This window comes from Schistocerca gregaria, chromosome 6 (assembly GCF_023897955.1).
Source record: "Schistocerca gregaria isolate iqSchGreg1 chromosome 6, iqSchGreg1.2, whole genome shotgun sequence".
In the NCBI taxonomy this organism is placed as follows: domain Eukaryota; kingdom Metazoa; phylum Arthropoda; class Insecta; order Orthoptera; family Acrididae; genus Schistocerca; species Schistocerca gregaria.
The window spans coordinates 219,009,494-219,081,582 of record NC_064925.1 but is presented as its reverse complement, the minus strand read 5'-3'; positions in this window follow the sequence as shown (position 1 = coordinate 219,081,582).

Sequence of the window (72,089 nt, the reverse complement as noted above, 5' to 3'; positions counted from 1 at the left end):
ACACTACTGCTCTACCCGAACATTGCAAGAGTGTTTTTCCTATTCATTTGCATTATCTTAGATTTTAGCCTAAGCTACCACTCACGATACCAACTAGAAATTCTGTTTATCTTATGTCCTCCTACAGACATTCAATGAAGACACCTTCCAGTACATCACAGATGTACAGCCGGAGATCGCTGCTCTCTCTGCCCTGAGGTCGTTTACGTATACAGAGAACGAGAACGGACCTGTCACACTTGCCTGGGGCAGTCCTGACAAAAGCCTTGTCTCTAATGAACACTCGCTTCGAGCCACTCACATATCTGGAAACATATTCGGCATGTTCGTACCTTTGTTTACAGTCTGCCGTAGGGCTCCATTTCAAATGCTTTTTGTAAATCCAGAAATATGAAATCTGCCTTTTGCTATTCATTCATGGTTCGTAGGATAAGGGCAAGCTGAGTTTCGCAGGAAGATGCTTTACCAACCCGTGCTGCTTTGGGGACAGAAGCTTTTCGCCTCACAGAAATTCATTACATGAGAAGTCAGAACACGTTCAAGAATTCTAGTGCAGCTCGACATTAAGGATATCGGTCTCTAATTTTGAGGATCCGCTCTTTCACCCTTCTTCTATGCAGGAATGACCTGCTCTTTTCCAGTGGCATAGGACTGCGTGCGAGAGGGCAGATTCGAGATAACGGCAACGTAATAAGGGACCAGTGCCATTTATTATCGTAAAACCGAATTGGGACTCCATTCGTACGTGGTAACTTATTTGTTTTCAATTCTTTCAGATGCTTCTCTACGCTATGGATGCCTATTACATTGTCCTCCATATGGGAGTCTGTGCGACGGTCAAACGACGGTATGTTTGTACGACTTTCCTGTATGAATAATTTCTTCAACTTCTGCTTCCGTTTACTGTCTTCTGCTGCTATACCAGGCGGGTCGACGGGTTACTGTGATTTTACGTAGAAGCACAATTTCCTTGGATTCCCGGCAAGTTCTTTCGCTAAGGTTCAAGTCTTTGAAAGTGAAACGTACACTTTTTCCATTGTTTGTTACAACAATAACTAAAACTAAAAAACTTAACTCCACCCGAATAGGCAATGAGGGCCCAACGGCACCGACCGGCCGCCGTGTCATCCTTAGCCCACAGACGTCACTGTATGCGGATATGGAGGGGCATGTGGTCAGCACACCGCTCTCCCGGCCGTATGTCAGTTTACGAGACCAGAGCCACTACTTCTCAATCAAGTAGCTCCTCAGTTTGCCTCACAAGGGCTGAGTGCACCCCTCCTGCCAAAAGCGGTCAGCAGATCGGATGGTCACCCATCAAGGTGCTAGCCCGGCCCGACAGTGCTTAATTGCGGAGCACTGATGGGAACTGCTGTTGCCACTGCGGCATGGCCGTTGGTATATTAATAACTGGATAACCAAATACCGTGACTGTGTGTTTCAGTGTTTAACTGTGGGGAAAGAGCCAGAGTGGCAAGCAATGGAAAAACCGTGTTACTTTTAAGAGGTATTAATATAGTTTTGAAGACTCTGTACTCTTTGATGAAATAAGTGCTTTAGCAATATACTACGCGATGAACTATGCTACTTTGATATGGAAAACTGTTGCTACGAAATTGAACGTCAGTAGTATTGTTGATTGCATTGAATGGTTGGAAATGGAACAATACTATTTTGCCATGCCCGCGCATGACGCAGCTGTAAAGAAATTATTTTCAGCGCTATATGATCACTGGACAGATGAGCGAAATAAGCTCGCTGTCGCCAGTTTAAAGCTATCGGCAAAGTGGGGTTGGAGCTTCTGTGCCATCTTCTTTACAGCCATGACCTTGTCTCGTCGGATTTTTATGTTTTGTTCGATCAGAGAAGCTTAGTGTGGCATTAAATTCAAGAGAAACGGTTAGTTAAAGAATAAAAGTCCAGAAGTGGGTGCGAGATGAAGGTAAAGAATTCTTCGTTGAAGAGGTAATAAGATCTGGTTGGGATTACGTGATTATTTTGCGTTGTTTCCAACATTCATTTCATTCAATTACTACAAAATTTGGATCCTTCAGTTACCGGTATTGAAAATTGATTCTGCCTCTTCAAATTACTCGTATCAGTTAATTTTGACAAATATGAAATAAATACTAACAGGATAGATTGCTACTCACCGTAAAGATGACACACTGAGAAACTAAACATGCTTTGGGATGAGAAATTCCGCCTTATGCAAGACACCTTTTTTCTGTTTTGTTTCACTCATACATGTTTCAGCACTTTTGTGCTGTCTGCAGTGGGTTAAAAAACTTAAACCCACTGATGATAGTACAAAAGTGCTGAAACATGTATGGGTGAAACAAAACAGAAAAAAGGTGTCTTGCATAAGGCGGAACTTCTCATCCCATTTTCGTAACAAGCACGGATACAGCAAGAAGAACTGCACCACAAGACGATTAAACATGCTATCTTTACCGCTATCGTGATGACTGGGTGTTGTGTGATGTCCTTAGATTAGTTAGGTTTAAGTAGTTCTAAGTTATAGGGGACTGATGACCATAGATGTTAAGTCCCATAGTGCTCAGAGCCATTTGAACCATTTTTTACCGTTATTAGCATCTATCCTTTTCGTAATTTTCTACTGGACTTTCCATTGTTTGGAAATAAATACTAAGATTTATTCAGAACTTCGCATAAGGAATGTAGTGACTCCTGTCTAATATATTGTAATCTCTTTTTATTAAAAAAATTGATTGTCACATTTCTTTAACACAAAACTTTCTTTTGAATAGCGGAAAAATAACTTAATACTTATTCTATTAATGACATCTTTATCTTCCCCCAGTTTCACAAATCTTCGCTTTAGATTTTGCTCAAGGAAATGGATGCTTCCCAAGCTAAAAAAAAGTTAGCAATTGAATACCGGTAATAAATATTAAGAGGCAAGACACAGACACAAGAAGAGAGATGAGAAAAAGAGAAGTATTATTGCAGATGATCTTGACCTTATTATTCTATTTGATTGTTATGTTTTCATACAAAGATAAGACTTCAAGGTCTTCTGAAAGTAGTCCCCTTTCATGTTAAACTTTTTTTTTTACAGCTCTACGCTTCTTCGGCGTCTTTAAATTCCTGGAGATTCGCGTACGTCAGTGGTACGTCATTTGTCATTTCTTAGCAGACTCTGTAACCCGCCAAATCTTCCATGTGTCGGTTGATGGTTCTTCATTCAGAGGTTGTTCTTCAGCAAAAGCTCCACGTTGCGGCTCTGATGGGCCAATCGTCTCGCGCTGTACCAACGGCGTCATCGGGATACGGTGCGGAGAAGCGAGGGGTCGGAAACCGCTCTGCCGTCCGTTGTCGGCTTTCTAGACCTTGGAGCCGTTACTTCCCTTTCAAGTAGCTCGTCTATTGGTATCTCGAGGCCGAGTACAGCAGTACCACTCCTCCCACGGAGGAAAAATCCCTGCCAGTACCGGGAATCGGAGCCGCGTAACAGCCAGACACACCGACCACTGACAAAGGGACTGCGCCTACTCATTATCACCGACTGCGTCTAGATTTGTGGTGTATGCAGGACATGGCGAGAAATGAAAGTGGCACAAGTAGGAGCCCCAGAAAGACGTACGATTAGAAAAAAAAACTGGCCAAATGCGAATAGGACTCGCGCCCGAGGGTTCCATACAAACTTCATTACGTATACAGACAGGTCACACATCCCGGGATCGAGAATCTCGACGATTTCTCCCTGTTAACGATTTCGATACTGGCAAGATATCGGGCTCGGAAATTCCAAGATCGTGTCAAAATCTCCTCAAAAGTTCCTGAGACTAGCCCGGACATACAAAAGGAAGCGAGCAGAGGAGACCACATGTGTAGAGGGAGGTGGTTTAATAAAACATTTCTATTTACTTACTGAAACATGGATACAAGCAGTAATATTTTTCTGTTGCCCTTTTGACGGATTATGAATGCAATGCAAGTTCTAATGGCAATTTCTCTAGTATAATTACAAATATCTGTGATATAATTACAGATTAAGGATTTTCGAATTTTTCCATTACTTGGTAGAAAGGATTCTTAACTATCAGTCAGACAGATAGAAATTTCTGAGAACGTTTACCGTGCAGAACTGCTGTGTCACAAAAATCGGATGACGTTCGTAGAGTTACAACACCCGCTCCAGTCACCGCCACCGCCAGCCATCATGGTCAGTTACCCCAAACTAAATGTTTTTGCGCTCGAGACTGTTTGTGTCCATTTTTAAAGACAGACCGAAGACAACAAAGGGATCCTGTAAGGGTTGCGTTTTTACGGGTTAAGGTACGGAATCCTAAAAAAAAAGAAGTTTTGGCTCGGCATGAGCCATTTATGTCAGTGTAGCTTCCAGAAAGCAGCTGGCGCTGTGGAAAGAGTACAGAACGGTAAATGCGAGGATCGTGGAATCGAATGGCAGTACGGAACCTGTTCTTTTTTTAAATTTTCAGTTTTCACGTTACCTACAGGGCCAAATAAAAAATGAGTAAAAATACTGTATAATACACTGCAGACAAGCAGAAATGATGCTCAACATATCGTATTTGTTGATATTTTCATAAAAGACCCAAAAGGAAGACAAACGATTTGTGATTAGTAAATAAATTTATAAGAAGCGACTGTTCTTGCAGCGTTCAAGAGGACTCTGCAAATAGTTTCAAAGACTGGCACTGTAAGTACGTAAATGTAGTGTTGCACACGGTTTGCTGCCAAATTGTGCGATAGCAGAGAAACTATGTTCGTTTTTCTACTAGAAACTTTAAAACAACCATAAACTTGTAAAAATGAGGCGTTTATAACATGTAAAGTTGCCGATAAATTTACTTTTTCTACTATTTTTGCGATGAGTATAGCCATAGGTTGTGTAAATCATCTACTGTAACATAAAAAAGGATCTAATCTTATATTTGAAGTTGTCCTGCACGCCTTACAATCCTCTCCTGCTAACTTTATTTGCAGAGTTCTCGTGTATGCTGCAGATACATTCCTTCCTTGAAAATTTAACGCAATCCGAAATTTTCGTTTGCCTTTTCTTTTTATACCGTTTATAAAAATATTGATAAATGCAATATACGAGTCGTTATTTCTGTTTGCTTGCAGTGTATGTGAGGTGAAAATTGAGAATTAAAAAGAAGGTTGCTGCATAGGAACTCGAAAATATCTGGGCGTAACGTTGCAAAGAGATATGAAATGATACGTAAGTATTGTGATGGGGAAGGCGAATAGTCGACGTCGCTTAATCGGGAGATTTTCAGATAAGTGTGGTTCACCTATAAAAGAATACAGGACGTTAGTGCGACCTATTCTTGAGTACTCCTCGATTATCTAGGATCCGCACCAAATCTGATTACAGAAAGCCACCGAAGCAATTCAGAGGCGGGCCGCTAGGTTTGTTACTGGTAGGTTCGATCAACATGCAAGTATTATGGAGATGGTTCGTGAACTTATTCTTTTCCAGGAACCATAGTGAGAAAATTTAGAGAACCGGCATTTTAAGCTGAATACTGAACGATTCTGCTGCCGCCGACATACATTTCGCGTAAGGACCACAAAGATAAAATACGTGAAGTTAGGACTCATATGGCGGCGGATAGATAACCGGTTTTCCCTCGCCTTATTTTCGAGTGGAGCAGGAAAGGAAATAAGTAGTGGTATAGGGTACGCTTCGCCTGTAACACCTCACCCGTCACTTATCTGGTATTGGTGTATGTTCATCCCAGATAATTGACTAACAGATCAACAGAGGGTGCAAAACTGCCGCAGTGTCGGATAACGCAAAGAAAGTAATAAGGTCCTGTGACTCCTGATTGAACTGCGGCCGCAGTGTTGACAATTGGTTCAGAATCGATCCCTTTTAATTAAAAAGGGGTGCACGTTGATGTCATATTCAGCTATTGAACACCAGATGCAAATGTTGAACATAAAATTAATTAAGAAAGTGACTTGGGATTTCAACTACTTGATTGAAAACAGATGCAGTCGATTAACACAGATTTATTTTAACTCACGACCTTCAATCATCACATTACATGACTCTCCTAACAGGCAGTGGTAATAAATTGCGTTTGCGAGGAGTAAAGTGCGATAAATAAAAAGTAATTCCTATCGACTGACCCAGGCATATTGCGAAGTGGGAGAAGAATTCTACAATACACGGCCCATGAAACCCTAATGGAAACTTTGCCGACGTGATCCAGCAAATTAATCAGTGGCCAGAGCGGGCGCAATATCGCCGAATTCAGAATGGCGGAGCGGTGTCGTTGTGACGACGTCGGCCGACCTCGTGGTGCTGCAAGGCTGCGCTCGTCTATTCACTCCTAGCCATCTTGCTCAGTACATAGCTGAACCAAAACTTCCTATCTCCAAGCTCAATCGTTCCATTTGCTAAGTCTTAAACTGCAGAGATGCTCACTCTTTCCCAGGTAAGTTGAGTAAAGAACGCCACATCCACACTCTAGGCAAGCTGGGAACAGAAGACCTCTACAGGGACTTCTCCCAGTCCGCTCTTCACCTTGGTTTCCCCTCCAGCAAAATCACTTACGCCATTACGCCAATTGCAGCGCAAGTCGCGTTAATTATGCGTCACTTGCCAGCGCCTGCTCTGGGAAGTCAACAAATTCCCACAAAATTTCCCTTCCTCTCAACTTGTTCTGTTTAGCTCCTTTCAGGCCACACATCAAGTTTAGCGTCTGCACAAACATCAATTTTTCCAGAATTCTGACTCCCAGGAGAGTACTTGAAATTCCTCGGTCCTACGTTCCCATCAGAGGCCGATGTATTTCATTCTGTCGCTCTTCACCTGATTTACTTCAGACTCTGCGGACCGTGAATTCAGCGTTAAGTTGCTGTAGTCACGAACATGCATATTTTGACCTCTGTTGACCACTCCACTGCAGCTTAGCGCGGCTTTCTCGCATGTTTAACTGAAAACAGGATGACAGAAATTTGTCAACAGGCGTACAAGTTCCCGGTACACCAGCACGGGGTCAACCACCCACTCACTGTCACTCATCTTAAGGCAGCTGGAGGCCGTGCCCCGTTACCGCTTCCTCAGAGCTTGAGCTGCCCTAAGCTGCCTATTGTCGCTTCCCTTCACCGCTCCCCAGCCATGCGCTGCGGTCATGTCTGGGTACTTTCCTGGGATAAACTAGCCTCCAGTAAATTGACGCATTTCCACAAAGTTTTCATGTCGTGTGAATTACTTTAAAACCATCACCCAACAATGATTATTCCAATATATCCATACTATACCATCTACAAGATGCATTGTGCCTTGTCAGTCATTTTGTTCAGCCCCACTGTTCGCTCAACGTGAGTTAAGTGATCTTTAATGACTTCATGTAAGGGGCATAGTTGTTGCCATCTTACATGCCATGCACCATATGGCATTTTTCGCTATATCTATGTAGATGAAGAGGTAGAACCCACAACCCTTGGATTATCGCTCTGTGCTCTTTCCGTTGTGGCCACCGCTGCTGTCAAGCTACGGTAGTATAAAAGACTCACACCTCGCCCGGCCCAGATTCAAAATGTAAGTTTTTTTAGAAAAAAAGAAAATCCTTGGTCATATGGAGCGCCCACTTCTGTCACTTTCATTTCTGGCTGAGCATTGCATATACCATACATTTTGACGAAATTGGTGATGAGAGCGAGATACGGAGGCGGACCACTGTTCTTTAGAATGCGCCATAGTCCAGTTGTCGTCAAGCGTATAAAGGTAGATCCTTTTACGATAATGTTACCATGAAACACGAAAGGAAAACATTTTGTAACTTTATTTTTGTCAGATATTTGATTAGATAAGAAAGTAGAATAAAGATTGTATCACAATTAATAGCATAAACTGACACAGTTGAAAATATATGGGAGAAGAAACAAAAATGTTACTGTAAACATTTGTCCGTAAACTAGTAGTTGTTGCTCCCACAGCTAATGTGTAGTTACGAGGCGTTACTATCTTCTGTATGGAATATTGTTCAATTTAATACAAATTTAGGTCGATTATTTCAAAAGGATAGCAGCCACCCATTGTTAATAACGCTATTTATTTAAGTAAATAGTGCCATAACGGGTATCGGAACGTCAGTTTGTCTTCAAACGTCTGTTTACAAGGTGGATATTTGCCCGAAGTTTACATAAGTTTTCTGCTCTTATTTCCCCTTGTGAAAAAAGATTCTTAGGATGTTGGTGCCCTATGGTAAAAATCGGTTAGAATCTACTTTTTTAAACATAACTTTCTTTCTGAATTATCGAAAACAATGTAAACAAATATTTAAGACTGAGCAATAGTAGTATTTATGTCGAAAATCTCGCATAGTTCGCCGGCCACTGTGGCCAGCGGTTCTAGGCGCCTTAGTCCGGAACCGCGCTGCTGCTACGGTCGCAGTTTCGAATCCTACCTTGGGCATGGGTGTGTCTGATGTCCGTAGGTTAGTTAGGTTTCAAATGGTTCAGATGGCTCTGAGCACTATGGGACTTAACTTCTGAGGTCATCAGTCCCCTAGAACTTAGGTCTAATTACACCTAACTAACCTAATGACATCACACACATCCATGCCCGAGGCAGGATTCGAACCTGCGACCGTAGCTGTCGCGCGGTTCCAGACTGTAGTACCTAGAACCGATTGGCCATCCTGGCCGGCTTAGTTAGGTTTAAGTAGTTCTAAGTCTAGGGGACTGATAACCTCAGATGTTAAGTCCCATAGTGCTTGGAGCCATTTGAACCATTTTTGAACCGCGTAGTTCTGTTCGGGTGTTGTATTCACGAAATAATGTAGAGTACACGAAAGTCATGTATCACGTACACAAGTTATAAGACGTCGATACGTTGGTGCAGCTGTCATTTGTACTCAGGTGAGTCATATCGAAAGGTATCCGACGGCAACATGACCGCACGACAGGAATTAACAGACTTTGGACGCAGAATGGTTTGACCTGCATGCATGGGATACTTCATTTTAGAAATCGTTAGGAAAGTCAGTATTCTGGTATCCGCAGTGTCTAGAGAGTGCCAAGAATACAAAGTTTCAGGCATTACCTCTCACCACGGACAATGACGTGGCCGAGGACCTTCACTTAACGACCGAGAGCAGCGACGTTTGCACAGAGTTGTTAGTGCTAACAGACAAGCAACACTGCTTGAAACAACCGCAGAAATTAATGTGAGACGTAAGATGAATGTGTCTGCTAGGACAGGGCGACGAAATCCGGCGTTAATGGGCTATGGAAGCAGACGAGCGACGTGAATGCCTTTGCACGACATCGCCTACAGCCTCTCTCCTGTGCTTGTGACCATATCCGTTGGACCATCGACGACTGGAAAACAGTGACCAGGTCAGACGAGTCCAGATTTCATTTGGTAAGTTGCTGATGGTAGTGTTCGAGTGTGGCGTAGACCCCACAAAACAATGGACCCAAGTAGTCAACCAAGGCACTGTGGTAACAGGTGCTGGTTTCACAATCGTCATCGCTGTGTTTATGTGTTATGTATTGGGTCCTCTGGTACAATTGAAGCGATCACTGATTAGACATGGTTATGTTCGGCTACTTGGAGACCATTTACAGCCATTCAAACAATGACGCGCCATTTCACTGGGCCAGAACTGTTCGCGATTGGTTTGAAGATTATTCTGCACAGTTCGAGCGAATTATTTGGCCACCCAGATAGCCCGACATGGATCCCATAGAACGTCTATGGGATGTAATTGAGAGGTCAGTTCGTACACAGTATCCTGCACCGGCAACTTTATCAATTATGGATGACTATAGAGGTAGCATGGCTCAATATTTCTGCACGGGACTTCCAACGACTTTTTGAGTCCATGCTATGTTTACTTGCTGGATTACCCCAGGCAAAACGAGGTCCGACATGCTTTTAAGAGATATCCCGTGACTTTTGCTATCTCATCGTATATGCAGCACTTCTATGATGTGCATAGAACCACACTACACAGAGCAAACACGACGTATGTTGTTCCCTCTGTTTACCATAATGTTTGTGTGTTACTCAAGTAACGTTTCCTAAGCAACTGGTTGCTACATCTGTTGAGTTTATTTGTAATTAGTGCTCATTGAATTTTAAAGGCATGTCTCTATTTCCAAGCATTAATCCCGACTGGCGGCATTTGCTGGTTAATCGCATGTGGCATGTTAATTTTAAGGGGTGGCCAGATGCCCTTCTTGTCGCTACCCTGTACGCCAACTGTCTGCGTCTAGTGCAATCCATGGAATAGTGCGAATGTTTCAGATGTCTGCGAGCTATGTAACTGAGTCGGAACGTGGGAACCAGCCCGGTAATTCACCTAGTGGGAAGTGGAAAACCGCCTAAAAGCCACATCCAAGCTGGCCGGCACACCGACGGATTCGATCCGGGACTGGCGCGCCTATCCGAGTCCAGGAAGCAGCGCGTTAGTGCTCTTGGCTACCCTGGAGGGTTATTGAACGTTAAGAGCATATTCTTTGTAAATTTCTAATGTCAAATCAGTGTATATATTGCAATACCTCTGTGAGGGAATTTCTTTGGCGTTGCATTTGTGATATCACCTTTTTTGGCACATTTCCTACGTGGCAAAAACTTTTTGGTGTGTGTGTGTGTGTGTGTGTGTGTGTGTGTGTGTGTGTGTGTGTGTGTGGCGCTTTACGCGATGTGGTTGTATACAAATCATATATGTGCTGCATATACTCTGCAGGGTTTCGTGAATACAAGTCGATAACATCCCTACAAAATTACGCTGGATTTTCGACGTAAGTACCACCACCACTACTACTATTACTAGTACAGTCTTAAACAATGGATTAAATTCTGCTCGATCGTTATGAAGGACGGTCACGTTTAAATATGTCATTCCTAACATCGATTTTTATCATAGGGCACCACCGTAAGAATCTTTCACCGCAAGGGGAACAACGAGCATAGAATTTATGTCAGCCTCAAATGTATTTGAATTAACTTTTCTATTTTTAAGTCCCCATCTAATGACGCTCAAATTTTACGCTGCTCTGTTAACGGATTTGCAGCGGACGAAACCTACACGTGGAAAATGTGAACATTAGCGAATGAAGCTTGGATCGCCTTGCAGTGCATTAAACGTTCGGCAATGCAATTCTCGGTGTTTTCAGCTATTTTTAACACCGCTACTCAATTACTGCGTTGTCCGTCAGAGGCAAAACACCACGTCAGTTGCATGGATGAGCGACACCTGTCGATGTTAGAACGGAAGGGCACCGATTCCACTCCAGATTACAAACTCGTCTCCCGCAGAACATATCCGACAACCACAAATCGGTAACACTGGCCTATTCCATTGACGTGTGATTGATCGTGATCAGACATAGCTGATTCATCTGGGCAGGCGGAGGCTAAGGTTTCATAAATGTGTGATTAAGGGTTGTGCAAAAACTCAAGTCAATAAAGATGTTTCAGAGCTCTGCGTCTACATCTACATCAGTACTCAACAACCCACTTGAGGGTGTGTGGCAGAGGATACTTCTGATACCACTATCTGATCCCTTCTTCCCTGTGCCGTTCGCGAACGGTGCTTGTGAAGAGTGAGTGTCGATTAATCTACATATTAGTTCGAATTTCTCGGATCTTTTCCTTGTGGTCATTTCGCTAGACGTATGTGAGAGAAAGTTAGTTGTGGATTCTTCCCGAAGCTTAGTCTACAGAAATTACAACAGTAAAGCCATCCTTGATGCACAACGCCTATCTTGAAGTGTCTAGCACTGGTATTTCTTTAGCTTCTGTGCAATGCTCTCGCTCCGAGTAAACGATACCCTGACAAAACACGCAGCTCTTCGTTCGAGCTTGTCAAACAGTTATACAAGGTGAGCCAGAAGATAATCAATCCTAAATTTTAAAAAAATAAAGTAGCGTGGTGGGATACTGAATTTCTTAACGGCGAGAATGTTTGTGTTGCCAACGGATGACATTGTGGGACTCCATTAGCACATGGTACCCAAGCAGTTTACCGCCCTTTGGATGTCAGTATTGAATTAGCTGCGTGCGAACAAATATGCATTTTCTCCAGGCTGAACATGTGTTCATTCTTGAGAATTACTTCAAATCGTAATCTCAAATGTCAGGAAGACTTTCGCGTAGCTTTTTCTGAAACGGGGGTGCCTAACAAATCAACGATTTCACTCATAGCCGTTCGTTTAAGAAAAACTGGTAGTGTGAATGCATGTGAACGTTTCGGCGGACCTTCGGTGACAAGTGATGCCTCATTGGGAAATATCCGCGCAGCCTTGCTACGCTCAACAAGGAAATCGATACGAAAACTGTGTCAGCAAACTGGAATGTCTTATGGGAATGCCCACAGTGCCACAAAGCAGCTGAAACTCCGACCGTATCGCATTCACATTTGCATGAGCTACGAGAACCAGACAGAGGAAAGAGACTCCATTAGTGTCAATGGTTTTATTCGCAACAGTGTTCGGGTGTTGTATTATTTTTGAAGGACATCATCTTTACGCCAGTGACTGTTATAAGTTTTTATTACACACTGTTGCAATTTCGGCCTTAGGGCATTATCAAGTGCTGATATTATGGCTTTAAGCCATGTAAACGTAACGTATGCTGACACATTACGTTGACATGACTTAAAGTCGTAATATCAGCAATTGATAATGGCCTAAGGCTGAAATTGCAATAATGTGTAATAAAAACGTATAACAGTCACTGGCGTACAGATGATGTCCTTCAAAAAGTTTATGACTGTGAATCCCAGCTACAACAAGTGTATTTATTGTTGTATTATGTTTTCTAATCTGGTGAAGCATGATTTCATGTAAGTGGTATGCAAACAGACAGAACGGCATATGTTGGAGTTCAGAAAAACCTCACATTTTCCTTGAGACCCCTTACGTTCACAGAAGGTTACAGCTTGGTGTGCAGTTTCACGCAAAGGAACTGTAGTCCCAGATTTATCTCCCTCCATCTTTTTTCTTTGGGGACATCTGAAGGATGACGCCTATAAGAACAACCCTCACAAAATAGACCAACTGAAGCCCACCATTGAAGACCAAATATCTCACTTAACTGTAACGACCATCCTAAAAGGAGCATCTAACGTGAGGAATAGTGTTGAGCCCGGTGATGCAGCTCGTGGAGCACATTTCCAACATCTGTTACGAGAAAACATACAGGGTGAACATTAATAAAACCCAGAATGAGATTTTCACTCTGCAGCGGAGTGTGCGCTGATATGAAACTTCCTGGCAGATTAAAACTGTGTGCCCGACCGAGACTCGAACTCGGGACCTTTGCCTTTCGCGGGCAAGTGCTCTACCAACTGAGCTACCGAAGCACGTCTCACGCCCGGTACTCACAGCTTTACTTCTGCCAGTATCCGTCTCGTACCTTCCAAACTTTACAGAAGCTCTTCTGCGAAACATGCAGAACTAGCACTCCTGAAAGAACGGATACTGTGGAGACATGGCTTAGCCACAGCCTGGGGGATGTTTCCAGAATGAGATTTTCACTTTGCAGCGGAGTGTGCGCTGATATGAAACTTCCTGGCAGATTAAAACTTGCCGCGAAAGGCAAAGGTCCCGAGTTCGAGTCTCGGTCGGGCACACAGTTTTAATCTGCCAGGAAGTTTCATTAATAAAACCGACAAATTTCAGGCATGGGTTCCCGACTAGAAATGAAGGAAAAAGGGTCTTATGAACACGTGTCTGAAAATGCATCGTTGCCAAGGCGGATGGCGTTGGCGAATGAAAGTTCCACTGACCACGTCCCGTGGTTCCTTGTGTGTTGCAGACTGTGTGACTGAGGCGGCTTATCGTCAGCAGCAGAATGGTCCCGTACTCGTATCTGAAACAAACCGAGATGGTGTTTGCGTATGGCCAAGCAGACAGAAACGGTCGAGAGTCCGCGCGGGTATACCAGAACAAGTACAGAGAAAGACGCCAACCTCATCATACAACATTTTAATCCCTTTTTGGGCGTTTGTGTCATCATGGCTCCTTTGAGACAGACGAACTTGAAGGGAGGCGGCGGAGTGGGCGAGCAGGTTCTCCAAGATATTGAGACGAACCCCAGTACAAGGTGTAGGCAAGTGACCTGGCCACATGGTGCAAGCCAAAGTACTACCATGTGCATCCTGCATGACAACCGCTGCCATCCCTGTTACCTGCAACAAGGGCAAGGATTATCAGCAGCGAATTTCCCTCTGTGGGAAGGTTTTGTCGATAGTTTTTGCACCAGACCGGCACAATTATGAGATCTCTGCCATCAGTCCTCTTTAACGACGAAGCAACCTTTACCAAATTAGCATCATCATTCTGCATAAACCTCATCTGCAGCGAACAGACACGACACATGGTCAGATGAACTATCATTCTACAGCGCCATCTGCCATGCCAATTTCCAGGCAGGAATCCGTCGCTGCAATTTGTCAGTTTTATTAATGTTCACCCTGTATATTCTTAATGTGTACTTTATGAGCACATTAATAAAGATTTGAAATTTTTTTTAAATTTAGGGTTACGTATTCTGGCTCATCCTGTACTAACCCAAACTAATGTGTCCCAAACCGATGAGAAATAGTTAAGAATTGTGTTTTGTAAGAACTTCTTCCATGGATAAACTACATTTTCTTAAAATTGTCCCAAAAGTTTTCAGTCTGGTTTCTGCTTTCCCAACGCTTTATTTTATGTGGACATTCAGTTTCAGGTCGTTTCGGATGGTTACTCCCAGGGATTTTACGATGGTTGGTGTTTCCAGCGTTTTTGCGTCAATACTGTAATCGTTAGTGGTGCTTTTCTTCGCCCGTATGTGGGCTTAGGGAAAGCAGGAAAAACAATTGACTGTAACACAAGCTACACTGACGGCAGAAAGCCTTATTAGAAGGAATTCTAAATTATTTGTTGGCTGAAGGCCACGAGCAATACTTCAGCACAATTAACGGCTGAAGGCCTGAATCACAAATGAGAAAGACAATTCACTTTAAAAATACCAAAATAATTTTTTAAAACAATCATTTTAAAAAATGACTGTAACACTAGCTACACTGACGGCTGAAGGCCTTACTAAGAAGAATTCAAATTATTTGTCGGCTGAAGGGCACAAGCAATAAGATTAATTTAAAAAAAAGTATTATTTTTAAACAATTGACACAATCAGACCAACTAAAGAAGGAGTGACCCACAGACAGTGCTCCATGGATCGCCCTGAGAAAATTCCCTACAGCAGCGTAAGCGGTGAGACAGCCAGGCAAGAGCTGTGCTCACTTAACAGGATGGCAACTCAAACTAGGGCCAGTTTAAACGCCGACCAGCGCACTCGCCAAACTGCCTATTCAAAATGTAACTAGATGCACATGGAACCGCAAAAGACAATTCCAAAAACGACTCAAACAATGCTAAAACAGTCACTATGCAGCAACAAGACGAATTGCACGTCGACATGAACGCTAAGAACACAGAAACGCGCTACGGTCGCAGGTTCGAATCCTGCCTCGGGCATGGATGTGTGTGAAGTCCTTAGTTTCTTAGGTTAGTTAGATTTAATTAGTTCTAAGCTCTAGGGGACTGATGACCTCAGAAGTTAAGTCCCCTAGTGCTCAGAGCTGTTTGAACCAACACAGAAACGGTCGAAAGACCAGATACACGTGGTCCACTGAGACGACCGACCGAACTACCAACCATCGGTCGTTGCCAATCAGGTCAGGCAAGGGAAACGGAGTGTAAAACCGCCATCTGACAGCTTGATGGCATGAGGTGACTTCGACGGACGGACACACACACACAAGTGAAAGTTGCTCTACTCGAACATGACCCATTCAAGTTAAACTCGCAGAATCCGGACCTCGATGACCACATCTTCCGCATGTACACTCCTGGAAATGGAAAAAAGAACACATTGACACCGGTGTGTCAGACCCACCATACTTGCTCCGGACACTGCGAGAGGGCTGTACAAGCAATGATCACACGCACGGCACAGCGGACACACCAGGAACCGCGGTGTTGGCCGTCGAATGGCGCTAGCTGCGCAGCATTTGTGCTCCGCCGCCGTCAGTGTCAGCCAGTTTGCCGTGGCATACGGAGCTCCATCGCAGTCTTTAACACTGGTAGCATGCCGCGACAGCGTGGACGTGAACCATATGTGCAGTTGACGGACTTTGAGCGTGGGCGTATAGTGGGCACGCGGGAGGCCGGGTGGACGTACCGCCGAATTGCTCAACACGTGGGGCGTGAGGTCTCCACAGTACATCGATGTTGTCGCCAGTGGTCGGCGGAAGGTGCATCTGCCCGTCGACCTGGTACCGGACCGCAGCGACGCACGGATGCACGCCAAGACCGTAAGATCCTACGCAGTGCCGTAGGGGACCGCACCGCCACTTCCCAGCAAATTAGGGACACTGTTGCTCCTGGGGTATCGGCGAGGACTATTCGCAACCGTCTCCATGAAGCTGGGCTACGGTCCCGCACACCGTTAGGCCGTCTTCCGCTCACGCCCCAACATCGTGCAGTCCGCCTCCAGTGGTGTCGCGACAGGCGTGAATGGAGGGACGAATGGAGACGTGTCGTCTTCAGCGATGAGAGTCGCTTCTGCCTTGGTGCCAATGATGGTCGTATGCGTGTTTGGCGCCGTGCTGCTGAGCGCCACAATCAGGACTGCATACGACCGAGGCACAGATGGCCAACACCCGGCATCATGGTGTGGGGAGCGATTTCCTACACTGGCCGCACACCTCTGGTGATCGTCGAGGGGGCACTGAATAGTGCACGGTACATCCAAACCGTCATCGAACCCATCGTTCTACCATTCCTAGACCGGCAAGGGAACTTGCTGGTCCTACAGGAAAATGCACGTCCGCATGTATCCCGTGCCACCCAACGTGCTCTAGAAGGTGTAAGTCAACTACCCTGGCCAGCAAGATCTCCGGATCTGTCCCCCATTGAGCATGTTTGGGACTGGATGAAGCGTCGTCTCACGCGGTCTGCACGTCCAGCACGAACGCTGGTCCAACTGAGGCGCCAGTTGGAAATGGCATGGCAAGCCGTTCCACAGGACTACATCCAGCATCTCTACGATCGTCTCCATGGGAGAATAGCAGCCTGCATTGCTGGGAAAGGTGGATATACACTGTACTAGTGCCGACATTGTGCATGCTCTGTTGCCTGTGTCTATGTGCCTGTGGTTCTGTCAGTGTGATCATGTGACGTATCTGACCCCAGGAATGTGTCAATAAAGTTTCCCCTTCCTGGGACAATGAATTCACGGTGTTCTTATTTCAATTTCCAGGAGTGTATGTCGCCAGCGGTCGGGCGAGTACTGGCTGTGCGGACCTCACTGCTGCTCCGTCCCCACTGAACTCCTACACACGACGACCCTGAAATACTAGAGGTCGCTCCAAAGATGATACCACAGTACTCGCTATCGATAAACGCCGCTGCTGCCACACACAGACAGACAAAGCGAGCAAACGTAGTGTCGCCAGTGAACGGATTAAGAAAACGAGAGGTCACAAACCGAATACACAACGCCAGCCTGTCAACGGCACTTACACGTGCCGGATCACGACTCAGACACATATATTTGCGTTCAGCGTCATCTGCAAGTCCCCACACCAATCATCAAACCTTTGCTGGCCTGCCAGCAATTCACTTCAGTCTTTGGGCGTTGCAACCTTTTTAAAGACAGCCACATCGTCTGCGAACGGCCTCAAGGCACTAGCGGCGTTATCCACTAGATCATTTATAAATACAGTAAACAGTAACGGCTCTATTACACTTACTTGCGTTTACCTGAAATTACTTTCACATCTCTTGATTTTGTTCCGTTAATATCGACGTGCTGATTTCTCTCTGCAAGCAAGTACTGAATATGATCGTGAATGTGGTCCAATTGTCGGTAATCTACACTCATGCTCATGAATTAAGAATAATTGCAGAATGTGGTGCCACACAACGTGGCACTACACAAAACTGGCGCTAATAGCATAGGCACATATGGAACGCACACGACACAGATGTGCAAGTCCACGGTATTGGTGATAAGTTGGGAAAACCGTACTGAAACACGCGTGCTACAAAACGCCACTGTTTCCTGCGCATGTACCCCAACATCAATATGGGACATGATCAACATGCACACGTACACAGGCCGCACAACGGGTTGGCATACTCTGGATCAGGTGGTCGAGCAGCTGCTTTGGTATAGCCTCCCATTCTGGCTGGCACCAGTGCCTGTTGGAGTTCCTGAAGTGTCCTAGTGATTTGAAGACGTGCAGCGATACGTTGACCGAGAGCATCACAGACGTGCTCGATGGGATTTAGGTCTGGAGAACAGGCAGGCCACTCCATTCGCATGATGTATTCTGTTTCGAGGTACTCCTCCACGATGGCAGCTCGGTGGGCCGTGCGTTATCATCCACCAGGAGGAAGGAGATATCCACTGCACCCCTAAAGAGGAGGACATACTGCTGCAAAATGAGGTCCCGATACAGCTGACCTGTTACAGTTCCTCTGTCATAAACATGCAGGGGTGTACGTGCAACAGTCATAATCCCACCCCACACCATCAAACGACGACTTTCATACAGGTCCCTTTCAAGGGCATTAAGGTGTTGGTATCTGGTTTCTGGTTCACGCCAGATGAAAACGCGGCGAGAATCACTGTTCGGACTGTACCTGGACTCATCTGTGAACATAACCTGAGACCACTGTTCCAATGACCATGTACTGTGTTCTTGGCACCAGGCTTTATGGGCTCTCCTGTAACCAGGAGTCAGTGGAATGCACCTTGCATGTTCAAATGGTTCAAATGGCTCTGTGCACTCTGCGACTTAACTTCTGAGGTCATCAGTGGCCTAGAACTTAGAACTAATTAAACCTAACTAACCTAAGGACATCACACACATCCATGCCCGAGGCAGGATTCGAACCTGCGACCGGAGCGGTCGCACGGCTCCAGACTGTAGCGACTAGGACCGCATGGCCACTCCGGCCGGCACCTTGCAGGTCTCCGGGCGAATAAACCATGTCTGTTCAGTCGTCTGTAGACTGTGCGTCTGGAGACAACTTTTCCAGTGATTGTGGTAAGGTCCCGAGCAAGACTACCTGTAGTACTCCGTGGCCGTCTGCAGGCACTGATGATGTGATATCGGTCTTCTTACGGTGTTGTACAGTGTGGACGTCCCGTACTATAGCGGCTGGGTACGTTTCCTGTCTGCTGGAATCGTTGCCATAATCTTGAGATGACACTTCGTGGCACACGGAGGGCCCATGCTACGACCTGCTGTGCTTGACCAGCCTCAAGCCGCCCTAGTATTCTACACCTCATAACATCATCAATATTTGTTCTTTGAGCCATTTTCAACACACAGTCACCATTAGCACGTCTGAAAACGTCTGCACACTTACTCGCTGCACCGTAATCTGGCATGCACCAACACACCTCTGCGTATGTGGACTGCTGCCAGCGCCAGCGTGCGACGATCGCAGGTCAAATGCACCGCATGGTCATACCCCGAAGTGATTTAAACATGCAAACCGCCCACCAGAGCGTTGTTTCACCATGTATCAGCATTATCCTTAATTTATGAGCATGGGTGTAGAATGAAAGCAAGTTCTGAAGTTCTTTCGTATTCGGACACGACCACGTAGAGAACGAAATCAGATCGCCTACATATTAAGTGCACTTGGCTGCCAGAATTTTAACAGTAAGCAATCATAAGAAACTTCCTAAACTTACTGGCCTCCAGGAAAGTTCTCAAATGGTTCAAATGGCTGTGAGCACTATGGGACTTAACATCTGACGTCATCAGTCCCCTAGAACTTACTTAAACCTAACTAACCTAAGGACATCACATACATCCATGGCCGAGGCAGGATTCGAACCTGCGACCGTAGCGGTCACGCGGTTCCAGACTGAAGCGCCTAGAACCGCACGGCCACACCGGCCGGCTGGAAAGTTCTCACTCTCACTTCATTCTCGGAATCGAGCGCTAGATGAAATCCAAAAGAGAGGATTGGAACGTAAGTATGCTTGTCCTGATGAGTGACCGAAGGTACTTTTCAAAGGACAGCTGTATTAACAAAACAAAACTCAATTGTAATGTCTTGGGAAGAATATTCACAAACTACATACAACACTAATACAGGGTGTTTCAAAATTGACCGGTATATTTGAAACGGCAATAAAAACTAAACGAGCAGCGATAGAAATACACCGTTTGTTGCAATATGCTTGGGACAACAGTACATTTTCAGGCGGACAAACTTTCGAAATTACAGTAGTTACAATTTTCAACAACAGATGGCGCTTCAAGTGATGTGAAAGATATAGAAGACAACGCAGTCTGTGGGTGCGCCATTCTGTACGTCGTCTTTCTGCTGTAAGCGTGTGCTGTTCACAACGTGCAAGTGTGCTGTGGACAACATGGTTTATTCCTTAGAACAGAGGATTTTTCTGGTGTTGGAATTCCACCGCCTAGAACACAGTGTTGTTGCAACAAGACGAAGTTTTCAACAGTGGTTTAATGTAACCAAAGGACCGAAAAGCGATACAATAAAGGATCTCTTTGAAAAATTTCAACGGACTGGGAACGTGAGGGATGAACGTGCTGGAGAGGTAGGGCGACCGCGTACGGCAACCACAGAGGGCAACGCGCAGCTAGGGCAGCAGGTGATCCAACAGCGGCCTCGGGTTTCCGTTCGCCGTGTTGCAGCTGCGGTCCAAATGACGCCAAAGTCCACGTATCGTCTCATGCGCCAGAGTTTACACCTCTATCCATACAAAATTCAAACGCGGCAATCCCTCAGCGCCGCTACCATTGCTGCACGAGAGACATTCGCTAACGATATAGTGCACAGGATTGATGACGGCGATATGCATGTGGGCAGCATTTGATTTACTGACGAAGCTTATTTTTACCTGGACGGCTTCGTCAATAAACAGAAATGGCGCATATGGGGAACCGAAAAGCCCTATGTTGCAGTCCCATCGTCCCTGCATCCTCAAAAAGTACTGGTCTGGGCCGCCATTTCTTCCAAAGGAATCACTGGCCCATTTTTCAGATCCGAAACGATTACTGCATCACGCTATCTGGACATCCTTCGTGAATTTGTGGCGGTACAAACTGCCTTAGACGACACTGCGAACACCTCGTGGTTTACGCAAGATGGTGCCCGGCCACATCGTCTTTAATTTCCTGAATGAATATTTCGATGATCGTGTGATTGCTTTGGGCTATCCGAAACATACAGGAGGCGGCGTGGATTGGCCTCCCTATTGTCCAGACATGAACCCCTGTGACTTCTTTCTGTGGGGACACTTGAAAGACCAGGTGTCCCGCCAGAATCCAGAAACAATTGAACAGCTGAAGCAGTACACCTCATCTTTATGTGAAGCCATTCCGCCAGACACGTTGTCAAAGGTTTCGGGTAATTTCATTCAGAGACTACGCCGTATTATTGCTACGCATGGTGGATATGTGGAAAATATCGTACTATAGAGTTTCCCAGACCGCAGCGCCATCTGTTGTTGACAATTGTAACTACTGTAATTTCGAAAGTTTGTCTGCCTGAAAATGTACTGTTGTCCCAAGCATATTGCAACAAACGGTGTATTTCTATCGCTGCTCGTTTAGTTTGTATTGCCGTTTCAAATATACCGGTCATTTTTGAAACACCCTTTATCTCTCGTGTGACATTGTCTGTGACGTAGCTACACGACGAACCCTAGCTAGTGTCCTAGCAGGTAGCGGCATGGAGATCTGGGACGTATCTGGGCCGATGCTGCCAGTGTGTGTCGGCTGACGTGCTGATGTTGCAGACCACCACCACCTGGACCGTGTCTGCCGGCGTGGAGCGCTGAGACGAAGCTGCTGGTACCGCCAATTGGGACCGCAGAGACTGTACAGCTGACGCGGCCTGACGGAACAGCTGGTACTGTCGGTTTGACGGGTAGCACGTAACTGACTTCACACAGTGCGGCTGTGGTCTAAACAGTCGGGCGCGGATGGTTATCCGCTTGACGCTGCGAGTCACACAAGGAAAATATCTCTGTTTTGATTAGACACGTGCTCCTGTTGGGGCGGCTGCCCGCACGGCCTGCCTGGGGTGCGGAAGAATCGACTACCAGGCGAATGTAACAGAACGTTTATCAGAAACACAGTTTAGACGCTGTAGGAGGCCAATTGTTCATTGCAATCGACAAAATTATTGTCTCTGTTGAGGTCGAAATCGAATCTAGCTGTGAAGTTATCTGGACACAGTAATCGGTCTAGGTGAATGCAGGTATGCATCAGATGTTTTTACTGGGCACCTGATTCTGCCTTAACCGTTGTACAGTTTCAATGCTCACTGAGGGTGAGTCAAATGAAAACCATAAATTTGCAATAAGAATCGAAATTTCGCGCCTTTATCCTGTAAGTTGTTAAGCGTGCTACAAACAGCGTGCAGAATGACGTGTAGGTGGCCGCATAGTGCAGATGCACACATACTGTCGCAATATCAGAATAAAGATGGCCGCCCCACTTACGACTTGCACCAGGGAAGAACAGCGTTCTGTTATTCGGTTTTTGCTTCGTGAAGGTCTGAAAGCTATTGAAATTCATCGACGAATAAAGGTTCAGTTCGGTGGTGCATGTTTTTCGCAGCAGCAAGACTACGAATGGAGTAGGAAGTTCGCAAATGGTGTGACTTCAGTGGAAGATGCTCCTCGTCGAGGTCAGGCACAACGAGTTGTGACTCCACAGAACATTGTAGCAGTTGAAGCCATAGTGAAGGAAAACCGCCGAGTGACACTGAATGACATTGCAGCATGTTTACACATTAGTCGTGGGTCTGCACACCACATTGTGCATGATGTGCTCCAGTTTCACAAAGTGTCTGCAAGATGGGTGCCCCGGCAGCTGACTCCTGAAATGAGAGAACGACTTCTTGATGCATGTGAAGAACTTCTTCGGTGCTTCAAACGTGAGGGTGATGGCTTCGTTGCAAGAATCGTTACTGGGGACGAAACCTGGGTTCACTTCCACCAACCGGAAACGAATAGAGCGAGCAAGGTATGACGCCATTCCTCATCACCAAAACGAAAGAATTTTCAAACAGAACCATCAGCAGGGAAGGTCATGCTGACTCTCTCTTGGGACTAAAAAGGCGTCATTTTGGAGCATTACATGCCTGGAGGGACCACTGCCACCAATGCACCATACACAGATCAAAAAAATCATTTGCCGCCTGCAATCAAATCAAAGCCACATGGATTGCTGTCAGTAGGTGTCCTTTTGCAATATGATAATGCAAGGCCCCACACTGCCCGTACAATAGTTGCAACGATCACAGACCTGCATTTTGAGTGTCTTCCTCATCCACCATACTCACCAATGATTTCCATATGTTTGGATCACTCTAAGGCGCAATGGGAGGAAACAAGTTCCATTCTGATGAAGAGCTACGCCACACGGTGCAAGAGTGTTTGCACGGACTACCAAAAGAATTTTTTTCTAATGGAATTTATGCACTTCGTAAGCGCTGGAGGATTTGCATTGGGCGTGGGGGAGATTATGTTGAAAAGTGATACAGCTTTGTAGCACTTCTGCACAATAAATAATATTTAAAAAATATTTAAGGTTTTCATTTGACTCACCCTCGTATAACTGGTATAGACTAGGATGTCCATGGATTCATTGCAGTTAGTATGGGGAGACAGTCTTGCGCAGTAGTTTTGAATTCGTTTTCCGAGGACTTTTCTAGAGCAGCTAGTTCGACAACCTACAAGAAATTGAAATATTTTATAGGGCATACAAAAATTTCCGCTACCAGTCAGAATAAAAGATTATGTATTCGTCAGACGACCGGTTTCGGGCTTGTGCTCATCCTCAGGTGTTAATACATTCATGTACATGCTTATATTGCTGGAGATCACTGTTTGAATACAAATAAAATTATTTGCTGGTGACTAAACAGATACAAGTGGCAAGGCAGCATTTGTTGAAAATATATCTGTACTTACGTAAAGATGAATTATCCTTATTACAGTTATGCTGTGTTGATAGTTTTTCCACTCAGTTGCACATTTGTTACCATTTTCACTTCCATGTTTAAGTTTTTTTTAAATTTAGCTGCGTATTTCACTACTGTGTCGTGAACTCGTGATATACACTCTGTTTACACCCAAACATGTAGCCGGCCGGCGTGGCCGAGCCGTTCTAGGCGCTTCAGTTTGGAACCGCGCGACGAATCCTGTCACGGGCATGGACGTGTGTGATGTCCTTAGGTTGGTTAGCTTTAAGTAGTTCTAAGTTCTAGGGGACTGATGACCTCAGATGCTGAGTCCCATAGTGCTCAGAGCCATTTTGAATCAAACATGTAAGTTACGATCAAAGAACTTAAGTCATAAGAAGTGCAAACATGTTATACACATAGAAACTTAAAAAGCTATTATAAACTGCGCAATTTTTGATTCATATTATGAAATTTTAGATCCACAGTTTTGTGAGAGAACTTAGTTCTAGGAAGAAGTGGACGAAGCGGTCGTAACCCATGCCGTAATAAACGGCAACGGACTGTAACCCCTGATAGTGTACGATGTGTTCCACTGTTGCGCCAGAGCTGAGGAGGACGCAGATCTGTCCTGCAATGCCATTCGGATGAGATACCGATCTTCACAGGGGGTGGTCTGTGTGTTGTGACCTGATCCATCTCGTCGTGTTTTACGGCCTCCCATGAACCATTCTGCACACAACTTTCCCTCTGCCAAAACACGTAGTCCCACATAGGCAGCAACACATTCTCTCATGCCAATAACGTGTCCTCTTTCTTATTTGACAGAACGGCTCAGGCATACGTGTGCGAGGCATCCTGCACGTCTGCTCAAGACACACTGATCAATTACCTACGGTTTATTAGTGACAACGAGAGCCGTAGACACATTTTACTGGTATGTGGTGTTGCACCCCCGGGCCAACACGGTTCAAATGCTTATCATTTCTGCAGAATATGCTAATGTACGTGTCCTCTAAATGTGTACGTCCCATCTCTGGTCGTTGAAAAATATGTTTTTTCCGAACTAGATAGTAAATTCGTATACATTAATAGAAATAACACTTCTTTTGTTATATTATTATTATTATTATTATTATTATTATTGTGTCCGCCCCTGGCAGCTGACTGGTCAGCGCGACGCAATCTCTTACCTAACGGCCCGGGTTCGATTCCCGGCTGGGTCGGAGATTTTCTCCGCTCAGGGACTGGGTGTTGTGGTGTCCTTATCATCATCATGTCATCCCCATCGACACGCAAATCGCCGAAGTGGCGTCAACTCGAAAGACTTGCACCAGGCGAACGGTCTACCCGACGGGAGGCCCTAGCCACACGGCATTTACAATATTATTGTTGTTATTATATTTCATTGAAGTCTGTTAATATTTGAACTTTGCATAACGTGCCAGTGCTTAGACTGTTTGACAATACAATCACAGACTATAACAATATCCTCAGCTAAATTAGCTAATGGACGGGAGAGTAGTCGCGTACACGACGACCCTTAGATATATAGAGGCACAGTTTCAAATAGAGTCGTGCATCGCCCAGCCATTTCTTTTGCTAAATCTTGTCTCAAGGATTTATTAACTAAAAAGCGGCAGTAACGGCAAGTCGCAAAGTCCACTAATATATGACCATTTACTTTTCATCAGATAGCATGTAGGGGTCGCTCTGAAGTGGAACGGCCATATAATGATACTTGTAGGAAACGGAGATGCTCCACTGAGATTCACTGGAAGAATTCTAAGGAAATCTAATTCACTCATGAGAGACGTTTATTAAGTACTGCTCGTCTTGTACAGGTTGCTTACTGGCTAAGTTTAATATACTCGAGAGCATCACATAATTGTTTATCAAAATCCTGTGTTGTTGTTGTTGTTGTCTTCAGTCCTGAGACTGGTTTGATGCAGCTCTCCATGCTACTCTATCCTGTGCAAGCTTCTTCATCTCCCAGTACTTACTGCAACCTACATCCTTCTGAATCTGCTTACTGTATTCATCTCTTGGTCTCCCTCTACGATTTTTACCCTCCACGCTGCCCTCCAATGCTAAATACATTGTGCATACCCTAGAGGATTACTCATAAAATTTCTGTTGGTTAGGTGCCGAGTCAGGCAACATATTACTTCCTCCCTTATACACTTCGTGGAATGACAACAACGAAAAAATCAAAGAAATTTCTGTTTCGGAGGTTCACTGACAACCGTCCTATCGCTTGTGTGAGTACGCAGGAGGGGGCAGTTATGGTAATTATACCGAAGTACCTTCCATCACATACTGTAAATCACCCTACATTATACAGTTGTAGACGTGCAAATGTAATATGTCGTAGGAAGAAACTTCGTTCGTGTGTAATTCTATTGGATTTTTATTTCTGTTTTCTAAACTGGGTTTACTAAGTTTCTGTACCAGATATATCGGTTTCTTGCAGAGTTCTTGAGCATATTGTGGGTTCGATGATGATAAATTTCCTTGAAATAGAAAGCTCCTTTCCACAAATAAGCATGCATTTAGAAAGCGTCGCTCGTAGGAGACTCAGATTGCCCTATTCCCCCACGATATCCTGCGAACTATGGGTGAAGAGCAACAGGCCGAGTCCATATTCCACGATTTCCGGCAAGTGTTCTACACAGTGCTCCACTGAAGACTGTTAACGAAGATCAGAGCATACGGAATCGGTTCTTATCTGTGTGGGTGACTTGGAGACTTCTTGTGTAATACAACCCAGTACGTTGTCCAGGATGACAAGTGTTCTCTGGGACAAGGGTACCATCACTGTTGTGTCTAGGAATCCTGCATACTCGGTTCACTAGACAAACAATCAAACAACTCGTGTTAATGAGTTTTATTTCAAAAGACAATCACAGTTGCTTAACTTTGATATGTGTCGCAAGCAAAGGGCGACATGCAAAATAATCAGGCTTCGTCAGAATAGACAGACGAAAGTCTGTGCTACATACAGATAGCTAACGGAGGGTTAAGGTTGAAGCTGCTATTTTTTTGTTTGATCTGGGCGGACGTCACAAGACATCTGTTCAAGTTGATCGTTGATTCCTTTACTCGGTTCTTTTTTTTTTTTTTTTTTTACAGAGGTTGAGCAGCCCTCGTACAGAACACGCTGAGCTACCGTGCCGGCGCTATCCAAGTGCCTACTAGCAGTCGGGCGCGGTGCTTATGTCCTCTTCATCTATGGACCGCTGCTGTCACGTTGTCCTCCTGGTGAGAGGTCGGTGAGCATGCGATTGGCTGACCACTTCTCACAGCCGTCTCTTCTCTGTCGTTCCCGACTTGCGTGCTGGTGCTGACTTTACGCCGTAACAGTCACCATGTCTCAGGGAAGTGTGATAGGACTGCTCCTGTTCTCTGTAATCAGGTGGTCTCGCTACTTGAGCCGGTGTAGACAGAAAATTGGTCGATTTTTCCAAACTGCGTGGCCACCAAGATCACCAGATTTGAACCAGTGTGATTTCTGTCTGTGGTATTATCTGAAGCACAGGGTTTATCAGTGGGAGGCTGAGACACTTTAGGAGCCGACCGCTGTGACCGAGCGGTTCAAGGCGCTTCAGTCTGGAACCGCGCTGCTGCTACGGTCGCAAGTTCGAATCCAGCCTCCGGCGTGGATGTGAGTGATGTCTTTAGGTTAGTTAGGTTTAAGTAGTTCGAAGCTCTAGGGGACTGATGACCTCAGATGTTAAGTCCCATAGTGCCCAGAGCCATTTGAACCACTTTAGGAGGTTGAAGATGAGCAAAGTGAGGGAGTTAGACAATGTCCCATCTGAGATATTTCGGGCAGCGGGAGAGCAATGGCTGGGGCGGTTCCCAGCTGTCGTGGATGCAGGTGATCGTCACACTGAGCAATGTTTGTAACCTGCAACATAACGTGGCACGCAATTAACAAATGTTACCCCTCACGTGGAAATTAAAATGTGTTTCTTTCACTGGTTTATTCGGTATTTCTCTTGCGAATGTCCTTACAAATGTTTCCGCAAAGTTCCATTGTCCTCGGATCACTCGTTTTTCAAGGGCTCTCTCTCAAGTACCGATATTTTATTTATAACCATTCTGTACATAAACCAGCTGACACATAGAGTGATCAGCGACCTGCAACTGCTTGTTGATGACGCAGTTTTAGTTTAAGAGAGAGTGGCCTCATTGAGTGATTATAAGAGGATGCAGGAAGACTTACACAAAATTTCTGTTCTGTATGAATTGCTCCAAATATAGAAAAAAGGTAAGTTAACGCAGATGAGTAGGAAAAAAAACCTGTAATTTTCGAAAAAAATATTAGTGGTGAGCTGCTTGAATCAGTCACCTCGATTAAATATCTAAGCATAATGCTGGAAAGTGATATGAGATCAAAAGAACACGTAAGGTCGGTAGTGAGGAACTCTTGGGGTCGATTTCGGATTATTGGGAGAATTTTAGGAAAGTGTACGTCATCTATAAAGGACTGCAGAACGATTCTACTGCCTCCGCGAGTACATTTCGCGTAAGGGCCGCGAACACAGGACAGGTTATGACTCATATGGAAGCGCATTTATTTAATCTGCCACTTACGTAAATAAAGGCAACAGAATGTAGTAATTATCGTGGAATCACTCTCTTGGATGTAAAATATAAGATATTTACTAAAATTTTATCCTCCAGACTTGAAGGGATGATAGAAGGGATATTGGTGGACTATTAGGCTGGATTTAGGAGGAACATATCCACGATGGATCAGATATTTTTTATTAAGACAAGTGTTAGAGAAGTTTTATGAGTATGACAAGCAACTACATCAGTTGTACATTCATTTTAAGCAAGCGTACGAGAGCCTACACTGGAATAAAATTATAAAGATCGTGAGAGAATCCCAATAAAGCTGGTGAATTCAACAGAAATGACAATGAAAGCAACAGTGTGTAAAGTAAGAATAGAGCAAGAACTGTCTGGTGAATTCCAAGTACAGAGGGGGCTGCGACAGGGAGATGTGATCTCTACAATGCCATTTAATGTAGCTTTAGAAAAGGTGATGCGGCAAATGTCAATAAACCCAGGAGGAATAATACTTAATTGGCAAGTTCAAGTGTAGCATATGGGGATGATGTAGCATTAATGGCAAGGAATGTAAGGGAACTGAAGGGGTACTACGATACGTTTGAGGAAGCAGCAGGAGAAGTAGGTTTAGAAATAAACATAAACAAAACAAAGTATATGGTGATGGGGGAGCCCAATATAAACGGACAAAAGAATTCAATTGCAATGAATGGGAAAGAATATGAAGGAGTGAAAACATTTAAATATTTGGGCTCTGTAATAACGGAGGACAATAAAGTGGCAGTAGAAATTCAAGAAAGGATAGCGAGTGGAAATCGTTGCTATTTTGCCTTGCAGAATGTATTTAATTCCAGGAATGTTAGTAGGAATACAAAAATCAAAATATACACGACCATATTAAGACCTATAGTAATATATGGATCAGAAGGCTGGGTATTGACATTAAAGGAGGAGAACTGGTTATTGAGATGGGAATGAAAGATACTGAGAAAGATTTTTGGAGCAGTGAGAGAGGAAGATGGATGGAGAGAACAAATGTAGAATTACAAACACATTTTGGACAGAGGGATACTGTTGTTAAAATTAAACAGGGAAGAATAAGATTGGCAGACAATGTACAGAGAATGCCAGAAACTCGGAGTGTCAAAAAAGTTTGCATGGGGAAACCTGACGGGAGAAAGAGAAGAAGCAGCTCAGGAAAAGGTGGCTGGACGATATGGAAGAAGATCTAAAGGCGATGAGAATACGAAATTGGAGAAGGAAGGCAATGGACAGAGAAGAATGGAGGCAGGTGATACAGGAGGCGAAGGTTCTTCAAGGACTGTAGAGGCAACCGAGAAGAAGAAAATTTGCGATGGCAACAGGCAAGTGAGTGACTAGTAGTGGAATAAGGTACCCTCTGCCATGTTCCATATGACGGTTTGCAGATTATAAATGTAGATGTAGATCGTAATTCTCTCCATGCCTTATGAATGTTCTTAGTATATGAACCTCTGCCCTCTGCCATGCTCCATATGACGGTTTGCAGATTATAAATGTAGATGTAGATTGTAATTCTCTCCATGCCTTATGAGTGTTCTTAGTATATAAAATGAAACAGTGTCTTCTACAGTGCTTTTATCAGCGACATTTCACACCTACTACACCCGACAGCGTACTTGACTGAAGGTGACAATGTTAAGAACGAGAGATGTGCTTAAGTCAGCATTGCTTAATAGTTACGAAATGTTGCTGACGGAATGTACATCTGACGCAAATTAGCTTTAAGCTACTTAGGTGTATGCAAGTGAGACACTGCCTACGCGAATGCGTCACAATAAGCAGATGTTCTCTGTGATAACAAGTTGTCACGCTAGACTGACGTTTATAACACACTCGAGTGCAGTGTACGTTGGTTTCACAAGCACTGGTTTATATTTCAAGTGCTTAGCACTCCTGCCACTCGTAATCATACGTACCTTGAGATACTGCAACTAACATCCAGCCACTATCAACGCAGGAAAAACTTGAAGTTACACAGTAAAACTACCAAAAAGCAAAAGAGAATCAGTATTTCGCATCTCAGTTGCTTTTCATCTGTCTTCACATTCACACAGTCTCAGTTTCCACTAAATAGTTGGTGCTGAATGAAGCGATGTGTTCAGAAGCGAGACGTCATCCACAGTGGACCAGTTAGGGTACCAGAAGAACGTATGTCATCCACTGCAGTCAGCTTATGGAGAACGGATGCTTTATGCTAACATTGTAGAAGGTACACAGGGACAAAACATTTTTTTTAATTTGTTAGCACACTAATTTAATTAAAATCCTTCTACTGTCGCACCATCACATAAAATATTTAAAATACTTTAGTAAGAAACATTGCGACCATGTTGCAGCAATTTCCCTCATACTAATTTTAGCAGAACTGTCACTGAACTGAAATAAGGTCATTCATTGTCTTCGTGAATTATTTCAGCCACGGACCCTCACGAGCACTGTTAGTACACCTGAAGGCTACGTCTTTACACCATGTTTCTACACCAGACGCATTCAGATCGACTATTTACCTTATGAACTATCCACGAAGACAACAGATTTCTTTACAGCCATTGTTAGGATATTTATTACTCATGTGACTGGTTTCAAAATTTTTAATCTCTTTAGCAAATATTATGTGGCTTGCTTAGCAAAAAAATTGAAGTAAAAGTTTACGGGTTTTGGTGCAGCTCCATTTACTGAAACAATCTCCATCCTTTCACATGCACGTAAGACACTCACACTGTATCACCTTAACATACAGATCGATTCCGTGAGGATGTTACAAACTTTCTGTGATTATGGGTAAATGTTTCAGTTTGAGGTAAGTGCCCTGCTCCGAAAATGACCGATAAGAAACTTATAAGATAAAATCGTGTTGATACCTCTGGCTGTTGTCTTCTTCTGCTGCTAGCTCTCTGCTTTCTACGTTCGGTATACATGGGTTCTCAAAAAGCGCTACGAGCACTTGTTCATTAGAAGAAATGTGTTTCACAGTGGTAAAGAAGAGCGAGTGCTCATTTCTCTTAAGGTATGCACTTTAGAGCCCATGTTTACCGGACGATTTTTTCTTGTTTTGGTTCACTACCACCTCTCAAAACATTCGTAGTTGAATTCGAGTCGCTGCCCGTCACAAATTTTCAATGTCATTACTCCTTTATACAGCTGAAGGTTCTCCATAGTCGCAACTGCCAATACATTTCATGAATCTTCTATTAGTCCATCTCCTCCTTCTCCTTCTCCTTTTTCTTCTCTCTGCCCATCTCCTCCTACTTTTCTCTCTGTCAATCTGATATATTTCCCTCTCTCTGTCCATCGTCTCCTCCCCTCTGCCCATCTCCTGTTCCCCACTCTGTTTCCGTCTTCTCCTCCCCCCACTCTCTATCTTCTCCTCACCCACTCTCTGTTTCCATCTTTTCCTCCCCCCCCCTCTGTTTCCATCTTCTCCTCCCCTCACTCTCTGTTTCCATCTTCTCCTCCCCCCACTCTCTGTTTCCATCTCCTCCTCCCCTCACTCTCTGTCCATCTCCTCATCCCCCTCTCTCGCTGTTCATTTCCCCCTTCCTCCTTTGTGTACCCATATCCTGTTTCCTTTCTCTCTCCATATCTTCTCTCCCTCCGTCCTCCCCCTTCTCTCTCTCTATCTATCTACACCTGGCCCTCCTCTTTCTCTCCTCCTCATCTTCCTCTTCCTCTCCTCCTTGCCCTCCTCTTTTTTTTCGCCTTTCATCTCCTACACTTCTTCTACCTGTGTCTATTTCCTTCTTCCCCCTGTTTGTCCATCTCCTTCACCCCCCTCCCCCCAACACCACGTTACCACCACCACCTCAACAGGAGGCTAGTGGTTTTTATCTCAACAGTATTTATTTCGAGATCCTAACTGGTGTGTGCCCTAGATATGATTGAAATCGTTCCAGGCATTTAGGATGAGATTTTTACCCGTGGCTTTTCCCATGAACGCATATGTCATGTACTTCACACGTATTTAACATATTTCACACGTATTTTTGCACGTACTTTACCTGTATCTCTAGCGAATTTCACCTTGTAGTTTCATTTTCAAGCAGTTCAATATTTGTGACATCGTATCTCCTGAACTATATGACATACAATAATATATTTCTCAAGGTACATTCAGCGCCTCGTGTAACACTGTCTGCGAAAAGTGTTGCGAATATAGTCCATACATAATAAATTAAAACGTCGTATTATGTAAATTGAAATGGAGGGGGAGAAAGGAAATGGAAGAGAAGGAATTCGGATGCATCGGGACTTTATGGAGAATCAGCGGTGACGAGTGAATATATGAGATGCACCAGGATTTGAAGTCGGGATCTCCTACTTGTTAGTCGGCTACACCGCTGCACCATCTGGGCACAGTGTTAATCCCAAATGCGCGGACTATTTCGGTACGCTCCTCGGCCGATTCAGACTCCCACCGAGTGCCACCACGTCTCTGCAGTACTCATCCGTGTCCTCCTTGCTCACTAATGTTAGTTTCCCACTGGAGATCGGACATAAATGTGCATCTGCACTGAGGGTTGTGGGTTCATTAACCATAGAGGCGCATCAATTATACACTGAAGCGCCAAAGAAACTAGTATAGGAATGCGTATTCAAATACAGAGATATGTAAACAAGCAGAATACGGCGCTGCCGTCGGCAACGCCTTTACATGACAACAAGTGTCTGGAGCAATTGTCAGATCGGTTAGTATTGCTACTATAGCAGGTTATCGAGATTTAAGTGAGTTTGAACGTGTTGTTCTCGACGCACGAGCGATGGGAGACAGCATCACCGAGGTAGCGGTGAAGTGGGTACATTCCAGTGCGACCATTTCACAAGTGCAGCGTGAATCCGGTAAAACATCAAATCTCCGACATCGCTGCGGCAGTAAAAAGATCCTGCAAGAACGGGACAAACGACGACTGAAGAGAATGGTTCAACGTGACAGAAGTGCAACCCCACAAATTGCTGCAGATCTCAATGGTGGGAGATCAACGAGTGTCAGGGTGCAAACCATTCAACGAAACATCATCGGTATGGGCTTTCGGAGCCGAAGGCCGATTCGCGTACCCCTGATGACTGCATGATACAAATCTTTACGCCGACATTGGACTGTTGGTGACTGGATACATGTTGCCTGGTAGGACGATTCTCGCTTCAGATTGTATCGAGCGGATGGATGTTGCACGGGTATGAAGACAACCGCATGAATCCATGGACCCTGCATGTCAGCAGAGGGCTGTTCAAGCTGGTGGAGGCTCTGTAGTGGTGTGGGGCGTGTTCAGTTGGAGCGTTATGGGACCTCTGATATTCTAGATACGATTCTGACAGGTGACACCTACGTAAGCATCCTGTCTGATTACTTGCATCCATCCGTGTCCACTGTGCATTCTGACGGACTTGGGCTATTCCAGCAGGACAATGCGACACCCCACACGTCCAGAATTGCTACACAGTGGCTCCAGGAACACTCTTCTGACTTTAAACACTTCCCCTTGAGCATATCTGGGATGCCTTGCAACGTGCTGCTCAGAAGAGATTTCCACCCCCTCGTACTCTTACGGATTTATGGAGAGCCCTGCAGGATTCATGGTGTCATTTCGCTCCAGCACTACTTCAGACATTAGTCGAGTCCATGCAGCGTCGTGTTGGGGCATTTCTACTTACTCACGGGTGCCCTACACGATATTAGGCAGGTATACTAGTTTCTTTGTCTCTACAGTGTATGATATGTCCGAAAGAAGAGCCACCACGCATTCATGTAATTTGATATACTTGCACGTTCACATTCGATCACCAGCGGGAATCTAAAATTAGCGAGCATGCACGAGGACTGCAGGGAGGTGTGGGGCTAGGTGGGAGAGCGAGTTGGCTGAGGAACGTGCCGAGAATGTGCGCGCATTTGCGACTAAAACCATGTCCGGGTGGCACGGGGGTTAACGCAACCACCTACTAAGCACGAACTCCCAAGTTCGAATCCCGTTGCTGATCAAATTTTTACTCATCGGCGCCGATTCCGCATAAAGTCCCCTTGCACCTGGTATAATCTGTTCCTTCCCTTTCTTTTCCTCTCTCTCCCCTCCCTCGCCCCCCCTCCCCTCCACCTTCCGTTTACGTAATACGTATCAACGCTGCGGATTCTGCGTGGTGTCCGTTCTTTCGGAGATGTCGAAACTGCATACAACACGCATTAATATAATTAGAACGTCGTACAATGATACTTTTCTGTAGGTACATTCAGCGCATATGTAGATACTGTCTGTGGAATGTGTTGCGAATAGAGTTAGTAGGAAAGAAGCAATAAATTTGAACGTCATGCATGACGCGGTAATTGTTCACGTATTTCAGTATTTATGACGTGGTATCTCCTGAACTATGTGTCATACAGTGATTTAAGTTTCTGGTACAGTCAGTGGTGCATGTGAATACCTTCTGCAAAATGTGTCATGAATAGTTAGTAGTAAAGAACTAATAAATAAAAACTTCATGCTTTATGCGGCTGTTTTACTACACGACGGCCTTGCCGCAGTGGATACACCTGCTCCCGTGAGATCACCGAAGTTAAGCGCTGTCGGACGTGCTCGGCACTTGGATTGGTGACCATCCGTGCGCTGTTGCCATTTTTCGGGGTGCACTCAGCCTCGTGATGCCAACTGAGGAGCTACTCGACCGAATAGTAGCGGCTCCGGTCAAAGAAAACCAACATAACGACCAGGAGGGCTGTGTGCTGACCACACGCTCCTCCTATCCGCATCCTCAACTGAGGATGACACGGCGGTCGGATGTTCCCGGTAGGCCATTAGTGGCCTGAAGACGGAGTGCTTTTTACTACACGAACAGCAAAAATGTAGTAAGGGATAAACTTTTTTTACAAACTCATCAGTTTGTTGGGGTTGTCAGCGATAAACTATGCGTGCAGTTGTTGGAAGTCACAAAGTGCTCTCATTCTCAAATAGTGGATGAATGAACTCTAGGTATTGACGTGTCGTGGGATACACTACTTTTTCAGTGACTCCATCATCCGTTTGATAGGTAGGTGGTTCTTACCCCATAACGATTCTTTCCAGACAATAATTGATACGTGTTTGGTTGAAATCGGTCCAGTGATTTAGGAGGAGTTATGGAACACACACATGCACATTCACACGTACATCCATTTTAATACGGTGTGTATGGAGGATGTATCAGAAAATGAAAATTCAAACGTCCTGGTGGAAGCCTCATGTACTGACGCGTATTTCTACGACGTCTGCAGCGTCGCAGCCTGTGAACAGGTTGTGACTCAGCGAATTTCACTACAGGAAAAAATTTTGTATCAGGCGATAGCTCCTAAAGGTGATAATCCAGCGAAGCTGAATTTATTTTCTCGAGGCTGGTAAGTTAGATAATCGAGCGGATATAGCTCGCTGAGTCTTCTGCAGATATCTTTTTATTGACTCATTTGGAGATTAGATAGCGGGTAATAATTCCAAAACCCATATTGCGCTAGATTTTATACCTTATATAGCGTTAATAAACGACGGAAAAACGGAGCCTCTCGAAATATCCAAGGAAAATAAATCTCAGAAATAAACAAGACGGCTCGTGAAGTGTTGGTAAAAACATAAATATAAATAACATCGTTTCCCTAGGTCTATAATCGCAGGGGAAAACAATAATAGATATAAACATTAACTTCTAAAAAACATTAAAACTTCAAATAATAGTTGTCTGGGTATTCGCGTGTGTATTTTTTCAGCAGATAAATTCACTACCACAGTATTCAGGAATTAACTGACGAATACAGCAGTTGCAGTGCTTTCGAAAAGACCGTTTAATGAGTAGTGTATGCACACGTAAGCGGGTTAAACGACAAAGTTGTTCGTTCAGATTACAATAATAAATATAGCACACATTCGCCAAACCAAGTAATTCCGCCGGTATTAGCCAACTTCACACGCATTATGTTTGTGAGATTAAAGCTTAAATACTATCATGAGCAGTCAAATAAAGCCCCGAACGTTTAAGCTATACAGTAACATTCTAGTGTATTGTATTGTATTGTATTAAACTGGGGACCTATAGCCGACGGAAAGGCTTCATTCCCGCCGTAGCCCGCAGTGGTACACAACCCCACAACAGGCTACAGCAATCCACTCACCCCACCGCCGCCCCATACCGAACCGAGGGTTATTGGGTGGTTCGGCTCCCAGTGGAGTAATTCACGACGGTAAGTTTAAGAATTGGGAAGAAAAATGTTTCATTTTTGGTCAAACAGTTACTAAAATGAATAGTAAATGCACCGCCTTAAGGGCAAAGTAGTACTTTTAAGTATACTATATACGTTATATTAATATTTACCACAATGTCAGAAAAATACAGGTTGGATCATAAGTGTGGAGCCTGGAAGGTAGGAGACGAGGCCCAGACTGCGAAGCTGTGAGGACGGATTTTGCATCGTGCCTGGATAGCTCATTTAGTACGGCATTTACCTACAAAAGGCAAATGTCCCAAATTCGAGTCTCAGTCCGGCGCTCAGTTTTAATCTGCCGGGAAGTAACATATCAGCGCACATTCCGCTGCAGAGTGAAAATTTAATTCTGGAAACATCCTCCAGACTGTGGCTGAGACACGTCTCCCCGATATCCTTTCTTCCAAGAGAGTTAGTTCTGCAAGGTTTGAAGGAGAGCTTCTGTGAAGTTTGGACAGTAGGAGACGTGGTACTGGCAGAAGTGAAGCTGTGAGGACGGTTCGTGAGTCGTGCTTGGGTAGCTCAGTTGGTTGGGAGTTATATCAGAGACACGGAATCCGACAGCAAAGATGTATTATAGTGAAATTACAATGAAATGAATACCCTTAGCTGCATACAGGCGTTGATATACGTCAACGAGGACAGTTGAAAATGTGTGCTCCGACCAAGACTCGCACCCGGCATCTCCTGCTTACGTGGAAGGCGCTCTATCCATCTGAGCCACCGAGGACACAGAGGATAGTGCGACTGCAGGGACTTCTCTCCGGCACGCCTCCCGTGAGACCCACATTCCAACTTATTGTCCCGCTCTATATTCATAGCGCCCCTGCCTATTATTACGCGTGGCTTCACTGCCGATTCCCGTAAGAGTTCGGGCATTGTTTGTGCATCCGCACAGAAGAAGGTTGTCATATGGCCGGTGAGGGTGGTCCATTGACAGTGACCGGGCCAAATATCTCACGAAATAAGCATCAAACGAAAAAACTACAAAGAACGAAACTCGTCTAGCTTGAACTAGATGGCGCTATGGTTGGCCCAAAAGATGGCGCCGCCATAGGTCACACGGATATCAACTGCGTTTTGTAATAGGACCCCCATTTTTTATTACATATTCGTGTAGTACGTAAAGAAATATGCATATTTTAGTTGGAACACTTTTTTCGCTTTATGATAGATGGCGCTGTAATAGTCACACACGTATTTGCTTCGTGATACATTACCCGTTTTAAAATTGACCGTTTACCAATTGCGGAAAAGGTCGATATCCTGTTGAAGTATGGCTATTGTGATCAAAATGCCCAACGGGCGTGTGCTATGTATGCTGCCCGGTATCCTGGACGACATCATCCAAGTGTCCAGCCCGTTCACCGGATAGTTACGTTATGTAAGGAAACAGGAAGTGTTCAACCACATGTGAAACGTCAACCACGACCTGCAACAAATGATGATGCCCAAGTAGGTGTTTTAGTTGCTGTCGCGGCTAATCCGCACATCAGTAGCAGACAAATTGCGCGAGAATCGGGAATCTCAAAAACGTCGGCGTTGAGAATGCTACATCAACATCGATTGCACCCGTACCATACTTCTACGCACCAGGAATTGCATGGCGACGACTTTGAACGTGGTGTACAGTTCTGCCACTGGATACAAGAGATATTACGGGAGGATGACAGATTTTTTTGCACGTGTTCTATTTAGCGACGAAGCGTCATTCAACCAACAGCGGTAACGTAAACCGGCATAATATGCAATATTGGGCAAAGACAAATCCACGATGGCTGCGACAAGTGGAACATCAGCGACCTTGGCGGGTTAATGTACGGTGCGGCATTATGGAACGAAGGATAATTGTCCCCCATTTTATCGATGGCAATCTAAATGGTGCAATGTATGCTGATTTCCTACGTAATGTTCTACCGATGTTACTACAAGATGTTTCACTGCATGACAGAATGGCGATGTAGTTCCAACATGATGGATGTCCGGCACATAGCTCTCGTGCGTTTTAAGCGGTATTTAATAGCATGTTTAATGACAGGTGGATTGGTCGTCGAAGCATTATACCATGGCCCGCACGTCCACCGGATCTGACGTCCCCGGATTTCTTTCTGTGGGGAAAGTTGAAGGATATTTGCTATCGTGATCCACCGACAACGCCTGACAACATGCGTCAGCGCTTTGTGAATGCATGTGCGAATATTACGGAAGGCGAACTACCCGCTGTTGAGAGGAATGTCGTTACACGTATTGCCAAATGCATTGAGGTTGACGGACATCATTTTGAGCATTTATTGCATTAATGTGGTATTTACAGGTAGTCACGCTGAAACAGCATGCGTTCTAAGAAAAGATAAATTCACAAAGGTACATGTATCACTTTGGAACAACCGAAATAAATTGTTCAAACGTACCTACGTTCTGTATTTTAATTTAAAGAACCTACCTGTTACCAACTGTTCGTCTAAAGTTGTGAGCCATATGTTTGTGACTATTAAAGCGCCATCTATCACAAAGCGAAAAAAGTGGTCCAACTAAAATATTCATATTTCTTTATGTAATACATGAGTATGTAATAAAAAATGGGGGTTCCTATTTAAAAAAAAACGCTGTTGATATCCGTTTGACCTATAGCGGCACCATCTCGCGGGCCAACCATAGCGCCATCTGGTTTCCCCCTTCAAGCTAGACAACTTTTGTTCTTTGTAGTTTTTTCATTTGACGCTTATTTCGTGAGATATTTGGCCCAGTCACGATCAATGGACCACCCTGCATATGAAGATGCTATCTGTTCTTTCAGACATGTCCGAATTATTGCCTTGACTGTTTGGGCAATATTACATACAGGCATGTTATTCTAGCGCAGTGGCCGTGGATGTGCTCAGACCATCTTTGGTTCTTCTGCTAGCCCTACGCCACACACATCGTCACTTCCCCACACGATGCCTGTGCATTGTCTTGATATTACTCTTAATAAAATTTCTTCGCAGCCTTACCAGTTGTTACATTAATACAAGATGACAGTATAACATCTCTTAAATTAATAAAATTTGATATCCAGGACATTCCTAACACTAAGAAAATTCGACAGCTATGACATGGGGTGAATGGAGTAATGCATCACTCAGTAACTCGTCTGGCACAGGGTGGAGAATTCAGTGTGGCACTTATTGACTGTGCAGTGTGTACATCTTTTAACATATCATTAAGTCTGTGTAAAGTATGATAATACTTTAGGTACACTTTATAATAATGAAAAGTGGGTATTTGGAATACTGGGAGAAAATCGACATAAAATTATAACAAATCGACCAAAAACTGTAAACAAGGAAATGGAAGGTGGTCATATGTTGGAGTGTTTGCAGAAAATTTCATTGGGCAGCCATGGTGTCATTAAATTATCGTAATTCAGCTAACAGGATAGCACCCATCTGAATTTCCTGCCAGTTTTTTCAACCAAGAGGAAAATGAGGAGTGGAGAAAGAGAGAGAGGTAGGAAAGAGGCAGGCGTTAAAGGGGCGAGATTTATAAAGATCCGGGACTATGACAAATAAATGATAAGAGTGCTGGTGAACAGCTTGTTAACATTAGGTTATAAATTACACTTGCGAAACGTAATGGTGATGTCATTGTTTACCCTAAGGAGAGCACAAATGGGCTACTTAGGATGGACAGGGGTGATCAGTATGAAACAGTGTAAGAGAATGGTTTGTGTACATTAAGAAACTAAGTTACTCTTGTATTAACATAACTTAAAGGCACATGTGAGTGGTTGTTGACATAAGGGCTGAGGCCGAGTGATATCATTGATTACATAGAAAAACAATGCGCCCAATGTGCTATACTTTCTAGCACCGAGACAAAGCTGATGTCCAAACTAGTCCTTCACGTGTTCTGTCAGGGTCAGATTGGAAGATCTTGGTTTTCAAGGGAGTAACTCAACATCACGTAGACAGTTCATAGAGATACGTGCCGTAGATGAATAAGCACTGTCATGTTGAAAAATGGCACTATTATACTGTCGCATGAGCTTCACCTTTTTTTTAGATTGAAGTCAGCTGATAGGCATACCTGCTAAAAGGAAGTGCCTCTAACTAAGGAATCACCTTCAGAGGACGTCATGTTTCCATTTCATCAAAATGTAAGCGGTATTAGAGATAAAGTCAGTGAACTGCTTATAGATGTTGACTATGAAATTATTGGTATATCAGAGCACCGCTCAAGTAATTTGACAATTCAATGGCTTCCTTTACCAGGATACAGATTAGCTGGCTGTTTTTCAAGGAGTTTATTGCGGAGTGGGGGAGTGGCCATGTAAGTAAAAAACAGTCTTCCATTTGAGTCCATGAACGTATCACGGCACTGCAGTGAGCAGATATTTGAATGTTCGGCAATATCCTTAAAAGTGAGCAGTCAACACCTAACCCTGTTCACGCCCCTTGTACGCACTACCAGGCCTGTAAACAAATCTAAACGTGAACTATACTAATGCACTCTGGCAGCCCTTCCGCTTGTCACGGAGATTTGTAACCCTAATAATTTACATATCCGCCGATGGCATGTATGTATACGAAGTTACATTTATATCCGACCACGCATTTTGGGTGCTTTACTTTTTTCGTCAGGCAATATATAGCGAGAGAGAGGTTACACGACGCAAACATGGTGTCAGCTTCGTAGAATAAGACAGGCTGTTGAAATAATTAAACTGCATGAACAGGGAGATGATTGAAAGTTGCCAACGGCCTGGGTGCCAGCGATCCCAGTCCAACAGGCACACGTCTTCGCCAGTCGCAGCTCTTTTAAGACCAGCATTTTTTTTTGGTCATCAGTCTTCTACTGGTCTGATGCGGCCCCTCCACGAATTCCTCTTCTGTGCTAACCTCTTCATCTCACGTCAGATGAGCATTTGCAACCAACGTCCTCAGTTATTTGCTGGATGTATTCCAATCTGTCTTCCCGTACAGTTTTGCCCTCTACAGCTCCCTCTAGTACCCTGGAAGTTATTCCCCGGTGTATTAGCAGATGTCCTATCAGTCCGTCTGTTCTCCTTACCAGTGTTTTCTACATGTTCTTTTCCTCTCCGATTCTGCGCAGAACCTCCTTATTCCTTACCTTATCAGGCCATCTAATTTTCAATATTCGTCTGTAGCACCACATCTAAAATGCTTTGCTTCCCTTCTCTTCCGGTTTTCCCATAGTCCATGTTTCACTACCATACAATGCTGTACTCCAGACATACATTCTCAGAAATTTCTTCCTCAAATTAAGGCCGATATTTGATATTAGTAGACTTCTCTTGGCCAGGAATGCCATTTTTACCATTGCTACTCTGCTTTTGACGTCCTCCTTCCTCCGTCCGTCACTCGTTATTTTACTGCCTAGTTAGCAGATTTCCTTTACTTCATCTACTTCGTGACCATCAATCCTGACGTTAAGTTGCTCGCTGTTCGCATTTCTACTACTTCTCATTGCCTTCGTCTTTCTTCGATTTACTCTCAATCCGTACTCTCTACTCATTAGACTGTTCATTCCGTTCAACAGATCATGTAATTCTTCTTCACTTTCACTCAAGATAGCAGTGTCATCAGGCGTTTTTCGTTGCGACGGAATTTTCTCACGAAATTCCAATCACCAACTTTCTCCTCCGAATGAGAAAATATTTTTTTGACACCGACCTACATAGGGCGGAACGATCAGCACGACAAAATAAGGAAAACCAGAGCTCGTACGGAAAGATACAGGTGTTCATTCTTTCCGCGAGCTTTACTAGATTGGAATAATAGAGAATTGTGAAGATGGTTCGATGAACCCTCTGCCAGGCACTTAAATGTGATTTGCAGAGTATCCATCTAGATGTAGATGTAGACCCGTCTCTCCCTGTAGCTTACCCTACTTTCGAACATCTTGCACCATTTTACATCGTCGAACGTGTTTTCCAGGTCGACAAATCCTATAAGCGTATCTTGATTTTTCTTTAGTCGTGCTTCCAATATTAACCGCAACGTCAGAAATGCCTCTCTCGTGCCTTTACCTTTCCTAAAGCCAAACTGATCGTCATCTACCGCATCCTCACTTTTCCTTTCTATTCGTCTGTATATTATTCTTGTAAGCAACTTGGATAATTCTCTCACTTGTCAGCTCTTTCCGTCTTCGGAATTCTGTGGATGATGCTTTTCCGAAAGTCAGATGGTATGTGGCCAGACTAATACATTCTACAGATCAACGTTACTAGTCTTTTTGTTGCTACTTTCTCCATAATATTAGAAATTCTGATGGAATGTGCCTTATTTGATCGTAAGTCCTCCAAAGCCCTTTTAAATTCCGATTCTAATACTGGATCCCCTATCTCTTCTAAATCGACTCCTGTTTCTTCTTCTATCACATCAGACAAATCTTCACCCTCATAGAGGCTTTCACTGTATTCTTCCAACCTATCCGTTCTCTCCTCTGCATTTAACAGTGGAATTCCCTTTGCACTCTTAATGTTATCACCCTTGCTTTTAATGTCACCAAAGATTGTTTTCACTTCCCTGTATGCTGAGTCTGTCTTTCCGACAATCATTTCTTTTTTCGATGTCATCACATTTTTCCTGCACCCATATGGTCTTAGCTTTCCTGCCCTTTCTATTTATTTCATTTCTCAGCGACTTGTATTTCTGTATGTCTGAGTTATCTCTCTCATTCCTTGCCCCAAGCCCATATTCTCCTGTACCCTTTTCTTCTACTCCTTCCCGAGAACTGCATTCCAGTCACCCATGACTATTAGATTGTCATGCCCCTTCACATACTGTATTTCCGTTTCAATACCCTCATACACTTTCTCAATCGCTTCATCTTCAGCTTGCGACGTCGACATGTATACCTGAACTACTGTTGTTGTTGGTGGTGCTGGTTTGCTGTCGATTCTGATAAGAACAACCCTGTCAGTGAACCGTTCACGGTAACACATTCTCTGCCCTACCTTCCTATTCATAACGAATTTTACTCCCGTTGTACCATTTTCTGCTGCTGTTGATATTACCCTATACTCATCTGGCCAGAAATCATTTGTCTTCATTCCACTTCACTTCACTGACCCCTACTATATCTAGATTGAGCCTTTGCATTTCCCTTTTCAGGTATTCTAGTTTCCCTGTCACGTCCAATCTCCTCAAATTCCATGCCCCGACTCGTAGAACGTTATCCTTTCGTTGATTATTCAATCTTTTTCTCATAGTAACCTCCCCCTTGGCGGTCACCTCCCGGAGATCCGAATGGGGGACTATTCAGGAATCTTTTGCCAATGGAGAGATCATCATGACACTTCTTCAATTACAGGCCGGCCGGCCGCGGTGGTCTCGCGGTTAAGGCGCTCAGTCCGGAACCGCGGGACTGCTACGGTCGCAGGATCGAATCCTGCCTCGGGCATGGATGTGTGTGATGTCCTTAGGTTAGTTAGGTTTAAGTAGTTCTAAGTTCTAGGGGACTGATGACCACAGAAGTTAAGTCCCGTAGTGCTCAGTGCCATTTGAACCATTTGAATTACAGGCCACATGAGCTGTGGATACAAGTTACGTGACTTTAATGCACTGGTTTCCATTGCTTTCTGCATCCTCATGCCGTTGATCATTGCTGATTCTTCCAGTTTTAGGGGCAGTTTCCCACCCCTAGGAAAGAGAGTGCTCTGAACCTCTGTCCGCTCCTGCACCCTCTTTGACAAGGCCGTTGACAGAGTGAGGGTGACTTCTTATTCCTGAAGTCTTCGACCAGCATACACGATTCACCAACATAAACATGTAGCCACGAGAGAACTGCCGGGGCGGCACTGACATCTAGCTACAGGAAAATGCTGCCCCTGGTTACAAGCTACCTATTCGCTGTTGCCTGTCAGTCATTCTCTAGAGCAGCACAGGCAATAGCCTATGAACTCCCTAGCTCCCCCCACCCACCACACATAAACGCAAGTATCTTCACTTCGAACCGCCCAGTGACGTTGACACGTGACTACCCAAGTGTTGTGTTGTGGTTTTCCGTCCGAAGACTGGTTTGATGTAGCTCTCCATGCTGTTCTATCCTGTGAAAGTCTCATCCTTCTGAATCTGACTACTATATACATCTGTTGATCTTCCTCCACGATTTTCACCCCCATTCTTCCTCCCCCCCCTCCCCCCGGAAATTCCTTATTTGGTAGTCCCATGATTTCTCAGAGAGTGTCCTACCAACCAATCTCTTCTTCTGTAGCACCACTTCCAAAAGCTTCTACTCTCTTCTTATCTAAACTGTTTATCGTCCATGTTTCACTTCCGTACTTGGCTGCACTCCACACAAATGTATTCAGAAAGGACTTCATAACACTTAAATCTACACTGAAACGCCGAAGAAAATGATATAGACATGACTATTCAAATACAGAGATATGTAAACAGGCACAATATAGCGCTGCTGTCGGCAACGCCTATATAAGACGACAAGTGCCTGGCGGATTTGTTAAATCGGTTACAGCCGCTATAATGGCAGGTTATCAACATTTAAGTGAGTTTGAACGTCGTGTTATAGTCGGCGCACCAGCTATGGGACACAGCATCTCCGAGGTAGCAATGAAACCAAGATTTTCCCGTACGAACATTTCAGTTTGTGCCGTGAATATCAGGAATCCGGTAAAACATAAAATCTCCGACATCTCCGCAGCTGGGAAAAGACCCTGCAAGAACGGGACCAACGACGACTGAAGAGAATCGTTCAACATGACAGAAGTGCAACCCTCCCGCAAATTGGTGCAGATTTCAGTGCTGCGCCATCAACAGGTGTCAGCGAGAGTACCGTTCAACGAAAGTTGAAATAATATACGGGTTTGTTGCCGGGTGACGTCGTCAATCACCGCCGATATTTCGGCAGGAGGACACCCTTCCATTCTCAAGGCACTACTTCAAGGAGGAAGCAATGTGCAAGGGAGTTTAATACCTCGGTTCACAGAGGAGAAACAAGGAAGCATTGCCAACAGGATTGGCCGTATTTTGCGGAAATATGAAGTGAAATGTGTTTTTCGACCACCTTCTAAGATTAAGACCCTGTTGGCGTTCGTAAAAGATGATCTTGGTTTGCCTAAGGCTGGTGTCTATCGTATTCCTTGCAGTTGTGGCATGTCATATATTGATCAATCAGGACTGTGGAAGAACATAAGCGTCACACGCGCTTACAACAGCCGAGCAAATCCGCTATTGCAGAGCATTGCCTTGACACCGATCATCCTATGGAATACAACAACACGGAGATTCTGGCTTCCACGTCCAGCTGTTGGGATAGTCTCATTAACGAAGCGGTTGAAATCAAACTATCAAGCAACCTTATAAACAGAGATGGTGGATTTTATCTAAATGCTTCTTGGAATCCGGCTCTGTCTCTCATCAAAAAACAGAGGGACAGAATTAGGGCTACCTTACCTGTTGATTAATAGTCACTTTCGATATTTCTGATGTTGATTATCTTTGGTTGTGTGTTGACTTTGCGGTTACTTGCTCTGTGTGTGGTATCTTCCTTGTTTCTCCTCTGTGAACCGAGGTATTAAACTCCCTTGCACATTGATTCCTCCTTGCAGTTCTGCCTTGAGAATGGCAGGGTGTGCTCCTGTCGAAATATCGACGGTGGTCGACGACGTCACCAGGCAGCAAACCCGTAAATTATTTGAACATTCAATTCGCCGGGAAAAATCAAGGCCGTTCAACGAAACATCATCGATATGGGCTTTCGGAGCCAAAGGCCCACTCATGTACCGTTGATAACTGTACGACACAAAGCTTTACGATTCACCGACATTGGATTATTGATGACTGGAAACATTTTGCCTGGTTGGACGAGTTTCGTTTCAAATTGTACCGAGCGAATAGATGTGTAGGGGTACGGAGATAACCTCATGAATCCATGGACCCTGCATGTCAGGAGGGACTGTTCAAGCCTGTGGAGGCTCTGTAATGGTATGGAACGTGTGCAGTTGGAGTGATAGGGGAACCCTGATACGTCTAGATACGACTCTGACAAGTGACACGTACGTAAGCATCCCGTCTGATCAGCTGCATCCATTTATGTCCATTGCGCATTCCCACAGACTTGGGATATTCCAGCAGCACAATGCGACACCCACACGTCGAGAATGGCTCCAGAGTGGTGGCTCCAGGAGCTCGCTTCTGAGTTTAAACACTTCCTCTGGTCACCAAACTCCCTAAACACGAACATTATTGAGCATATCTGTGGTGCCTTGCAACGTGCTGTTCAGAGATCTCCACCCTCTCGTAATCTTACGGCTTTATAGACAGCCCTGCAGGATTCAAGGTGTCAATTCCCCCCCCCCCCCCCACTCCCTCCCCAGCACTACTTCAGACATTAGTCGAATCCATGCAACGTCGTGCTAATTCAGAAACGCTTTTCTTACCATTGTCAGTGTACATTTTATATCGTTTGTACTTCGCCTAGCATGAACTCATCTACTACTTTAAGTATTTCGTTTCCTATTCTAACTTCCTCAGTTCCTCAGCATGACATGATTTAATTCGCCCACATCCCATTACCCTTGCCTCGCTTTTTCTGACGTTCATCTTATATCCCCTTTTAAGACACTATCGATTCCGTTCAACAGCTATTCTTACGTCTTTTACTGTCTCTCACTGTCATCGACAAATCTGTTTTTATTTCTTCTCCCTGAACTTAAATTGCTATTTCAATTATTTTTATTTTCTTTAGTGCTTGCTCACTATACACATTGAATAACTTTGGGGATCGGCTACAACCTTGTCTCACTCCCTTCCCAAACACTGCTTCCCTTTCATGCCCGTCGACTCTTATAACTGCCATCTGGTTTCTGTGCAAGATGTAAATGGCTTTTCGCTCATTGTACATTATTCTCGTTTCGACTTAGATGTTGCCATATTCTGTGAAAGTCATCTCGCAGTATCGTATCTCCCATCTCACCTACGTTCTCTTCCATATCCATAATACTTCGTTCAAGTTCATCTTCCTTGTATAGACCTTCTACATATTCCTTACTCCTTTCAGCTTTTCCTTCTTTCTTAGGAGTGGTTTTCCACCTGAGCTATTGATATTCTTTTGCCTGCTTCATTTGCTGAATTTTTAAGTTTTTTCCTTTCATCAGTTAAATCCAATATCTCCTACCTTATACAACGATTCCTACTAGGCCTTGTCCGTTTAGGTATTTGATATTCTGCTGCCTTCAGTATTTCATCTCTCAAAGCTGCCCAATCGTGTTCTACTGTATTCCTTTCACCTGGTGTAATCGGCTTTTGCCTAATGCTCCGTCTTATACACTTAGCAACCTCTGGTTCTTTCAACTTATCCAGGTCCTATTCCTTAATTTCTTACCTTCCTGCAATTTTTTAGTTTTAATTTACAGTTCATAACCAATAAATTGTGATCAGCTTCCACATCTGCCCCCGGAAACGTCTCACAATTTAAAATCTGGTTCCGATATGTCTGTCTCACCACTACACAACCAATCTGAAATCTTTCGGTGTCTCCAGGTATCATCCATATATACAACCTTTTATCATGATCCTTAAATCAAATGTTAGCGATAATTAAATCATTCTCGGCGCCAAATGGTACCAAATGGCTTCCTCTTTCAATCGTTTCTCCCAGTCCATATTCACCTCCTATATTACCTTCACTTCCTTTTACTACTGTAGAATTCCAGTCCCCCATCACAATTAATTTTTTGGCTCCCTTAAATATTTGAATAATTGCTTTGCGAGGGAAGAAAATGATTTGTTTTACAAAATACCTTTACAGGCCTTCGATATATTCACCATTCTTGATTATGACAACTTCCCAACGTATCGTCAACTTCAGTACTCCGGATAGGGCACTTTCATTGTTGAGATGTCTGATTACTCAGGTCACCTCATAGAAAGTTTTATTAAATGTATCAAAACATTTTCCAGGGATTTGTAACTTCAGTTTAGGAAACAGTCTGGTTGGCTCGTATCAGAACTGTATGGTGGATGGGGAAGTATTTCCCGTCGTATTTACAGAGCTTAGGTCAGTATGCCCTCTTGCGTTATCGTGCAAAATGAGGACACCAGTTGCAAGCATGTCAGGCCTTCTTTGACGAATATTCGGGTGCAAAACGTTTTGCAGTAACAGCTTGTAGCACGCGCCTGTTACAGACGTCCACAGGGCCCTCGTCGAGTCTCTCTCAAAATGTCATTAACAGTAGCCTGAGAGGTGTAGTCTGTTGCACTTGACGGCCTTTTAGCTCTTCTAAGCGATTAAGGGATCTAACATTCCACGTTCTGATCCGTAGAAGGCCAGTGTTGTTCCTGCTGATGAAAACATCCTCCTGAGTAGTCCCCTCCCGGAGATCCGAATGGGATACTATTTTACCTCCGGAATATTTTACTCAGGAGGATACCATCATCATTTAACCACGCAGTGGAGGTGCATGACGCCGGGGAAAAATTACGGCTGTAGTTGCCTCTTGCTTTCAGCTGTTCGTGATACCAGCACAGCAAAGACGTTTTCGTTGTTGTTACAAGGCCAGATTGGTCAATCGTCCAGACTGTTGCCGCTGCAGCTACTGAAAAGCCTACTGCCCCTCTTCAGGAACCACACATTTGTCTGGCTTTGTGTGATTGCACCTACGCTACGACTATTTCTGTCAGAAAGGCACGCAAGCCAACGCACCAATGGCAAGATCCATGCTTCATGGAGGGGGGAGAGGACACCGAAATAATACGGAATACAAGAAAGACCATCGTCAGGAGCAAACATTTTTGTAGTAGTGAAATGTATCGGAGTAACGACAGTCGAACTGTTTGTATTAATGACGGTTATACTTTCAAAATGACGCCAGTTGATGCCCAAAATTATTATATTCAGCATCAGATGATTTGAATACGATGCTAAGGTGAAGTGCGGTATGCTGCAACGTCTGTGAAATTTGTAATCAGGGGGCTTTATAAGAAGCTGAAACTGGTAATGACACCATTTGTTTGATCCGAGGATGGAAAAATACAATAAAAGAACTTACATGTCTACCAACACTCCCGTGTTCAAAAAATTTAAAACCTAAATGCGCGATTATCTATAGAGTTCCTCAGTTCAAATATTTAGGCGTAACCGTTCACGAGACTGACCTGGAAAAGTGTGATTATGAAGTTCGTTGCCATAAAATGGAAACAGCTTTCAGACTTAGATAAGATACAGATAACAAAAAAAAACGCATCTCAAAATACACAAAACTAAGACACTAGAGCACTCTAATCAAACCAAAGTACTTTATGGGGCTGAAACATTCTTGAGACATTGAAGAAATCAAAAAGAGAGAACGAAAAGTAATCAGGAGAATTTTAGGTCCAAATTATAGTGAAGGAGAAACATAAAGACTAAGAGCAAATTAAGAAATTGGAAAGTATACCAACATTTACGTGGATACAAGAAAATGCATACCAAAATTCTACTGGCTCATGAAAAGATTCGAACAAACGAGATTAACTACACAAATTCTTTGAAAACTGCAAAGATGCTAAAATTTAAACGATAAATGGAGCAAAACTGTGAAGTATTGCCTGAAGGAAACAATGAATACTGCTTGATGTAACAGGCAGACAGACAATTGAGGATTCAACACTTGGCCTGTCAGAAAAACCCACTACAAGAATTAGTCAAAATTATTAAGGAAAGTTATTAAAAAACAGCGCATTATGTCTGATATCAGTAATTCCGGCAACGTGTTGAAGTCTATATGGAATGTGTGAAACGAGAGACAGGACAAAAGGCCACAGAACAGGTTTACATCAGTACTGGCTGAAATGGAAGTGCTATAACTGTCCAGTTATAGGCAGCAGGTATGTTTAACAACTATTTCTTAAATGTGGTAAAAAATATGGTGACAAACAGTTCATGAAGAAAATCAAACCACATAAAGTTCAGTCATATGGATATCTCATCCAGTTCTCTTGCTGAAATTAAGGAAACTATGCAGGGAGATCAGAAAAGCTTGTAAGGATGGTACAGGGTCGGTTGTGCTGAGGAATAATTATTAAGAAAGAAGTTAGACACTTTATGCACTTTCAGAGAATGGAAGTTAGCCAATCAGGCCATTGCGCGTTATTAAGAAAAAAATTCGATACATTGTACCCTTCCCGAGTTAATTAACATTTAAGTTAGCCAATGAGACCATCACATGAGTTGCCAGAGTTCTTATCATAGCACTGATGACTTTGTGCGAGACTGCTCAGCCATTTTAGCTCGGGTTCGATCCTTCCTATCGTCCCGCGTCCAATTTTTGTGTTGGTCTCCTGTTCGGTTTTAGGAAACCAAATGAAGCACACATAAGGCGATACTATCTGGCAGGACGCTTTAATTTGTGCTCGCAACAGCCTGATTGACCAACTTCAGTGTTAAGTAACTCGAAAACGATGCAACGTATCGACTTTTTTTTCCCTGAAAATTGTTTCTCCGCGCGAGCTACCCTACAATACCCTTACAAGCTTTTCAGACTGTTTCTGATCATCTTGTATATTCTCTCAAAAATAAAGGACCGTTTGGATTTTGTGGTGTTTCCACCAGTGTACTAAAGCTTGTTTCCATATAATACACTCTTGGAAATTGAAATAAGAACACCGTGAATTCATTGTCCCAGGAAGGGGAAACTTTATTGGCACATTCCTGGGGTCAGATACATCACATGATCACACTGACAGAACCACAGGCACATAGACACAGGCAACAGAGCATGCACAATGTCGGCACTAGTACAGTGTATATCCACCTTTGGCAGCAATGCAGGCTGCTATTCTCCCATGGAGACGATCGTAGAGATGCTGGATGTAGTCCTGTGGAACGGCTTGCCATGCCATTTCCACCTGGCGCCTCAGTTGGACCAGCGTTCGTGCTGGACGTGCAGACCGTGTGAGACGACGCTTCATCCAGTTCCAAACATGCTCAATGGGGGACAGATCCGGAGATCTTGCTGGCCTGGGTAGTTGACTTACACCTTCTAGAGCACGTTGGGTGGCACGGGATACATGCGGACGTGCATTGTCCTGTTGGAACAGCAAGTTCCCTTGCCGGTCTAGGAATGGTAGAACGATGGGTTCGATGACGGTTTGGATGTACCGTGCACTATTCAGTGTCCCCTCGACGATCACCAGAGGTGTACGGCCAGTGCAGGAGATCGCTCCCCACACCATGATGCCGGGTGTTGGCCCTGTGTGCCTCGGTCGTATGCAGTCCTGTTTGTGGCGCTCACCTGCACGGCGCCAAACACGCATACGACCATCATTGGCACCGAGGCAGAAGCGACTCTCATCGCTGAAGACGACACGTCTCCATTCGTCCCTCCATTCACGCCTGTCGCGACACCACTGGAGGCGGGCTGCACGATGTTGGGGCGTGAGCGGAAGACGGCCTAACGGTGTGCGGGACCGTAGCCCAGCTTCATGGAGACGGTTGCGAATGGTCCTCGCCGATACCCCAGGAGCAACAGTGTCCCTAATTAGCTGGGAAGTGGCGGTGCGGTCCCCTACGGCACTGCGTAGGATCCTACGGTCTTGGCGTGCATCCGTGCGTCGCTGCGGTCCGGTCCCAGGTCGACGGGCACGTGCACCTTCCGCCGACCACTGGCGACAACATCGCTGTACTGTGGAGACCTCACGCCCCACGTGTTGACCAATTCGGCGGTACGTCCACCCGGCCTCCCGCATGCCCACTATACGCCCTCGCTCAAAGTCCGTCAACTGCACATATGGTTCACGTCCACGCTGTCGCGGCATGCTACCAGTGTTATAGACTGCGATGGAGCTCCGTATGCCACGGCAAACTGGCTGACACTGACGGCGGCGGTGCACAAATGCTGCTGGTTCCTGGTGTGTCCGCTGTGCCGTGCGTGTGATCATTGCTTGTACAGCCCTCTCGCAGTGTCCGGAGCAAGTATGGTGAGTCTGACACACCGGTGTCAATGTGTTCTTTTTTCCATTTCCAGGAGTGTATATGGAAGGAAATCAGTTAATAGAACAATAAAATATTGTCCATTTGAAGAAGGTAGGTGTTATTCTACAGCCAGTGTATACTTCTATTGTGATTTAAGAATAAATACCAACTTGAGAACAGTTCCGACGCGAGCGTTCAGTTCTAGTGAAATAGTGTGATGCTTTTTTCGGAAAGGAAGTCACTTCATGGAACATTCAAATTCACAATTGTACCTGGACATTTCTCAGAACTGAAAGCAATCTGATTGCTATGCAACAGAGCCCCGAAGAATATTTCTCCGTACTTTGGTTACCACTTTCAGCTCAACACGGTATCTGCAGCAGCTGGAGCATATTTCTACAACGGCGGAAGCGTGTAATCGCTATCAGTTTCGCACATCGCCCTGTGTACGCTGTATGTATTTACCCACCACAGTGAAGATACACTTACGCACACACATAGAAAGACAATACAAGGTGGTGTGGGAAACATTTCAGTATAGAGATCCTGTAGAGCTAAACAGTAATTAGCCTAGTAGTAGCAGTAGAAAACAAATTTTTTTTCAGAGGTTCCTTTATACTAGGCATCCTATAAGACTTTAGTGGGGAGGATACCACAGGATGGACGACTTGGAAGTCCTTGAATAAACTGAACTGTGGGGTTGGTAGGTCAAAGGTTAAATTGGCAAGATGGACCTACACCGATGAAGTTGAAATTCAGTGTGACTGTGGAGAAAGCCAGTCTGTTCATCATTTGCTTTAATGTCGACTGTGAACAGCCTGATGCTAAGAAGATGAACTTCATAAAAGAACAGAAAATGCATTGGAGGTGGTCAAGTTTTGGGCAGAAGTATTATAGTCATAACTGTGTATAATATGTGAGTTTCCGATACAAGAAACAAACGAATCCTTGGAACATGAAACTTATCAACCCCAAATGACCGAAGCAACTTGGACTGAAGAGCGGAAAAGTGAACATTCCAAGAGAATGGAAGTGACGTGAGCACAGAGAAACGTTCTGTGTTGTACACTACTGGCCATTGAAATTGCTGCACCACGAAGATGACGTGCTACAGACGCGAAATTTAACCGACAGGAAGAAGATGCTGAGATATGCAAATGATTAGCTTTCCAGAGCATTCACACAAGGATGGCGCCGGTGGCCACACCTACAACGTGGTGACATCAGAAACGTTTCCAACCGATTTCCCATACACAAACAACTGTTGACCGGCGTTGCCTGGTGAAACGTTGTTGTGATGCCTCGTGTAACGAGGGGAAATACGTACCAACCCGTTTCCGACTTTGATGAAGGTCGGATTGTACCTTATCGGGATTGCGGTTTATCGTATCGCGACATTACTGCTCGCTTTGGTCGAGATCCAATGACTGTTAGCAGAATATGGAATCAGTGGATTCAGGAGGGTAATACGGAACGCCGTGCAGGATCCCATCGGCCTCGTATCACTAGCAGTCGAGATGACAGGCATCTTAACCACATGGCTGTAACGGATCGTGCAGCCACGTCTCGATCCCTGAGTTAACAGATAGCGACATTTGCAAGACAATAACCATCTGCACGAACAGTTCGGCGACGTTTGCGGCAGTATGGACTATCAGCTCGGAGACGATGGCTGCGGTTATTCTTGACGCTGCATCACAGACAGGAGCGCCTGTGATGGTGTACTCAACGTCGAACCTGGGTGCACGAATAGCAAAACGTCATTTTTTTGGATGAATCCTGGTTCTGTTTACAGCATCATGATGGTCACATCCGTATTTGGCAGCATCGCGGTGAACGCACGTTCGAAGTGTGTATTCGTGTGTACATTTCAGATGTGTTACGACCCTTCATTCGATCCCTACGAAACCCTACATTTCAGCAGCTCGACAGCATGTTGCAGGTCCTGTATGGGCGTTTCTGGTGGTGGTGGTTAGTGTTTAACGTCCCGTCGACAACGAGGTCATTAGAGACGGAGCGCAAGCTCGGGTTAGGGAAGGATTGGAAGGAATTCGGCCGTGCCCTTTCAAAGGAACCATCCCGACATTTGCCTGAAACGATTTAGGGAAATCACGTAAAACCTAAATCAGGATGGCTGGAGACGGGATTGAACCGTCGTCCTCCCGAATGCAAGTCCAGAGTGCTAACCACTGCGCCACCTCGCTCGGTGGGCGTTTCTGGATACAGAAAATTTTCGACTGCTGCCCTGGACAGCACATTATCCAGATCTCCCACCAACGTAAAAGGTCTGGTCAATGGTGGCCGAGCAACTGGCTCGTCACAATATGCCAGTCACTACTCTTGATGAACTGTGGTATCGTGTTGAAGCTGCATGGGCAGCTGTACCTGTACACGCCATCCAAGCTCTGTTTGACTCAACACCCAGCCGTTATTATGGCCAGAGGTGGTTGTCCTGGGTAGTGATTTCTCAGGATCTATGCACCCCAACTTTGTTAAAAATGTAATCACATGTCAGTTCCAGTATAATATATTTGTCCAATGAATACCCGTTTATCATCTGCATTTCTTCTTGGCGTAGCAATTTTAATGGCCAGTAGTGTTCATAACGTAGTCCACTAGGGACCTAAGTTCGACCAAAGTGGAATAACCACTCACAGACGGCAGGAAGCACCAGTGACAGTCTCGGGTATGTAAAGTGTGTAGGAGGGGAGGAGGAGTGAGGGAAAAGACGCGGACGAAAGCATGTAATCGCTGTAATGCGGAAACTGACCGATTCATATAAAGTCAAAAAGGCTTCCGGGACAAGGGTGGAAGCCTTTTCCAAACGGGTAAGTTTATAAACTGTTCGCGTTAAAGTATACCGAGCTCCACAAAACTGCGTTATCGAAAATCTGCTGCGAGGCAACTGTGGTGCACCGTGGACCATAGATGACAGAGGTGAACGACGGCTACGGAGATATGTACGGTGAACAGACGTGCAAATTTTGAGCAACTGACAGCCCAGATGACCCAAGGGGTTACCAATAGCGTCTCCTCAACGATTGTTCAACGAACATTCCTACTTATGGGCCTTTGCTTCCAACGCCTGTTAATGCACCCAAGCTGACTGCTGTTCATCGGCGACGAAGGCTGGAATTTACACATCAATACCGCAACTGGACGTCCACTGAGTGTCAACAAGTGGCTGTTTCGAATGAGTCACGTTTTATGCTCCATAGGACCGATGGCAATTAGCGTGCCAGCGTGAAGTACACTACTGGCCATTAAAATTGCTACACCACGAAGACGACGTGGTGCAGACGCGAAATTTAAACCGACAGGAAGAAGATGCCGTGATATGCAAATGATTAGCTTTTCAGAGCATTCACACAAGGTTGGCGCCGGTGGCGACTCCTCCAACGTGCTGGCATGAGGAAAGTTTCCAACCGATTTCCCATACACAAACAGCAGTTAACTAGCGTTGCCTGGTGAAACGTAGTTGTGATGCGTCGTGTAAGGAGGAGAAATGCGTACCATCACGTTTCCGACTTTGATAAAGGTCGGATTATAGCCTATCGCTACTGCGGTTTATCGTATTGCGACATTACTGCTCGCGTTGGTCGAGAAGTAATGAGTATTAATAGAATATGGAATCTGTGGGTTCAGGAGGGTAATACGGAACGCCGTGCAGGATCCCAACGGCCTCGTATTACTAGCAGTCGAGATGACAGGCATCTTAACCACATCGCTGCAACGGATCGTGCAGCCACGTCTCGATCCCTGAGTCAACAGATTGGGACGTTTGCAAGACAACAACCATCTGCACGAACAGTTCGACGACGTTTGCAGCAGTATGGAGTATCAGCTCGGAGACCATGGCTGCGGTTACCCTTGACGCTGCATCACACACAGGAGTGCCTACGATGGTGTACTCATCGACGAAACCTGGGTGCACTAATGGCAAAACGTCATTTTTTCGGATGAATCCAGGTTCTGTTTGCAGCATGATGATGGTCGCATCCGTGCTTAGCGACATCGCGATGAACGCACATTGGAAGCGTGTGCCATGCTAGCGTATCACCTGGCGTGATGGTATGGGGTGCCATTGGTTACACGTCTCGGTCACCTCTTGTTCGCATTGACGGCATTTTGAACAGTGGAAGTTACATTTCAGATGTGTTACGACCCGTGTCTCTACCTTTCATTCGATCCCTGCGAAACCCTACATTTCAGCAGGATATTGCACGACCGCATGTTGCAGGTCCTGTACGGACCTTTCTGGATACAGAAAATGTTCGACTGCTGCCCTGGCCAGCACATTCTCCAGATCTCTCACCAATTGAAAATTTCTGGTCAATAGTGGCCGAGTAACTGGCTCATCACAATGCGCCAGTCACTACTCTTGATGAACTGTGGTATCGTGTTGAAGCTGCATGGGCAGCTGTACCTGTACACGCCATCCAAGCTCTGTTTGACTCAACTCTCAGGCGTATCAAGGCTGTTATTACGGCCAGAGGTAGTTGTTCTGTTTACTGATTTCTCAGGATCTGTACACATAAAGTGCGTGAAAATGTAGTCACATGTCAGTTCTAGTATAATACACTCCTGGAAATGGAAAAAAGAACACATTGACACCGGTGTGTCAGACCCACCATACTTGCTCCGGACACTGCGAGAGGGCTGTACAAGCAATGATCACACGCACGGCACAGCGGACACACCAGGAACCGCGGTGTTGGCCGTCGAATGGCGCTAGCTGCGCAACATTTGTGCACCGCCGCCGTCAGTGTCAGCCAGTTTGCCGTGGCATACGGAGCTCCATCGCAGTCTTTAACACTGGTAGCATGCCGCGACAGCGTGGACGTGAACCATATGTGCAGTTGACGGACTTTGAGCGAGGGCGTATAGTGGGCATGCGGGAGGCCGGGTGGACGTACCGCCGAATTGGTCAACACGTGGGGCGTGAGGTCTCCACAGTACAGCGATGTTGTCGCCAGTGGTCGGCGGAAGGTGCACGTGCCCGTCGACCTGGGACCGGACCGCAGCGACGCACGGATGCACGCCAAGACCGTAGGATCCTACGCAGTGCCGTAGGGGACCGCACCGCCACTTCCCAGCTAATTAGGGACACTGTTGCTCCTGGGGTATCGGCGAGGACCATTCGCAACCGTCTCCATGAAGCTGGGCTACGGTGCTGCACACCGTTAGGCCGTCTTCCGCTCACGCCCCAACATCGTGCAGCCCGCCTCCAGTGGTGTCGCGACAGGCGTGAATGGAGGGACGAATGGAGACGTGTCGTCTTCAGCGATGAGAGTCGCTTCTGCCTTGGTGCCAATGATGGTCGTATGCGTGTTTGGCGCCGTGCAGGTGAGCGCCACAATCAGGACTGCATACGACCGAGGCACACAGGGCCAACACCTGGCATCATGGTGTGGGGAGCGATCTCCTACACTGGCCGTACACCTCTGGTGATCGTCGAGGGGACACTGAATAGTACACGGTACATCCAAACCGTCATCGAACCCATCGTTCTATCATTCCTAGACCGGCAAGGGATCTTGCTGTTCCAACAGGACAATGCACGTCCGCATGTATCCCGTGCCACCCAACGTGCTCTAGAAGGTGTAATTCAACTACCCTGGCCAGCAAGATCTCCGGATCTGTCCCCCATTGAGCATGTTTGGGACTGGATGAAGCGTCGTCTCACGCGGTCTGCACGTCCAGCACGAACGCTGGTCCAACTGAGGTGCCAGGTGGAAATGGCATGGCAAGCCGTTCCACAGGACTACATCCAGCATCTCTACGATCGTCTCCATGGGAGCATAGCAGCCTGCATTGCTGCGAAAGGTGGATATACACTGTACTAGTGCCGACATTGTGCATGCTCTGTTGCCTGTGTCTATGTGCCTGTGGTTCTGTCAGTGTGATCATGTGATGTATCTGACCCCAGGAATGTGTCAATAAAGTTTCCCCTTCCTGGGACAATGAATTCACGGTGTTCTTATTTCAATTTCCAGGAGTGTATATTTGTCCAATGAAACCCGTTTATCATCTGAATTTCTTCTTGGTGTAGCAATTTTAATGGCCAGCAGTGTATCTAATAGCAAACCACTCGCAGCAGTCGTCGGAAGGAGGTAGTGTTGTTTTCTGGGGAATGTTTTCATGCGACAACGGATTAACACAAGTATACGGTTATGCTAGGGGATTAGGTCCACCTCTACATGCAGTTTGTTTTTCCTCAGCACGATGGCATCTACGAGCAAGACAATGCATGTAACCCAGCTTGAAGTGTACCTGCGTGGTTCGAAGAGAATCAGGAAGAGTCTAACGCAGTCTGCTGGCCACCAACGCCCTCCCCCCCCCCCCCCCCCCCCCCCGCCACCCGATTTTAAATCTAATCGAGATCTGTGGATCCACGATGGCGCTGCTAGCTCAGTGGATCCTCAATCTAGAAACGTAGCGCAGCTGGCCACGAGCTGGAGTCGACATGTCTCCACATCCCAATCGGTCCTTTCCAGAACCTCTTGGCTCTCTTCCTGCAGTTCCCCGCTGCAAAAGGTCTTCCTAATGTGCACGCAAATGCGCTGATTGAAAATCTCTTCGGGTTTGCTGCCGGATCCTAAAATCAACTTGACTCGATATTTCGGCGATCCAACTGGTCGCCATCTTCAGGAGAATGCTGCTTGCTGATGAGTCCCGCTGAGAACTAACGCCTGGCTGCAAAACGACGTCCTATATAGCCCACCGAGCAGTACACGGCGCGTGCGCCGCCCGTCACAGTTGCAGCCCTCCAAGACAGGGAAGGAGCGCCGCCCCTGGTAGAACTTTGCGGCAACGATATATCGCACTCATGGTCGCACCGAAGAACGTTCAATTTTGATGCGGGATAGTACCGGATTCCACGTCCTGCTCAGAGGAAACCCATTGTCTCTATTGATTAAATTGTCCGCCAACCTAATTTCAATTGCCTCTTTATAAACACTATTCCAAAAACTGGAAATGTTGGCAACTACCACCGTTTCGTCATATTTCATGCCGTGTCTCTCATTTAAACAGTGTTCTGCTACTGCCGATTTTTTATTTTACCAACAGCGGTAACGTAAACCGGCATAACATGCAGTATTGGGCAACGGAAAATCCACGATGGCTGCGACAAGTGGAACATCAGCGACCTTGGCGGGTTGTTTTATGGTGCGGCATTATGGCAGGAAGGATAATTAAGCATAATTGGCCCCCATTTTATCGATGGTAGTCTAAATGGTGCAATGTATGCTGGTTTCCTACGTAATGTTCTACCGATGTTACTACAAGATGTTTCACTGCATGACAGAATAGCGATGTACTTCCAACGTGATGGATGTCCGGCACATAGATCGAGTGCAGTTGAAGCGGTGTTGAACAGCATATTTCATGACAGGTGGATTGGTCGTCGAAGCACCATACCGTGGCCGGCACGTTAACCGGATCTGACGTCCCCGGACTTCTTTCTGTGGGGAAAGTTGAAGGATATTTGCTATCGTGATCCAACGACAACGCCTGATAACATGCGTCAACGCATTGTCAATGCATGTGCAAACATTACGGAATGCGAACTGCTCGCTGTTGAGGGGAATGTCGTTACACGTATTGCCAAATGCATTGAGGTTGACGGACATCATTTTGAGCATTTATTGCATTAATGTGATATATAGAGTTAATCACGCTGTAACAGCATGCGTTCTCAGAAATGATAAGTTCATAAAGATACATGTATCACATTGGAACAACCGAAATAAAATGTTCAAACGTACCTACGTTCTGTATTTTATTTTAAAAAACGTACCTGTTACCAACTGTTCGTCTAAAATTATGAGCCATTTGTTTGTGACTATTACAGCGCCATCTATCACAAAGCGAAAAAAGTGGCCCAACTAAAATATTCATATTTCTTTATGTTCTACATGAATATGTAATAAAAAATGGGGGTTCCTATTAAAAAAAACACTGTTGATATCCGTTTCACCTATGACAGCGCTATCTAGCCGGCCAACCATAGTGCCACCTGGTTTCCCCCATCAACCTAGACGAGTTTCGTTCTTAGTAGTTTTTTGGTTTAATGCTTAATTCGTGAAATATTTGGCCCGGTCACCATCAATGGACCACCCTGTATACGCAGCCCCTCACTCAGACGTAGTTCATACATTCCTGCAGTATTTAGTTAGTTGACTTCATTCTTGGTGGAACCCATCATTTTGTGGAGCCCTTGGCTGCTGCGGCAAATCGGTTTCAATCCTCGTCGGCGGGGGGCGTTGCCTAGCCGATCACTGACGCCCTTCACATATGGTATGCACTGTAACGGATGTCTCTGTTTCTTGCCCTCTGCTGTCGGTTTATTTCGGTTGGCCTTGGTCGCCTTTCTTATAACGTTATTGTCGTTACAGTTGGCGCGACATGTGTGGTGTACCATCCTAAAGTCTCCTTTAATGTTGTTAGTGTCACTTATCCGGTAAGTACGGACAGTCAGCGTGTACAGAAATGAATACTTCTAGCTCAGTATTGACTCCGGTCGTGTGCAATAAACAGAACAATTTTTCCTCCACCAAAACTACCCTTACCCTTAGGAAGGCCGTTGTAATATGGTGTGAAGTTTATAATTGAAGAATTCTGTACCATGACGGGGTATAACATCCAGAAGAGTTTTAATCATCTTGAAACCGTCCGCAGAAGCCTACGTAGTTATGGTTTTTGACATGTGGTCCCACGAACGTGAGTGGACAGTGTAATTATAAAAGAATTTTAATTATTTTTGTCGAAAAATTTCGGCGGTGGCTTTGTAACATACTGCGCTCTTTGGTTGGAGGACTGGAGCAATGGTAATTGAGCAGGAGCTGCGCTGGCCACACTAACTACACCGCCGGTCCGATGAAGTGAGGCGGGCATGCGCGGTGACCGGCGCGCCGCCGGAGGAGAGCCGTGGGCGGCGCGGGTGGGCGGCGCTCTATCGATTCCCGCGCGCCCACAGCCGCCACCTGCTGGAGGCGCCAGTTCCCCCTGATGGACGCGGCGGCATCACCCGCCGCTGCCGGCGCAGACGTCGACGCCCCGCCGACGTCACGGCGTGAGTACTCGCGGCTGGGCGGCAGGCACGCGCGCCGCTTCTCTGGCCTCGGGAGGGGCCCAGCGAGCACCTCCCTCTGACGAACTGCACCAAATATATGCCATCAATGTTGAAAGTGGAGTTCCACAGGGTTCATTACTGTGTCTTTTCCCGATTTAGCTCTTGAAAGCGTTTTCGTTTCATTTTTTAAAGAGAGTTCATGGGTGCCTTACCCCCCCCCCCCCTCTCAGTATTAGGGATCACTGTTATCACTAAAGCAATTGGTTTTCGGCTACATCGGTTTTCTTCATCCATAGTTTAACCCAAGTGTTAAAACCGCTCGAAATAACCGGTTTCTGAAATAACGTTTCCGGTTTTTTTGCTGTTATTTACAATAATAAATTGAAACATCACACAGAGACTGAAATATACTACGTCTTCCTTAGACTTTTCCATTATACATCCCAAGATAAATAGAATCAAAATATCAAATAAAATACCATTTGCTGCTGCTGAATGTTGAAACTGGAGTTCCACAGGGTTCGATGCCATTTGCCGATATAACTGTTGAAAACGTATTCGTTTAATTTTTTTTAAGAGAGTTCATCGGTGCCTGTCCCCCCCCCCCCCCCCCCCCACAGTATTAGGGATCACTGTTATCACTGAAGCAACTCGTTTTCGGCCACATCGATTTTCTTCGGCCTCAGTTTAACCCAACTGTTAAAAACGCTCGAAATAACCGGTTTCTGAAATAACGTTTCCGTTTTTTTTTCTTTTTTTGCTGTTATTTCCAACAATAAATGTAAACATCCCACAAAGATTGAAGTATTCTACGTCTCCCTCAACGTCTTCGTGAAAATAAATAGAATCAAAATTTCAAATAAAATGCGTAAATAAAAGAAAACTTAGTCCAACCTACTTCCCTCGAAACGTGAGGAGGGTTTGAATATTGCAACAGATTCATGAGTATTCTCCTATTGATCCCCATTTTTTCAATCTCTGTTAAGAATCACGTTGTAATCGAGGATCGTACCACTATTTGGCCATTACGAATATTCTGTCCTAAAGGAGGTCTCAGTACTCTGTTTATCTTTTTAAGTTGTTCGTTTCTAACGACTAACAACAGATAATGACATATTATGTATACATGACGATAGTATATTATGTAGACACCAGCAGCAAAACAGATAATTTCTGTTTTTATTATAAACTGTGAACGAATCGTTAAGTTTTTAATTTATTGCTCTTGCCGTAACGTCCATTCTCTTTTATTGTTTCATTGAAATGACTGACAAATAATAAGCGTTTGTGTAAAATTTGTAGCTCTCCTTTTCTGTAACCATTTGGAATGAAAAACCCCTTTTATGGTCAAATATATGTCTTTATTTTTGAATGGGAATTTGAATACAAATGATTTTTCATCTGACGAAGCCAAAAATGCTCTTTCAAAAATTCAAATTACTAATTTAGACAGTGGGCAAAATATAAAACTGACCAACAAAAATTACATGACAGTAGGTAGAATTTCAATAAAACATTCATTTATTGGCCAATATTTACTATCTAATCTATTCATAAATAATTGCTATATAGTGTGTTGATCTGTTAGTCTGCTTTTTTCATCAGAAACAATATAATTCAAACATGCTATCAGTTTTTCAGAGGCCAAAGTACTCCCTACCAAACATCTTTTTTTAAAAAGAAGCTTTGTCCAAAAACAAAAAATTTTAGTACCGCTGCTATGTCAAATTGATACATAGGTTTTATTTATAGGGATGTAAACCTGTTATAACCGAGACCAAACAAATATCGAAAAATATTCGTTATTCAGAACTAAAATACCGGTATCGGTTTTAACCGGTCGGTTTTTCCCATTCCTACCCAGTATACTTGGTGTTTCCAATGACGTGTTTTTCTCTGCAACTTACAAAATAATAACTGAAAGGAATATTTATTTACAAAGATAAATGTAAAAAACGTAGCTTTTCTGCGGTGGTAGTTTATTTAGATGAGGGGTGACATGGTAACTTTAAAGATTGTGGCGCACCAGTGTTTAAGAATGCGTAGAAAATAAATAAGCATTGATCGAAAATATCGTTATTTAATTAAATTACCGGTTTCGCTCATTGGGACCGTCAGCAGACTGGTCCAATAAAACAAAGGACGTGGATATTTATGAATAAGAGCGTTATGATAAGTTACAGCAGTATAAGTAATAGTGTTGAACCATGTGACGTGAGAAACATATGATTAATAACATAAATTGACTCTATAAGCGTAGCACAAGAATCATATAGAAATGTTAGCAATGATTAGCATCGTTACAAGATAAAAAATATGTTGCTTCCTCGCCTAAATCTTTGACGTCACTGAAACTGATAGAAAACTGATACAAACCGATTTATACACATTTGTTTCAAATACATCATATACGTGACGCGAAAAAGGAATGTCTTATTTAAAGAATGTAGCTCCGAAAACTATCAATTTTGTTCATGAGTCCACAGATAGAGTAACGTTTCCTTCGTTTATCTACCTGTAGTTTTATTCCTTTTAACTTACAGAGAAAAACATCTTAAATGAAACATACTGTGTATCTAAAATAGAACAACAAGCTAATGTAACACGTCGATAGTGTTAATTTTTTGATATTTCAACTTGATAATAAATTCACTCGGAAGTAGCATTCCACATTGTTAGTTGTAAGGTAAACAGCATACAAATATTGTTGTCAAGTAGAGCTAAGAAGTAGCAATACAGAAAATAAAAACAATGTTTATGTAATAGCTAGTAAATGGCATATGTCGCAAAACGAATAACTTAATACGACTTATTCACTTATATCTCTGAAACCTTGGGCATTTCTCAAGGCTCAATCATGAATTATTTGCTACTTTTGTTGAGTGGGGACGGAGTACCATTTCAATTATAATGAGGCAGAATCAGTTCTTTCTGCAGACGGTATCAGTACTGTGGTTAAGACGAACAAAGAATCATTAACTCAGAAAGTTGTAAAAGTTTTTGTGGAAGCTGTTAATCGGTTATCCACATATGGGCCTGTTTTAACCATTGAGGAAATTCACTACTAACATCTTTCTACTGTGAAAAATGCAATATCTCATTTAATGAAGTATACTAAAAAAAGTCAGAAAAGAATTTAAAATACTTTAAGTTTCTGGACGTGCATATTGATGAAACTGTCAACTGCAAAAACGATATTACAACCACTGAAGTATTTTACAGCTGCTTTTGCCATGAGAATAGTAGCCAAATACGATGATGTCAAATCAAATATTTTCATCCGTAAATTTATTAAGGGATGAAAATGTGTCACAGTGCCTCACTTGAATGAAAGGTGTCATTGCACAAAATAAGTTAATTTGACTTATGCAAGCAGTTTGCACAAATACATGTAACAGAAATAACTTTCAACAGCCACTGTCGTGCTGTGCATTTATTCACTGTTGTCAATAGTCTATTAAGTTCTAAAATAATATAAATATACAAAAGTACTATAGCAGAATCAAAACAGTTACATGGGCTAACCTGAAGTAAAAGGCAATTTGTCACTGGTGATAGCTAAATATCTTTTTGATAATTTACTTAACGAAAAGCGAGCTAGATGTCAGTAGTGTTTTCAGACGCAAATTTCTATCGTATTTCCTTGATAGATCGTTGATTACCGTTTGGGAATTATTGAACCACAATGTGTTGCCATCTACGGGCCAGTAGATGGCTGACATGTGGTAGGCATGTTGATAAATTTGTCAGAAATTTGTGAACCTGTAGTTCAGTAGAAGAATCAGAAATGAGAACAGCGACAAACTTGGTATCAGGATTGATGGTCAAGAAGCAGGCAAAGTTAAGGAATTCTTCCACAGAGGCAGCAAAATAACCAATGATGGACGGAGCAAGGAGGACATCAAAAGCAGACTAGCAATGGTGAAAAGGGCATTCCTGGCCAAGAGAAGTCTACTAGAGTCAAACAAAGGGCTCAATTTGAGGAAGACATTTCTGAGAATGTGTACGTTTGGAGGGCGTGGGAAAACAGGAACAGAAGAGAATGTAAGCATGCGGTGTTACAGACGGATGTTGTAAATTACGTGGACTGAAAAGGTAAGGAATGAAGACGGTCAGCGCAGAATTGGAGAGGAAAGGAATGTGTGGAAGACACTAACAAGAAGTCACAATATGATAGGACATTTGTTACGACATCAGGGAATAACTTCCATGATACTGTAAGGAGCTGTAGAGGGTAAAAACTGTAGAGGAACACAGAGATTGGAAGACATTCAGTAAATAATTGAGGACGTAGGTTGCATGATATACTGTGAGATGAAGGTGTTGGCACAGGAGAGGAATTCGTGGCGGGCGGCATCAAACTAGTCAGAAGACTGATGACTCAACAAAAAAGATCAGTTTAGATGCTGCACATTATAACTTTTATATTGAACATAATCCAAGGAACCTACACTGCAGCAAGGCCCTGCCTGTGAACACCATTTTGTTTGAGATATCAGCGAAATACATCATGTAAGACCACTGTATTAACTAAGGGCAGAAATGTGGGAACCAACCACTTTCTCACACTTAATTTTCCGATGAGGGGTTTCAGGCTTTCTTCTGTTTTCAAGAGGCTGATAGCAGTAGCATAATTATGGTCCATTAGTGTAAGTCGGGTCACACGATGACTGCAGGTCTGCAAAGGTTTCGGTAGTATGCGTCCGAATGTGTGTAACGTGTATTTAGTACGTAGAAGAGGAATAAACAACTGACTGTAGCACTCACATCTGCACCATTTTAAGCGAGTTGGTAAAAGAACTGTTCCTATGAAACTACATTAAGTGAACGTGACAAAATAAAGTTGTTAAGTGGTCTTGGTTGCCTTGGAGTTCAAGCACCAAAGTAGTAATTAATGCTCTGGTATGGAAAATTTAAGAACATACTTTCGCATGATGTGTCGCTGCCGAATAACAGAGCTCGATGAGACTTAGACCATACATAGAAAGAACTGTTACAGTATAGTACAGAAGCTGACTGAAAGAAATACGCAACGCGACGAACAGAAACAGTACTTTTATTCAAAGACGATAATTACACTGAAGTCCCCGCGATTCATGATGATCCCCTGGACATTACAAAAGACGGGACATGATTCTTAATATGGCGCGTGATCACTAGTGGCGGCAATGCATGTTCTGCAACACCCTCATATGCTGGCCGCAAGGTTGACAAGTGTTGGATGGTTCTTGGTGCATGTGGATATTCTGCATTGCGTCTCCCCACAGTGCCCTACACGACGAATATCCTTTCGTTCCAAGGTTTCCTCCGCCTGCCCTGTTCGATGCGGTTGCGCATTGTCATCCATAAAAACGCAGTCAGGACCAAGTACACCCTTGTATAGGGAAGGAGTAGAATGGCACCATTAGGCTGAGTGGTGAGTGTACAGCGTTCAAAGATCTGGACGTTAGTGCACCCAACCGAATTTATCTCCCTCCACACCATAACATTTGCATCACCGAAATGATCATGCTCGACTATGTTCCTTGCCACATTCCGAGGGGCGTTTGAAAAGTCCTGCAAAGTCCAAGAGATGACACCACGGGTGCGTATCGAGGTCATGTTTAGTTAGTAGCATCTTTGGAAAGAACGCAAATCAAGTTTCAATATATTGGTCTATTTCACAGTGTTTGGCATTCGTGTGAGTCAAGGAAGTCAAGTGATTGTCAAAAAGTGGACTTAAAATAATTTCACGTGGTGATTAAACATTACTTTATGAAACGTAAAATGCCTCAGGAGACTGTTGAGAAGCTTGCTAAACATTACGGTGACGCTGCACCTTCGATTAGAACAGTTTATAAGTGGCTTCAAAATTTTCGGAGTGGCCATATGGGCACAAGTGATACTGAATGTTCTGGACGCCCTGTGAAGGTTACGACTCCAGAAATCATGGATGAAATCCATGATATGGTGATGGATGACGGAAGAGTTAAGGTGCGTGAGATTTCTAGTGCTGTGGGCATCTCGAATGAACAGGGTACATAATATTTTACATAAACATATGGACATGAGAAAGCTATCCGCAAGATGGGTTCCGCGATTGCTTACGCTTGACCAAAAACGGAATGGTGTGAAGTGTTGCAAGGTTGGTTTGCATCTGTTCTGGAAGAATCTGCATGGCATTAAGCGTCGTTTAGTCACTGTGGATGGAACATGGACACATCACTATAGTCCTGAGACCAAACAACAATCTAAACAATGGGTTACCAAGGGAGGATCTGCATCACGTTCTTCGGCCGGAAAGACTTTGGCGACAGTCTTTTGGGATTCGCAAGGGATAATCCTCATCGACTATCTGGAAAAGGGTAAAACTATTACAGGTGCATATTATTCATCGTTATTGGACCGTTTGAAAACCCAGCTGCAAGAAAAACGTCGGCGATTGGACCGCAAAACAGTCCTTTTCCATCACGACAGTGCACCAGCACACACCTCAGCAGTTGTGGTCGCAAAATTAATGGAAATAGGATACCAACTCGTTTCACATCCCTCTATTCTTCAGACCTGGCTCTCTCGGACTACTGTTTGTTCCCCAATTTGAAGAAGTTGCTGGTGGGACAAAGGTCTTATTTGAACGAGGAGGTGATTGCAGCAACTAACAGCTATTTTGCAGACTTGGACAATTGCTATTATTCGGAAGGGATCAACAAATTAGAACAGTGTTGGACGAAGTGTATAAGTTTAAAAGGAGGCTATGTCGAAAAATAAAAAAGGTTTACCCCAAACACGTAAGTAGTTTTTTTTTTCATAGACTTTTCAAACGCCCCTCGTACGTGTTCCCACCTCTCGGCATATGAGCGTACGTCCAAAATCACTGTTTAGACTCAATCTGCTCTAATGTGAAAAGAACACGCGACTCCATTCCTTGTTGGTCCACTCCCCAAGTAGTCAGCACCCTCACATACAGTAACTTTTTAGAATATTCGTCGTAGAGAAACAGCGATCTCGCTAAAATAGCTTTAAAAACGGATTCGAACAGTCTCGACCGCAAAACATTTGTTTTGATCGTAACCTGTTCCAGGAAGTGTTTGACCGTGCTGAGCCCCTCATAGTATGATGGTAGGTTGTGGCAATGAATGGAGCAAGTGATGTGAGTGCGAATACATATAAAGATAGATCCCTTATCATTTAGCTACAAAATAGCAGGTCAACAACTGGAAGCGGTTAATTCCATAAATTATCTGGGATTACGCATTAGCAATGACTTAAAATGGAATGATCATATAACGTTGATCGTCGGTAATGCAGATGCCAGACTGAGATTCATTGGAAGAATCCTAAGGAAATGCAATCCGAAAACAAAGGAAGTAGGTTACAGTACGCTTGTTCGCCCACTGCTTGAATACTGCTCAGCAGTGTGGGATCCGTACCAGATAGGGTTGATAGAAGAGATAGAGAAGATCCAACGGAGATCAGCGCGCTTCGTTACATGATCATTTAGTAATCGCGAAAGCGTTACGGAGATGATAGATAAACTCCAGTGGAAGACTCTGCAGTAGCTCGGTACGGGCTTTTGTTGAAGTTTCGAGAACATACCTTCACCGAAGAGTCAAGAAGTATATTGCTCCCTCCTACGTATATATCGCGAAGAGACCATGAGGATAAAATCAGAGATATTAGAGCCCACACAGAAGAATACCGACAATCTTTCTTTCCACGAGCAGTACGAGACTGGAATAGAAGGGAGAGCCGATAGAGGTACTCAAGGTACCCTCCGCCACACACCGTCAGGTGGCTTGCGGAGTATGGATGTAGATGTAGATGTAGACTCCACGAACGTTAATGGAGTCACCAATCCCATTCACCGCCAGCACCTACCGTCATGGTATGAGTAGCTGAGCATGGTCAAACACTGACACAAACCGGATGTCAGATCAAACACCTTTCAGCCGTCTGGTTTCCATACATATTTTATTTGGCTACCAGTTTCTGCGATTTACTACGCCATCTTCAGGCCCCTGAACGACGTGTAGGAAGATTATATATCACTATAGCGATCACTTAAACCAGTATCTGCCGACCAAACTGTGTTCATTTGTTACCAAACTGTCGGCAGATGATGGTTGAAGTGATCGCTATAGCAAGCACAAATCTACTAATATCACTATTGCTGGCCCATGTTTTGACCAGAACCGCGGTGGAATCTTCATACGCGTCGGTCGGGGGCCTGAAGATGACGTACTAAATCGCCGAAACTGGTAACCAAATAAAATATGTTTGGAAACTAGACGGCTGAAAGGTGCTTGATTTGACATCCTGTACCGAACAGCCGAGTACCACAACCATCACTGAAAAGATGGACGTACAAAGACCTGACAGAAACCGATTACAATCGAAATAAATGTTTTGCGGACGAGACCGTTTGTAACCCTTGCTTAACTCACGAACGGTGCCTCCGATGTGCGGGTAACAACTGAACACAATGCACTCGTCGTCGGGGAAGGTACAGCACCCATGCAGCCACCTTGCCAGCGTGAAGCATCAGTTTGCGTGTCTTGCTGTTCCGTTAAACGTGATTGCCATTCCACGTGCTGTTTGACGTGGGGTCCTTCCTTTCCTGACCGAGCGAGGTGGCACAGTGGTTAGCACACTGGACTCACCTTCAGGAGGACGACGGTTCAAACCCCTGTACGGCCATCCTGATTTAATGATGATTGAATCGAAACCCTTAGCTGCCGACGGGTGTTGTTGATATGCATTAATGAAGACAGCTGAAAATGTGTGCCCCGACTCGAACCCGGGATCTCCTACTTACATGGCAGACGCTCTATCCATCTGAGCCACCGAGGACACAGACGATAGTGCGACTGCAAGGACATATCCCTTGCACGCTTCCCGTGAGACCCACATTCCCAACTGTCCAAAACCTACATTCGTAGTGTTCCTATTAGATATATGCCCATTCGCTCATTACTCGCGCCACACTGACGAGTCCTGTAAGAGTTCGGGGAAAGTGTGCGCATTCGCGCAGAAGAAGAAGGTAGCCGGGTAGCCTTTAACTATATGAAAATGGTATCTGTTCCCGAAAGAACCTGATTTAGGTTTTCCATAATTTCCCTAAGTCGCTTCAGGCAAATGTCGGCACGGTTCTTTTGAAGGGGCACGGCCGACTTTCTTCTCCATCCTTCCCCACTCTGATGTGACCGTTACGCAAAGTAGCAGCTACACTCGTTTCATTTCGTCCTTCCTCCTAATTCCCGATGTTTCTTTCGCGTGTGAAGTCACCCAGATGTTGTCTGTGGGCCACGTTGTAATGAAGACCACCACCACAAAGCACAGTAAGTGCTCGCTGATTGACACACACTACTTTCGCGTTCCTTCAACTGTCTCGTGTTGCGAGACCTGCTCCCTTTTGGCACTATAGACACGCAGACCTCACGGCATGTGATGCGCGACTGAGAGACCTTTGGCAACAAGCTCCCGCAGTTTTATTCATTTCTACCGAGTAGTTAATACGTTATGTTATTTGCGGGACAGCAGTGTGCAAACCAGATTGGGATATCAGATCGTTACGTGACTACTGACACCAAGAAGGAAAATATTCCATTAATGCTTTTTCTTGTTCTTACTCTTTGCAACAAGTACCCCACAAAATGCATCTGCAACATCGGAAAATTTACCCTAGTGGTATAAATGGGAATCTCAGTTTATTTTGGCAGAAATGTGGAATCGTTGCCTTCTTCATGCCACCGGTCCATATCAACGCAGTCAGCTGATAGTTTTTAGAGTTATTCTAAGCGGAAATCTAATCCTCAACAAACTGATTTTTTTTGCAAATTGTTCCATAAAAATAGCATTTTTATTAATGAAAACCGTCCTATAATGAGTAACATTACATGTAGACATAATCTATAAAGATAGCTTTTAAAGCTCTGAGTAATGAATTACAAGTTTCCGAAGAGCACCATTAATAAAATCCCGAGTATACTTGTACATTGGTCTTCGACTGAAGAATCCTGAAACTTAGGTCATTTTTTGCTTTCTGCGTATGTATGAAGTCGAACTATGTATTTCACAATGGTTTCCTGTGGACGGAAACTTGGAAGAGGTGGGTGGAGCGCAGTGGACGTATTTACCTCATGTCTCTGGCAAGTAACTGTTAGCTCTCTGCGAACTGCCGTCACTTTCAGTCTCTTATGAAGCAACATCACATTCTTTTCACTTTCTGACCCGCTGAATCCGATGTCAAACTCAGGATCACTATAGCCATCCGTTTTCGAAAGCACTGCCTAAACACCAATGCAG